This window comes from Phoxinus phoxinus, assembly GCF_949152265.1.
Source record: "Phoxinus phoxinus genome assembly, chromosome: 1".
Lineage (NCBI taxonomy): Eukaryota > Metazoa > Chordata > Actinopteri > Cypriniformes > Leuciscidae > Phoxinus > Phoxinus phoxinus.
Genome location: NC_136876.1, coordinates 35223056 through 35295144, shown reverse-complemented (window position 1 = coordinate 35295144; position 72089 = coordinate 35223056). Strand labels below are relative to the sequence as shown.

General features: G+C 41.7%; 1 long non-coding RNA gene across 1 annotated transcript; it reads left to right on the top strand.

The window, feature by feature from the left end:
• Positions 1–34341: 34341 nt before the first annotated feature.
• Positions 34342–39805, top strand: LOC307005056. Its single transcript, XR_013799211.1, has 3 exons — positions 34342–34477; positions 34919–35020; positions 39545–39805. It is a non-coding gene; the product is annotated as an uncharacterized lncRNA (long non-coding RNA).
• The last annotated feature ends 32284 nt before the right edge of the window (positions 39806–72089 follow it).

Genomic DNA, 72089 nt, shown 5'->3' with positions numbered 1-72089 from the left:
AAAAGAAAAGTAAGGTCAAACACAGGAGAGCAGCTTCAGGCAGTCTTGCCATTCAATGTGGCCTTGATTAATTTGCCAATGGAAGAAAATAAGGCTGCTGGCTGATTTGTGTGAATTTTTCGTAGGAAGTGTTAAAATCGAGACACATCTGTGGTTTGCTAAGCACTGGGGACCGTGTGTTGTGCGTTTGCAAGTTTGGGGGGATGGATCCAGGGCAAGGCAGTGAAACAAGTGCATTATGACATGACATGGAAATTATTTTCTTCCATTTTAACCATCTGTTTAAAGGGGCGAAGAGACACCAGACAGCGGAGAGTTGAGTGAGTAGGTCTCTTCACCAGAAACTGGCCAGCTGGAACCAACAGTCTTAGAACTATTGGCCCACAGTCACTTCTAACAACAGAAATGTGGACTTCAACCCTTCACCCTACAGGTTCATACTGATACATCAACTGCTCAGGCCAGTCATTCAGCCATCATAACTTTTATATTATAAAAATAGTTGCATAGTTACATTTCACTATTACAGACATATCTATCCATGGACATCATCTATCGATCTACAGATTTAAGACATATCCAGGTCATTTCTGCTTTTTTGAATTTTCAGTAAAACCTAAATTTTTTAACTCATCCTAGGCCATCCTAGGCCAATTTCTCACAAAATTGGGTATGCAAATGTGAATCAAAATAATTTTGATTAATTTAATCATTGAGATTATATGCCGATATACTTTTGGATGTAACCTGCAGTATAATGACTTGGCCTGCATGAATGCAATGTTCAAATTTGTCCACAATGTCCACATTGACAATGTAAGGACCACCCATTGGCCCAAAGACAGAATCCAGCGTTGTGGGCGAAGGGATAATGCGTGTATATCTTTCCAGCGCTCCAGTGAAGTTCACTTAATTTATTCGAATTTAGTTTGAATATTACTTTAGCTTTACGCTTAATCTGACTCCAGTTTCAAGTGATAATCAAATTTAGATTGTGTTTCTTATTAGAAAATAGTCATAAATATTGATTATGAATTAATTTAGATCTTTGGTTATTCTGAGTTTCTTATCTTTCATTTATTTATTTCATTAGGGACCCAATGCCGCACAGAGATCACGTCGGCCGCGTCGTGTTTCTCACGGACACAAAACTTGTCAGTTCTGAAGTTAGAGGATGTAGGGTTAACTAATAGCTCTTAAGTCGGTTGCTCACTCATACAAAAGAGTGTAGTTGATTTTAGCCATTTCCATACAACTTTCTAAATCAGTAATCGACAGAAATCAAAAGGTCTTCAAGATGACGTGCCTACTGCTCCATTCATACATGCGCCTTTAGTTTGACCTATCCTGCAAGATTTGCTGTAGCACCAGCTTCCTATAATCTACTAAAATAATGATTTCAGAAAACTTTAGAATAAATCAAGATGTAACATTTATTTGTCAGGTAAAAATGTATCAATTACACAAGTAATTCAAAGCAAATTCAGAAATAATAAATACATGACATAAAAAACTCAAAGATGACTCTAAAAGTAAGCAATGCATTCCTGACAGAGACACACAGCGGTGTGTGAGTGTTTTCCAACGGGAAAACACTGACGCAGCACAGTATGGGGATTTTCCTGGTTACAGGATCCCAAAGACAGCTCTGTTACCTTGGATCTGTTTTTGTGCTCAGGAGGTGTTGATCTCAAGATGAACAAAATAACGCTTCAGTGTCTGATGTACATTTTTAAATACCTCAGACCTGTTGATTAATTGTATTTATTTTGAAGTGTGAGAGATGGCAGATGACAGTAGATGTTTGGCGTGACGTGAGTTCATGAGCTCTGATGGGGCCATAGGGGTTCAGAAGTGATACAAATTACTTTTGCAGAAGCCTCAAAGAACATACTATGAAACTCTACAATGAAAACATACAATATGAATATATATTTATTATACTTGATACATTATACTGTTTTTAAGTATACATTTCTTACACATTTATTATATTTGTTTACACATTTATTATTTATCATTAACACATTTATAATACATTTTGGACCATTTTTTTAATTTCTTAAAAAATTTCATACATTGTCTAATAAATTACAATATAAATTAAGACATTTTGTAAGAAGTTATAATAAAATGTATTTATTTCTTATACATTTTCTTAAAAAATGTCTAATAAAGTTTCTACCGAATATCCTTATAAAATGTATTATAAATTAAGACATTTTGTAAAAACATTTATGAGAGGTTTTTGCAATATTTGCATCTGGCTGTATTGCAAAATTGACTTGCAATACCGCTAGACGCAGATATTGTTGTTTCAAATCAAGGCCCCAGTTGCTACCAGGATTTTCCAGCCCTGCAAGATGCTAAGGCCTAAGTGGAAGGATGGAAATCCACTCATGTCAGCCGCCAGATGCAAAGCTGACTGAAGATGAGAACAACAGGGTGGTCATGAAAGGAGCTGTTTACTGATGTTCTCTATCTTCATGACCTGAAACAAAAACATTATCGGGGGTTGTTGCTGGTTCAGTGTGTGTGTGAGTGTGTGAGAGAGAGAGAGAGAGAGAGAGAGAGAGAGAGAGAGAGAGTGTGTGTGTGTGTGTGTGTGTGTGTGTGTGTGTGTGTGTGTGTGTGTGTGTGTGTGTGTGTGTGTGTGTGTGTTCAAGCATGAACAAATTAGAAAATGTATTGGTGCTTTTTAAGGAAGTAAATTGACAGTAAATACATTCTTGAGTGAGTCCAAAATCAGCTAATTGAGGATGTTGAGATTGTTTGATGCCAATGTTAGGTTGCCGTGAGCAGTCTTTATTGGTAGAGTCTAAAGAAGTGTCAGAGAAGGTCGTCTCTCTCGGTCAGCAAAGGTTGGTTAATATTTCAGTACAGAAATCATTAGTCTGGAAAATGGCAGATGCCGTGAACTTCTTAACCCCTTTTCTCCAAATGGTTTTTCATTTGCTGTAGAAGAGCTTGGAGGTCATAGTGAAATTATATCAGTTAATTATCAGTTAATGAGAGCTAGAACTGAAATCTAAAGCAAATGCGCAACAAACTCAAGCCAACATTATCAACATTTCCCTGGCCAGAGCAGTTTTTATTACTTATCATGGGGCAGTGAAAAAGTGAGAAGAATTAAGAGTTTTTAACTTACTACATGAAAATGCAAACCAACATTAGTCTATAATAAAGAACTGCAGACATCATCCCCTTGAGGCTTTTAAAATTACAGCAGGGATCAATACCAATAAACATAAACAATAAATAATGTCAGCAAAATAAAGTTGTGAAAGTATGGGCGATTCCCAGAGCTGATTTCATTTCCGTCTCCCAGTCATTTTGTCGACACTTCATTAAGACGCTGTGGTTTAAATGGACTGTCCCTAGGTCTGATTTATACAGTCCACACAGATACTTGAGACAATTTCCAAGGGATCATAATTTTGTGTTCTTTATTTATTAGCGACATAAACACTGGAATCGCCGCAGCTTCCACAACAATTGCAGATTCTACATTATACATCCGAGACTTATGATATAAAAAAAAACTACCAGTTCAATGCATGTATGGTATTATAATAAAGCATTCAATCACAGAGCAGCGCTTCAGCCAGGTACAGTGCAAATGTGGATTAACTCAAGATGAGGCTGATAATGTGCAGATCTCTGGGATGATAGGGATATTGGCAAGTCAAAATCCATGCATATGTGAAGATAACATTTCAAAGATAACAAATGCACAGCAACATGAGTTAACATAGTGTTACAAATTCAGTGATGTGGGAAAAAGGATTTTACAACATAACAGACTTATGTTTTGCAACATTTACAGAAAGGAGGAAAGCTTTTAGTAAACAAACAGCAAATGTTGGAGCGACTCTTTTATACTGAAGACCTGAAGAATTCATTGCTGAGGCAAGCCAGAACAAATATGACAGCTTGTAAAGTCCAAAATCATTATCATTGTTGGCTCATTTACATAGTGGAAAAGTAGCACTGTGGGTTTATTGCTCAAATATCCTCCAAATAAAATGTCAACATTACCTTACAAACAATGGAGACACAATGACATTACAATTAGTCATGTAAATGTGGTTTTAGAATGTGATTGAGTTTTGGTGAAGAAACTGAAAAGTTGGAAGTCACCCCCTGAAAGTTATCTTTGAAAAGACTTTCCTATTTTTTTTCTTCTTAAATGATGCTGTACAGAACTCCATTTGCACTTAGACTTTCTGTAGGCTTTCACTCTTCACCCTACTGGTATTTCCTAAGTAGTCGTAACCGAAATTTCCTTTCAGTCAGTCATGTTCGACGCTATGTCAGAACTGAACTGCCTAATTCAGATCCCTATACCACTTGACACATACAGTAAGACTATTGGATAACACTTGGAAAGCGTGCCCTCTCAAAGTGGAAAGGGACGCTACAGAGGCCACATCCTGCCCGTAGGGAGGTATCATGTGGAGATTACACATATGGACTGGCCAATTAGGGAAGTGCAACATACGGAAGGTCTCTGAGGTAGCTCATGCCTAGTTAGAGGGGAGTCAATACCGGTAGAGACGGCAGAGCAGACTCTGCCAACAGAAACCCAGATCAGCTGGACCGCCTGGGGATGGAGTCTCCACTCTCCCGGAAGTGCAGGCTGTCGTAAGAGCTCGTCTGCTGCACGATTCAGCACGCCCAGAATGTAAAATGGCACAAAGCGACCTCAGATGCTTCTGACTCTATAGGAGGAGATGGTGGGCGAGTAGCAACATTCGACAGGAGCGTAGACCACCCTGACTGTTGATGTACGCAACGGCCGCAGTGCTGTAAGTTCGGACCAGTACGTGCTTGCCTTGTAGTGGTGATTTGAAGCGGCCCAACGCAAGTCGTACTGCTAGCAACTCGAGGCAGTTGATGTGCGAATGCAGTTGGGGTGGAGGCATCCGTGAAGACAACAGCATGCCTGGACACTTAGAAACCAGACCGTAAAAATGCAAGGTTCGACCACGGGCTGAAGGTTTGGCATCAGGCCGGGGTTATTGTCACCCAGTGTGTGCCACGTTGCCACACCCATCTCGGGACTCGGTTGTGAAGCCAGTGCTGAAGCGCTCTCATGTGAAGCAATCCGAGCTGCGTTACCGTGGCTGCGGATGCCATTTGCCCCAGGAGTATCTCAAATAGTTTCAGTGGGACCGCCATCCTCCCCTTGACCGAGTGGAATTTTTTCATCTATATTCGTCATTCAAAAAGGGAAACCGACGCTGCAGGCTGCAGATACACAAACCATAAACAAAGCAGAGTGCTTAACGTTTTGAATATCAATCCTGCTAAACACTTTCTTTATTCCACTCTGCTCATGTCAATAATTAAATATTTGCCAAGGAACTCTCAGGTAAGTTGACGTAACATTAGAACAGCCTTCTATCTGTACCGTTTTGACTTATTTGCTTGCTGTTTTGCTATTATTCACGTACACTGACTCGTTCACTAAGCTGAACAGCCAATCAGAGTTCCCTCTTTCACCGACGGCCCAAACCCGATGGCGTCAGACTAGAGCCAACAGTGCAGAAAACGTACTCGGTTACTAACGTAACCTCGGTTCTCTCTAGGAGAGGGAACGAGTAGTGCGTCGAAAGAACGCTACGGGAAAGATATTTCTTTGTCGAGATTGAAGCCTAAAATTAATCCTTAATTTTGTAATATTGTAAAACGCTTTTCTGAAGCATACAACCTAGGCGGAGCAATACAGCTCACCCATTGGCTGCTCTGCCAGAAAAGCACAGCCTATGCGAGGCCAGAGACGCTGACCAATGAGGACGCTTCGCGCCCTTCTGCGTCACCTCCCGCCCAAACAGGCGTGGCCTAGGCCTATAAATACGAGCATAGCTGTCTAACACGCCGATTTTCGTCAATGAAGCGACGCAGCGTGGACACGCACGGCCATGAGACGCAGTACTCGTTCCCTCTCCTAGAGAGAACCGAGGTTACGTTAGTAACCGAGTACGTTCTCTTACGTAGAGTTCTCTCGTACTGCGTCGAAAGAACGCTACGGGAACCCTATGCAAACCGCCGTGCGTGTTCTTGGATCGACACAGACACCTAAGGGCGTGCGCGCCCTGGTATACAAGCGCCTACCCCAAGAAGTATAGGGAGAGCGGCTAAAATAGCATCATCCCTTATAGTAGTGCCTCTTAAGGCATAATAGCATATATATGTAATATAGATATATATGAGGGGTAATAGCATGCTCATGGGACACATTGTCAGTGAGTGATGCTTAAACATTGAAGTGACCTGGGCCGCAGCGCGGGGCAGGAACACTTATACATATTAACATTGAAGTGACCTGGGCCGCAGCGCGGGGCAGGAACACTTATACATTTTAAACATTGAAGTGACCTGGGCCGCAGCGCGGGGCAGGAACACTTACACATAGTCTTCTAGACCGAGAGCAGTTTAGCCTGCAACGCAGGAACCTCTAGGTTATAGAACCTAATAAATGTAGACGGGGAGGCCCAGCCTGCCGCCATACAGATATCTTGTAACGAGATTCCGCTATACCAAGCCCATGAAGAGGCCATGCCTCTCGTGGAATGTGCTCTGATGCCCAAAGGGCATTCCAAGCCTCTAGATGCGTAGGCTAGCGCAATGGCGTCCACTACCCATCGAGACAGACTCTGTTTCGTTGCGGCTCGTCCCTTGGAGCGCCCGCTGAACGAAACAAAGAGCTGCTCCGTCTGTCGAAAAACAGCGGAGCGGGACACGTAAGCTCTTAATGCCCTGACCGGGCAAAGGGAGCTATTTCCGTCCTCTGAGGCCGGCAGGGCCGACAGGGAGATGACCTGAGCCCTGAACGGTGTGTTGAGGGACTTAGGCACGTACCCATGCTTCGGTTTCAATACGACTATAGAGTCGTTTGGCCCGAACTCCATACAAGAAGCTCTCACTGAGAGCGCTTGCAAGTCTCCCACACGCTTCACTGAAGCGAGAGCCAAAAGAAACACGGTCTTGAGAGACAGGTGTTTCATGTCAACTGAGTGAATAGGCTCGAAAGGGGCCCCTTTCATAGCGTTCAACACTGTAGAAAGGTCCCAAACGGGGACTGAAGGAGGCCTTGGAGGGTTTAACCTCCTGGCGCCTCTCAGGAAGCGGACCACCAGGTCGTTCCTGCCTAGTGAACGGCCAAGCGTTGGATTAACGAACGCTGATATGGCAGCCACATAGACTTTGAGCGTGGATGGGGTTCTTCCCTTATCCAATAGCTTTTGCAAGAAGGAGAGAATCTCCGGTTCTCCACACTGAAGTGGTGACAGACCTTGATCTGAACACCATCCAGAGAACACCGACCATTTGGAAGCGTAGAGCCGTCTAGTAGACGGAGCCCTAGCTTGTTCGATCGTGTCTAACACTCCTCTTGGGAGGTTAGCGGGTACCCGTTTATGGCCCATACGTGTAGGGACCAAAGCTCGGGGTGAGGATGCAGAATCGAGCCCTTGGCCTGTGAGAGGAGGTCTCTCCTCACTGGAATCGGCCACGGGGCAGTACTTTTCAGTCGCATCAAAGCTGGGAACCAGGTCTGATTCGTCCAGAATGGAGCAACTAGCAGTACTGAGCATCCGCTCTCCTTGATACGCTCCAGCACTTGAGGCAGGAGTGAGACAGGAGGAAAAGCATAGAGCGGGCGGCAGGGCCAGACTTTGGCCAGCGCGTTCGCGCTCTTCGAAAAGAATTCTGGGCAGTGAGCGTTTTCCTGGTTTGCAAACAGGTCTATTTCCGCTCTGCCGAACGTTTTCCACAGCAGACGCACTGTCTGTGTGTGTAGGGACCACTCTCCCGTAGGAACGTTGTTCCGTGAGAGTCTGTCCGGGCCTACGTTCAAGTGGCCTGGCACGTGCATTGCTCTTAACGAGCGCAGGTTGTGCTGGGCCCACACCAGTATGCGTTCCGCTAACCTGAATAGGTTCCGGGATCTCACGCCACCCTGGCGGTTTATGTAGGCTACTACCGACATGTTGTCCGAGCGGACCAGGACGTGGTGTCCTTTTATCCGGGGACAGAAGCGCCTCAGCGCAAAGTCCACTGCCATCATTTCCAGGCAGTTTATGTGCGGTAGTTTGGCTCGCTCTGCCCACTGGCCAAAGAGCGGTCTGCCGTCGAGCAGTGCTCCCCAGCCTGAGGTGGACGCGTCCGTGGACACCACCTTCAGGCTCGAGGAAGTCCCCAGGCTTACACCTGACCGGTACCAGTCTGACGCTCTCCATGGTGTCAGGGCTGAAATGCATTCCTGAGTGACCTTGAGGCGATAACGACCGTGTAACCATGCTCGGCGCGGTACGCGCGCTCTCAACCAGAACTGTAGTGGGTGCATGCGCAGCATGCCCAACTGCAGCACTGTTGAGGCTGAGGCCATGAGGCCCAGCATTTTCTGAAATCTCCTGAGTGGCACTATGTGGCCGCTGAGGAAGGATTTCGCCATTTGCAGGGTATTTCGCCTGCGCTGTGATGACAGCTGTGCTGTCATAGACAGTGAGTTCAGATCCAGTCCTAAAAAGGAGATCCTTTGACTGGGAAACAGTGAACTTTTCTCCCAATTGACTCTCAGACCTAAGCACTCGAGGTGATCGAGTATTAGTGTCTTGTGGTGAGCGAGTTCTGACGGCGATTGAGCCAGAATTAGCCAATCGTCCAAATAGTTCAGAATTCGAACGCCCCGGAGTCTCAGGGGTGCCAGCGCCGCGTCCATGCACACTGTAAATGTACGAGGTGCTAGAGACAGGCCGAATGGCAGGACTGTGTACTGATATGCCCGGCCCTCGAAGGCGAATCTCAAAAATCGCCTGTGACGTGACGCAATTTGTATGTGAAAATACGCGTCTTTCAGATCTATTGCCATAAACCAGTCTCCTCGGCGAATTTGCGCGAGGATACTTCTGGTCGTGAGCATTCTGAACTTCCGCTTTGTTAGCGTTTTGTTCAGACGCCTTAGATCTAAAATGGGTCTGAGACCCCCGTCTTTCTTCGGTACCAGGAAATATCTGCTGTACAGACCCCCTTCGCTCTGAGCTTGAGATAAAGGCTCTATGGCCCCTTTGCTCAATAGCTTCGCTATTTCGGCTCGAAGTAGATGTGCTACTTCTGTTTTTACCGTGGTTTCGACTTTTCCCGTGAAACGGGGAGGGCGTCGATGAAACTGTAGCGAATAGCCTCTTTTTATAGTCTCTAGCACCCATTCTGAGACCCCGGGAAGTCCTTCCCATGCATCTGCACGTGTGACTAGGGGTTGAATGTAATCTGGGCCCTGGTCGCGAAATGGCGGCGACACGAGAGCAACCGTGTGCTGTAACATGGACGCCGTGGCGTGTGAGGCGGGGGGGCATGTTTAACACAGTATGCATCCCGCGCGCGCTCGGCTCTCTGTGTCGAGAGAGAGCGCGCGGGACGAGTCCCGTAGGGCTCGTTATGCTTGTGAATAAACGTGGGCGCTTGGTGGCGGGCACATTTATAACACCGGGGACACTGTGTTTGTGTACTGACTGACCGTTCGTTAGTTTCGTTTATACAGAAACCGCGGAACGTGCAGTGTGTAGTGGTTGTGGGCACTTGGCAGTGGACACGCTTACTACATGTAAAGCACAATCGATCTGAGTCGATTTTAAGTGTGCAAACCCTGTGTTGAACGGGGCTGCCCGTAGGGCTCGTATATTTGTGAATAAATGTGGGCGCGTGGTAGCGGGCACATTTATAACACCGGGAATACTGTGTTTGTGAACTGACTGATCGTCCGTTGGTTTCGTTTTTACAGAAAAACCGCGGAACGTGCAGTGTGTAGTGGTTGTGGGCACTGGACAGTGGGCACGCTCACTACATGTAAAGTACAAACGACCTGAGTCGTTTTTATGTGTGCAGACCCTGTGTTGTACGGGGCTGTGCTTGCACGGGTTGAAAAACCGGGCTCTGGTCGCGAAATGGCGGCGACACGAGAGCAGTCGTGTGCTGTAACATGGCGTGATGCGGGGGCGCGCTTATCGAGCGGGCAGCCCGCGCGCGCGCTCAGCTCTCTCAGCTGAGAGAGAGAGAGAGAGAGCACGCGGTGCGAGCTCCGTAGAAACCATGTTGACATGTAGCTTGTAGTGATTGTGGGCACTTGAAAGCGGGCACGCTCACTACATATAGTGCACAATCGACATTGAGTCGATTTTATGTGTGCAAGCCCTGTATTGTGTGGGGCTGTGCTTGTGTGTATGAATGGGCACTGGGTCGTGGGCATTGCAGTTACACACATTACATCATCGGCTGTGGCCGGGACACCGTGTAGCACAGAGAGTACTGTCTATCAGAACCGACTGACCGTGCATTCGTTTCGTTTTTACAGAAACCACGGGACATGCAGTGTGTAGTGATTGTGGGCACTGAAAAGCGGGCACGTTCACTAACTTACATGTATTGCACAATCGACACGAGTCGATTTTATGTGTGCAAGCCCTGTATTGTGCAGGGCTGTGCTTGTGTGTATGAATGGGCACTGAGTCGTGGGCATTACGGATACACACATTACACCATCGGCCGTGGCCGGGACACCAGAAAATACATTTTCAGATTTACCTGGGGCGTCGTGAAAACGGCGTTTGTGTGCAGGCAAACGAGCATTGATGCTGATTTGGTGACTGCAAAATACACTGGCACGGTCGCGTATGTTGGGACTGTGCGAGCGAGACATTTTAGTGAAATCCGGCCGCGGCGGGATTTTAACACTGTAGCTTCCCTCGAAGCAGAAGTGCGCATCCTGGCTAAAGACGGGGCTTTCCGGGACTCCGCCCTTTCTTCGTGAATTCAGGAAGAAAAGGGCGCGGGTCGTGAGGACGGTAACGTACGTTCCTCTGCAGAAAAACAGCCATCCAGCCGGTAAGCGCATCGATGCTGGTCTTTCTCCGTCGACGCTCATGAGCGGCGGGGGAGGGGAGATCCTCGGAGCTCGCCCATCCGAAGCGGGAGAGAAAAGCAGTCTTCCTCCACAGACGCGGCTTCACCTTCCTCGTTCATGACGGACGCGGCGGCACACAGCGGCCCTTGTCCGTCGATCATAGAGTCCAGCGAAGCGGGCGGAGAAGCTGGCGGCAGCAGCGGCGAGCACCTCGTGGTGAAGGGAGGTTCCGGGCTCTGCTAAGCACGGCGCTTTTCACGGCGCGGCACTACAGCAGGCGGAAAAGATGCAGCTTCAGTAAATGAACGCCAGGCGAGTCCGCAGAGTCACCGTAGGCATCAAATTACAGCGATGGCAGCCGCCATCGACGAGAGCTGAAGCTGCGTGATACTCACAGGCAGGAAACACAAGCACGTGGTCCCTGTCGCTGAGCGGGGCTCTACACGAGCCACAGGAGGTGCGAGGCATCTTGAAAAAGACGCTCGGCTCTTTTAGTGGTGGAAAAACTGTGTGTCGCGACGGCGAACACACACACAAAACACACACACATAATGTAAAGGATATTCCACGCCGGAGAAGCGCAGCAGGGAACGGCGGCTGAAGGCGGCGAAGACCAGCGGCTTCAGGTAAGAGGCGCGTCCTGCTGAGGTGCTTGTATCCAAACGGCTGTGGCGGCTCGAATCCAATCCAACGATGCGTGTAGCCTCGTGAATTTTAGAAAATCGGCGTGTTAGACAGCTATGCTCGTATTTATAGGCCTAGGCCACGCCTGTTTGGGCGGGAGGTGACGCAGAAGGGCGCGAAGCGTCCTCATTGGTCAGCGTCTCTGGCCTCGCATAGGCTGTGCTTTTCTGGCAGAGCAGCCAATGGGTGAGCTGTATTGCTCCGCCTAGGTTGTATGCTTCAGAAAAGCGTTTTACAATATTACAAAATTAAGGATTAATTTTAGGCTTCAATCTCGACAAAGAAATATCTTTCCCGTAGCGTTCTTTCGACGCAGTACGAGAGAACTCTACGTAAGAGAACTACATCGGCCGACACTCAAAAAATGGTCCAACTTTGCCCAACGGCCGATCGTCGGCTTGGTGTGTCCCGGGCTTTAGGAAGGTTGTACAGTATGTAATACAACTAGGTAAAGAAGAACCAACTGTTTATGATACAACCTTCACAATGAACAGCTGTTGGAGAATTTGGTGTGTTTATACTTTCCATACCCATTACATTTATATCTTCTCAACATGTCTTTAATAAAGTTTGCTTTTCATACTAAAAATTCTTTACTATGCCATGCTTGTTATCTTTTCTCGTGCTTTCTTTCATGTACTTTTCTTTTACTGAAATGCTGAAACTGACACAGGGACCTGTGGGATCAGGATGTGTCAGGATGTGCTTTCTCCTAACTCAAAGAACACATCAGAACCCAGTTGGCTTCCTAATTAGACCTCTCAAGCATACGCTGAACTCAAAGGATTATTTTTTTCTGTGTTACTGCATTCCAGTTCATTCTAATCTTCTTTTTAGTTTGGTTCAAACTAAATACTGTCTTTATTGAAAAAATGAATCTGTTAATTGTAGCAGAGAGATAATATATATCAACAGTTTGCTTCCATAATCCACATACTGTTCTAAATGGCATTAGAAAAGCTTTGTAATAAAAAATAAAATAAAAACATTTGTGTCTACCTGTTCCAGAGAAGCATTTTCTGCAAGAAGGAAACTTTGTGATCCATTAGAATTTTGTCTATGATGGCAAGACTTGCCCAGGGCCAAATATGAACAAAGCAATATAGTAGTTATTCACACAGGCTAACAGAGAACCGTGATGGAATATGTAACCGTGTTGTGCTAGTTTGCATTTTTACTTTTGAACAGGAAAAGGAAAGATGTACTTATTTTGCTGTACTTATTTTTACTTATTTTTTACCAAATCTGAATAACTAAAGGGCTGTTTAAATGGCCCTGTCTTTGTAAATCATGACTGAAACAGTGAAATGTGTCCTTCATGAGGCCGCTAGAGAAATCACTTTTCAGAAAAGCTTCCATTATCAATTCAAATGGCATTTTGTTCACATTATAACAGACATTTAAAGGTATTGATGAAGCTTTTTGCATAGAAGACTTAACATTAAAGCCACCTGAAGGCTTTTTCCATGCAAAATTAACTGCTCTTAAAAACCACCCTATTTACTGCATGCATACTGTGCCATTTGAAAGCGACACCTTTGTGCATTTATTTTCCCAGTTTTTGGCATGGATTACATGATTTCCAAGAATACATGGACCGGACTATAATACTATTTGAAGGAATATACTAGATTGTTTAAGCAGCGAAACCTAAAGCTAAGAAAAATACAAATGCAGTTTGATTCGGTTTTGACAATCAATATGAAACTATTGAAGCATTTAATGTAGCATAATGAAATTTGTTTCGTTCTGAGTCTTGTTTGGCTTATTGCTTTGTTTCATTTTTTCATTACGTTGTTCAGTGTGTTGAGATTAATTTTTCTGTACAGTTTTATTCCTCATTTGGTTCCATAAAATAATAAACACTGAGGGAGCCAAGAGAGCAGCTCTAAGTAGAATGAAATGTTTAAACTCAATTTGTTCTCAAAGCACCAAGCACCAACAAATCTATCTATCTATCTATCTAAAAACACATACACATGGTCAATGGCACCAATGGTTTATGTCATTGTGTGAGGCACACTGGTCAAAATGTTTAGATGTGTTTTCACCATGGAAATATTTGTTATTGTTATATGCAAATTTCATGCTGTTGTTTTTGTTGTTGTTTTTAACAGAGATTCTAATTATTGGACAAAAAACAAAAAAACTTCCACACGTAATAACCTAGAGTACTGTCTAACACTTGATGGCTGCTCTGTTAAGTCTTCGTCGTCGGTTAGGAACCTGGGTGTGCTCTTTGATACCAATCTTTCATTTGAAAGTCATGTGTCTAGTATCTGTAAAACCGCTTTCTTCCATCTTAAAAATATATCTAAATTACGTCATATGCTCTCAATGAATAATGCAGAACAATTAGTTCATGCGTTTATGACCTCAAGGCTAGATTATTGTAATGCTCTACTGGGTGGTTGCCCTGCACGCTTAATAAACAAACTACAGCTAGTTCAAAACGCAGCAGCTCGAGTTCTTACTAGAACCAGGAAGTATGACCATAATAGCCCCGTTCTGTCAACACTGCATTGGCTGCCTATTAAACATCGTATACATTTTAAAATATTGCTGATCACTTACAAAGCACTAAATGGTTTAGCTCCGCAGTACTTGAGCGAGCTCTTAACGCATTATAGTCCTTCACGTCTACTGCGATCTCAAAATTCCGGCCAGTTAATAATACCTAGAATATCAAAATCGACTGCTGGCGGTAGATCCTTTTCCTACTTAGCACCAAAACTTTGGAACAGTCTTCCTACCATTGTCCGGGAAGCAGACACACTCTGTCAGTTCAAATCTAGACTAAAAACACATCTCTTTGACCTAGCATACACATAACACATTATGGACTTATATAATTCAATGTTAGGCTGCATAGTTTAGAACAGCCGGGACCGGGAACACTTCCCGTAAATCCTGAATCCTGAAGTGTCAACCAGTCTCTCCTCCTCTCCACTCCAACTTCAACCAACCGGAACTGGACAAATACTCTAATTCATTCTGAACTTCATACACTGTTCACTCATTGGCCAGAGGAGAACTGGCCCCCGACTGAGCCTGGGTTCTCCCCAAGGTTTTTTTCTCCATTCTGTCACCTGATGGAGTTTTGGTTCCTTGCCGCTGTTGCCTTGCCTTCTGGCTTGCTTAGTTGGGGACATTTAATATTCAACAATATTATAGATCTGCCTTAAAGGTGGATGATGATGAAATTGTTTTTTGTATTATTTTCATGTTATCACTGTGAAGCTGCTTTGATACAATCTGTATTGTAAAAAGCGCTATATAAATAAAGGTGACTTGACTTGACTTGTTTGGGGAGGAGGTATTACTTTTTTACACTAACTTACTATACAAGAATGTCAGTTTTGTCTGTGTATCACATTAAACATTTTAAATACAGATTCAGACAGTGGGTACTGTATAGTGCACAAAAATGACTGTAAATGAGACATTTGTATTTATACAGTACTTTTTTTGCAGTTACATGTAAACTGAAAATCCTTAGTTGCTTGTTCATTTTTACACACCCTATTATGTCTTTCTCTAACACATACATATCTTCTTACATATCTTCCTATCTTCAATTACAAACAAATTCAGTTGTATACAAAAATAAATGTAACCTCCTGTGAAAACAAATGTATTTATTATACAGTACAGATGTACAGCTACATGCTGTTCAGAGTTGTGATGTTCCTCCATGTTCAAAAATGGTGGGGATTGTGCTGTCAGCAAATTCCATATATTGGTTGACTGATATGATTGTGTTTCCTATTCATTACAACGGTAAGCCATTGGCCAATTTAGCCAACTTCCCAAATCATTCAATGTCATAAATATGTATGGAATATAACGTGTCTGACAGATTTTGATCACTGAATGGATCATTTTGCATGTGATGGTTTAGAAGTTGTTTGACAACAAGAGTTTGACAATTTCACTGAGAATCAACTCATCAGTTTTCATCAAATTTAAGCAATTTGCTTATATCAATAAGAAATTCTAATCTGATGTGAACAAGAAACTAATTGTTTAGAGATTATAACTTGAGAAATAAATGAGAAAAAGTCTCATTTCAGAATTTTGCCAAAACGATTGAGAAAAAAAACTTTAATTTAACTAGCATCCAAGTCAAACGTATTGTTTAAGATGACCGAATTAACCAAACTGTATTAGGTCACACTAACTGCAGTAATGCTATTCATGCAGTCTGACTAGAGCCTAGCTTCATATTGTTCAGTTAATAATAGATGGTGAATCACTGAAATAAGTACATTACTACACAAAAATAATAAATGGTTTGATAAATTGTAAATAAACGGTGTTTACTGTTGTCAGTTTATCATTAATTACTAGCTTATTTTTGCTTATTTAATGGATGAATGTGGATCCTTCAATGGCTAATATGCCCTTACTATGTTAAGTTAACCATTAATTACTATGTATTTATGCTTAACTAAAGCATTATTCTAGACCCTTAAAATAGTGTTACCGTTAAAATAACTATAGGTAATGACTGCACTTTTTTTTAATAGTGTGCATGATACGATACCTTGTCTTTGAAGCATTTTAAAACTACAGCATATAAGAAAGCATGTGGAAGACCCATAAAAGCTAGTACTTTAGATATACTGAGACAAATTGACTCAATTACGTGTAAGATATTGGAATGCAGACAAAATAGCAGGCTGAGTCACTTTATTTATATGTATTACACCCAAAGCTATTGTTATGACCAGTATTTGGGGAAGTAGGTTTCCTCTTTGCATCATTAATATGCAGGTGCTTGATGGGCCTCGCCTCTTGTTGATCAGAACTATTTCATACTGAAATAAATTGATCTGTACGAAGACATAACTGCTCTGCCCTAAACTTCTAATCATTTTGAAGGGCACATAATTCAGATTGCCTGCAGGGTGAACATTCTAGATGGTTCAATTTATTTATCACTGCAGAATTGTGTTGCCCTGAAATAAACAAATTAAACTGAAATGAAACAGCCTGCTTTCTTATAAACAGATAAATGAAACAGAAGAAAAATAATGAAGTTTCTAGTTTCTAGGATAATGTCATATTCCCATGAGAGCATTGACATTTAGGGTTGTTGTCAAACACAGTTTGAGAGTTAAACTTGAAAATTGAAAGCATCTACAAAATAATGCATCCACAAACTTGAAGATACATATATACTATGTTCTTACTTTAACATGACACATACCTATATCTATAGCACCCATCACAATGTTTTGAGCATTTCTGGAGGAGTGGAGGGACAGTGAGTTGCTGAACGTAAGTCATGTGACTCACAGAGATAATTATGCCCGCTCTGAACAATCTGGAAAATTGCAGTAGTTTTGCCAAGATGACTGATTACAGTGCTGAAGTATGGCCACGGGGTGCCTCAAAATAAGCCAAGCAGATGTTCTTGACACATTTTGTCTGAGTCGGAATGGTTCTTTTTAAAGAACAATAGCAGCTATGTGCAGTCGTCATGTGTTTAAGTCTTCTTGTAACACTTCCCTTTTCTGTCTACTGTCAAACTACAGCATCCAAAAACTTGACCTTTTAAAACATGTACTGCTTTTGAGTAAACATTTAAAAAGAAAGACTAAAGTCCAAGTATGTAACGCTGTTGTGGTCGTTGAAGGCACAAGGTGAAGGTAACAACAGTCTTTATTAAAACTAACTGAGGCAGGACAGACACAACCACGTTCAACACAAACGAGAACCGATAAGGGACTGAACAGAACCGAGTATAAATACACAGGACAAATTGAGGAAACTAATTAGACACAGGTGGAGAAGATAAACTAATCAGGGACTAACGAGAACAGGTGCAGACTCGACAGAACATAATTGTGACATAACGCCCCTGGAGCTGACGGTGGGAGGAAATAGGGAGGAGTCCAGACAGAGAGGGCGGCCGGAACCCTGGGACCGTTCAGCGGAGGCGGAACCATGGTGAGTGGCAGAGGAACCGGCAGAACAGAGAGGCTGACGGACTGGGGCGACATCACAGGCTTGGAAGGCTGGCGCTGAGCCACTGGCTCGAGACTGAGGCGGTGACTCGTATGACCAGGGCGACGATGTGGTGAGCGAGGATGACAGGGAGGTCAGAGGCAGGGAGGAGCCCGATCAAGCCATAGGGGTGCAGGGTGAGGGCGCAGCCGGAATCCCGGAAGTCCGATGCGGAAGCGATCCGTTGACCTCCGGAGGCTGACCTGGAGAGACGAGGGAGCCCAGCAGAACTTCCGGGCAGACGGGCCGCGGAGGCGTTGAGGGAGTGGTGAGTTGAGGTGATGGTGGCGGGCTGACAGGCAGAGATGGATATATTGGCCTAGAGGCCCGAGGTGCAGCCGGGGGCTCGCCCTCATGCCAAACTGTTGGAGGGGAAGCCCGAGGCGCAGAGGATGACCCGCAGAGGATGAGCCGCACGGAGTTGGACCACACCAGTGGTGCAGACGGATCCAGTGGACTGGCCGTGACCAGCGATGGAGATGGGATGAGGACAACAGGCAGGGATGCGGGCAAAAGACTTCCGGACGGGACCGGTGACAAGATGAAGACTCAAGGGTGGGGAATTGGGAGGGAATTGGATCCGCGGACCACAGGTCTATTAGGTCCAGGCCCGCTCCTGGCTCTGAGGTGGACTGACCTGCCTGCGTCGACTCCGGGGCCTTGATGTTCTTCGGCTCTGGTTCCTCTATGATCTCCGTGGGCGCCTCGGGCTCGCTGGCTGTTAGGGTGATGCTTCCGTTCCGGAGCCCCCAGGCCAGGTACCCCAGCTACTAACAGTTTTCAGGGAGGAGTCGTAGTGCTTGTGAGTCCATTTTCTTTTCTTGTATTTGAGAGGTTAGTTCTTCTGTAACGCTGTTGTGGTCGTTGAAGGCACAAGACGAAGATGAGGCTAACAACAGTCTTTATTGAAACTAACTCAGGCAGGACAGGCACAACCACGTTCAACACAAACGAGAACTGACAAGAGACTGAACAGAATAGGGAGTATAAATACACAGGACGAATATGGAAACTAACTAGAGACAGGTGGAGAAGGTAAACTAATCAGGGACTACCGAGAACAGGGTGCAGATTCGACAGAACATAATTGTGACAAAGTTATATTCAGTTAAATTCAATTACAAAAACTTTTGTTTTTTCATACACAATGATGACAGTTATGATTCTTAATATTTTTGTGGAAACCATGATCTTTTTTAAAGAATTATTTTACTAATTCTGTTTGAAAGAACAGCATTTATTTGAAATAGAAAAACAGTGCAAAAGGTTTACTGTCAATTTGAATCCATTTAATGTGTCTAAAATACATTCAATATAAAAATATAAATTTACTTCAAAAAATGTAATATACTTTTCATAGTTAGCGTAATTATATATATATATATATATATATATATATATATATATTAAAATACACTAAGTACAACCAGAAGTATATGCTGACAACCACAGTCTAATGTCATCATCAATGTTCTTGCATTATGAAGTAACAGGACATTTTGTCATATGTGTCACACTGTTACATAACTTGATGACAGATGAAGGTGTAAGACTGAAAATAATTCAAGACATTTCAAATGAACTGAGAAATGAAATACTGTTTTTGACCCCTTCTCCTCCAATGACCATTTGCCCAAAGACACAGTGGGGTTCCCTGCTGTTTCTGATAACGATCAAGACCTGTAGGCCAAGATGTTTGTGTATGCACGGGGGAAGTGTAAATACCTGATGGGTCAGTTTTGAATGTCTCACAATTTGGGTTTTAGTCACATGGTCAAGAAGGATAAATTAGGTTGAAACTGTTGTTCTGCCTTTTATTCCATTTCTGGAGCTCTGGCTCTCACCTTCTCGTGGGCTCTCTTCCTTCACCTCTCTCTCTCTCTCTCTCTCTCTCTCTTTATCTCTCTATTCTATCTCTAAGGTAACATTTACATGCTGGTTAAGATTATTTGGTTTAAGTTATCATCAATTCATTAATCTACTTTGTAACTATTTTAAGTGTAACCATCACCATATTATGTCATTAAATCTTTCGATTACAGCTAGTGTGCTAGTTTTGATTTGGTCTTAACTTTTGTGCTACATAGTGCAATACAATACTATCACTCTCTTTAGTCTATAGCAACGCTCTCCCACGTATGAAGCTATTGTAACTGTACTTATTTTCCGTCATTGGTATAAGTAGCAGTGAGTGGAACAGACAAGAAATGTACAGCTTTAAACCATCTTGCTAATAACGTTTCTTTAGTCGCTCGGCAGTCTTGCAGTCTGAACCCCTGAAAGATTTCCACTCTTACAGATGGTGCCGAAACCCGGGATCCCTTGCAGTGTGTTTTCTGAAATTCACTTTGATCAGAATGAGAATAACTCATTTTTATAGTTGATTTTGTGATTGGATTATAGCTGATCTTCTGACAATGGGTAAGTCTGTTTTCCTTGTTTAATGGTATGATAAGAAGTCTCCATTTGCATGAATTGAATGAAACAGTATTTTGAATAGCTTTAAAAGTCACATTACGGTATAGTTTGTGAATATTCAGATCTCCTCGGGGATGGAAGGGAAAAATTCTGATAATAGTGATGTATTGTTTGCTTTATGGAGAAAAAAAGTTGAGCCTACCGTATATAAACTCTCTAAAGAGTACATTGACGTTAAATGTCCAGAAGAAGAATTGCTCCGATGGTGGGACAATGTTGGAAAACATCAAAAGAAATCTAAACATGATGAAATTATTGAGGCTTTAAACTTCATTCGTTATACAAAGCTACACGAGTTAGCAACATGTGTAGTTCCTGCATTTAATAACATGGAATCTAAAAATGCAGAAAATGCACAAAAGTCTGAGGCAAAGATTCAAGATCTTAAAACACAGATAGATAAATTGCTATCTGAGCTGTTAGCCCTAAATGAAAAGTATAAAAATCACAAAGAGACCATTGCAGATCTCAAGGCTAAGCTAAATGCTAAAGAGCACATGTCTTTCAAAATGCTTAAAAGCGTTGAGACTAAAAAGAACGTTCACTTCTTGGAGGAGGTGACTTCTAGTGAATCTGAAACATTTAGTTCAGAAAATGCAAATACCCAAGAAAGTGTTCCTATTTCAGTTCTTAGGGTGATGGCACATGGTCATGAAAATCCTCAAACTCCAGGTGAACATTGCAAACTTCAAAATGGTAAAGAAAGCAGGCTTTGCAGTTCCTGTCATAAAATAGGCCATCTAGAGGAAAAATGCTGGTCACTGGGTAGGGGAAGGCCTCCACCTTATATTCTGAAAAATAGCAAAACACTTTCTAAGAGCAAAAATCAGCAATCTGCACGTACAGGTAAAACTCTTAGCGAGTTAACTGCTTTGTTCATGCAAGGCCTTCAGCTATTAACTTCACTTGCTAGTGGGTTGGTAGCCCAATAAGCAACAAGTTTTACATCCAAATTCCAACGATCCTGATTGTATTTTCAAATTTGTAATTGTGCAAAACACATAATGATCATAGAGCACACTTTATAGTTGTTTGTGTACACTCTGCACATAGGCTAATTGATTTTATTATTTTAAAACACATAAATGCTTTACTGTAAGTGTTGTAAAAACACTTAGGTTTAAAATGTTGTAGATGCTAAGTGCAATCTAGACAATGTATTTTTGTGTTAAGTGGAATAATTGTTGCACTGAAATTGTAGAGCAATTTCATTTTGCATGTGTGACTATGTTGAGTTTGTTTGTCTCCTTATTGGAAACTCGGTTATCTTCCATATAACTGTAGTAAAACCATGTAAAGGAGCATAGAATTGCCATATGTGGCTACACAATTTGCATTAATCATGAAAATCCTTTCATAACAGGATTTAACTCTGAACTTTGCACTTTAGCATGCTCCTAACAAAGAACTTTAAGGGAAGGAGATGAGCCATGATCACACTTCACTCACAATTCTCATGCTGGCTCCCTGTTACAACAGGACCAAATTTGCATCACAATTGTAAAAACCCTCACCTTTGTTTTGAAGCATGATAAATTTACACATAGCTGCAGATAAATGCAGCCACATTTGATCTTCACACAAAGTCAAATCTGCATCTATATGATTCTGCCTCACAAACTTAATCCATACAAAATTATTTAAGTCTTTACATCTAGACTGAATTATAACTGTGAATTGCTTTCAGCAATTGTTTGTTTTGTTTTCCTTTGGATTTATTTGATCACTTAAATAATATTTTGCCTCACCAGGTGAAATTCAAAATTTTATGTCATCATTCTTATTTTTACCCAAGTACAAATATTTGTATTCTCATTAATGTATTTGAAATATCTCTGAAACGTTTTTGATTGCTTATTTGTATTTTGTCCAATTGACTTGCAACAATGCTTGTGGACATTAATTCAATTGAATCTCTGTGAATGGTTACACTGAATATTTTGCTGATAACTCTTCATGAAATGTTGTTTTAAACCAGCATTAGTTGTTTTGTTTTGATGCAATTTATTTACATGTTTCCAGAAACAGTGTAAGAACTTGAAAAATCTTATTTTATCCTTCCTTGACCATCTTTTTAATTAAGTACACTTAAGGGCTTTTTTCCAGTGAGAAATTTTAATCTGACCATATCAATCATCTGACCAATGACAAATGCCATGTGTCTGCTTTTGCTGTTTTGTTGTGCTGTGTACTCTTTTAAATCACAGGATACCTGCAACCAAGTTCATATCCTGTGAATTCATCCTCAGAAAGAGGAATCAATGTTTGCTTCCAGATCCAGTGCCTGTTCTTGTGAAATTGTGAGGTGTTCGATGGATGATTTGCATATCTATGAAAGGTGCAACACCGTGTAATGGAACCTCCCTACTCATGCAGGGCCGAAATGAGAACAACAACTAAAGACTGACCAACCGCAACAAGCCTGGACGAAATGTCTGAAGATACAACTACACCCAACAGCAAAACATGTCTTTATGAACTGTGTCACCTTTGGACTCCAGGTGTGTGGCCAATGGTGCCAAGGGCCGATTTGTAAGACTGAAAATAATTCAAGACATTTCAAATGAACTGAGAAATGAAATACTGTTTTTGACCCCTTCTCCTCCAATGACCATTTGCCCAAAGACACAGTGGGGTTCCCTGCTGTTTCTGATAACGATCAAGACCTGTAGGCCAAGATGTTTGTGTATGCACGGGGGAAGTGTAAATACCTGATGGGTCAGTTTTGAATGTCTCACAATTTGGGTTTTAGTCACATGGTCAAGAAGGATAAATTAGGTTGAAACTGTTGTTCTGCCTTTTATTCCATTTCTGGAGCTCTGGCTCTCACCTTCTCGTGGGCTCTCTTCCTTCACCTCTCTCTCTCTCTCTCTCTCTCTCTCTTTATCTCTCTATTCTATCTCTAAGGTAACATTTACATGCTGGTTAAGATTATTTGGTTTAAGTTATCATCAATTCATTAATCTACTTTGTAACTATTTTAAGTGTAACCATCACCATATTATGTCATTAAATCTTTCGATTACAGCTAGTGTGCTAGTTTTGATTTGGTCTTAACTTTTGTGCTACATAGTGCAATACAATACTATCACTCTCTTTAGTCTATAGCAACGCTCTCCCACGTATGAAGCTATTGTAACTGTACTTATTTTCCGTCATTGGTATAAGTAGCAGTGAGTGGAACAGACAAGAAATGTACAGCTTTAAACCATCTTGCTAATAACGTTTCTTTAGTCGCTCGGCAGTCTTGCAGTCTGAACCCCTGAAAGATTTCCACTCTTACAAAGGAGATGCTTGTTATATGCAAATTTTCACAATTTATCATGCTTTGAAAGCAGTAATGGTCTGGTGACAAGCAGAGGCTTGATGTTCCAAAATATTGCATTTTAACCATTATTATTATTATGCAATATGCTTGACACATACAGTAAATGTTATTGTGAACAGTTTTAAGGAAGTGTTTTTATGGTGCACTTAGATGCGTCTTTATTTGAACCGGGGCTCTCAGCACTCTTAATAGTAACAAACAATCTTGTGAGTATGTTCTTGAAGTCCCTTGAGACACTTCTTGAACTAATCTATAAAGTTCAGGCTGACAGTGAGGCTCATTAAAACCGGGGAGTCCATCACCTGTGATATTAATAAGGCACTTAGCTTCCCAAAGCTGCACACACAGCGGTCGCCCCACTGTGCATCCAAAAGCCAAAGACCATGAATTATTAAATCAGTAAAACAATGAATGGAGGTAGTTCAATCACTGCATAATTCATCGCAAATGTCACCCAAAAAAAATAAAAAAAATCACACACTGCCGTAAACATAGTAATTATTTTTTTAATATATCGATTGAAATGGAATTTTTGCCTCAGGAGACGTATGGCGTTTATCAAAACAAGGCTTTCAAAAAATTAAACGCAGCTACACACTGGCAGACACATACACACAAACTACACTGTAGGACCTCTACAAATTGAATCATAAATATCAGTATTAGTGCTTAGCCCACAGATGTTTAATCTTCTTTTCCTTTCTGGCCAATTAAATAACAGGTTATTTGCCAAAGCAGGGCAACAGACCCATTGGTAAAGACATCCGGGACCCATTATAGATTACCAATACCATTTATAAGGAAGTGAGTTGTTGTCAAAATTAATAACCTGGGTGTCACGACACACACAATGGAGAGACAGCAGATCCAAGTGCAGTAAGATGTATTTATTAAAGGGGTAATCCGTACTCACAACTAGTTCAGGCAGAGGTCAAAATCCAGAAAGGCAATCCAAAACACGAAACAAAACAAGAAGCAGACAGAATGTAGACAACGGAAGTGTGGTGACTATTAACAAGGACTCCGTGACAAACACTGAAACTGACAGGGTATATATACACAAGTGCTAATTAAGGTGACAAGAAACAGCTGAACACAATGAACACTAAGTGAGAGACAGGATCATGGGAAATGTAGTGAGAATGTGGATGACACCGTGGGGAAGAGGACATCTAGTGGACACCAGGAATACACAAACCAGACACTGTGACATAACCCCCCCTCTACGGAGCGGCTATCAGACGCTCCAAGACCCACAAAAAACAAACAAAACAAGAGTCCAGGCGGGAGGTGGAATGGTGGAGGATCAGGGGGAGGGATGGAGGGCCAGGACCATGAAGGGGAACAGGAACAGGGGATGACAATTTAACCGGCGGCCGTGGCGAAGCATACAGTCCATCGGGCGGCCAGGGCGGAGACGACAGTCCATCTGGCGGCCAGGGCGGAGACGACAGTCCATCTGGCGGCCAGGGAGGAGACGACAGTCCATCTGGCGGCCAGGGAGGAGACGACAGTCCATCTGGCGGCCAGGGAGGAGACGACAGTCCATCTGGCGGCCAGGGCGGCGAAGACCCCTCGGGCGGCCACGGCGGCGAAGACCCCTCGGGCGGCCACGGCGGCGAAGACCCCTCGGGCGGCCACGGCGGCGAAGACCCCTCGGGCGGCCACGGCGGCGAAGACCCCTCGGGCGGCCACGGCGGCGAAGACCCCTCGGGCGGCCACGGCGGAGACGACCACTCGGGCGGCCATGGCGGTGAAGACCAAGGCGGAACAGAGACAGACCCTGGCTCAGGAACTGCAACAGACACCACCGGCTCAGGAACTGCAACAGACACCACCGGCTCAGGAACTGCAACAGACACCACCGGCTCAGGAACTGCAACAGACACCACCGGCTCAGGAACTGCAACAGACACCACCGGCTCAGGAACTGCAACAGACACCACCGGCTCAGGAACTGCAACAGACACCACCGGCTCAGGAACTGCAACAGACGCGGGCACCGGCTCAGGAACAGACGCGGGCACCGGCTCAGGAACAGACTCGGCAGGCGTGACGTGAAGCTCAGGCTCGGCGGGCGTGACGTGATGCTGGATCGGGGACGGCAGGGCGAGCAGCTCGGGCGGGACCGGCAGAGCAGCATGCCTAACCGGCGCGTCAGGGATGGCAGTCACCTCTGGGATGGTCTCTGGGTTAAGAACCACTGGATGGTCCGTTGAAGAGGTCCTTCTCCTTCTCCGGACCACCGGAATCGGAACCACCAGAACTGGCTCCGGCCCTGGAACAGCAGACACTGGCTCCGGCCCTGGAACAGCAGACACTGGCTCCGGCCCTGGAACAGCAGACACTGGCTCCGGCCCTGGAACAGCAGACACTGGCTCCGGCCCTGGAACAGCAGACACTGGCTCCGGCCCTGGAACAGCAGACACTGGCTCCGGCCCTGGAACAGCAGACACTGGCTCCGGCCCTGGAACAGCAGACACTGGCTCCGGCCCTGGAACAGCAGACACTGGCTCCGGCCCTGGAACAGCAGACACTGGCTCCGGCCCTGGAACAGCAGACACTGGCTCCGGCCCTGGAACAGCAGACACTGGCTCCGGCCCTGGAACAGCAGACACTGGCTCCGGCCCTGGAACAGCAGACACTGGCTCCGGCCCTGGAACAGCAGACACTGGCTCCGGCCCTGGAACAGCAGACACTGGCTCCGGCCCTGGAACAGCAGACACTGGCTCCGGCCCTGGAACAGCAGACACTGGCTCCGGCCCTGGAACAGCAGACACTGGCTCCGGCCCTGGAACAGCAGACACTGGCTCCGGCCCTGGAACAGCAGACACTGGCTCCGGCCCTGGAACAGCAGACACTGGCTCCGGCCCTGGAACAGCAGACACTGGCTCCGGCCCTGGAACAGCAGACACTGGCTCCGGCTCTGGAACAGCAGACACTGGCTCCGGCTCTGGAACAGCAGACACTGGCATGTCCAGGATCCGAGCCAGACGCTCCAAATAGTCCATCATTGCCTTGGCGGCCCCACAAATGGGCATCTCTAGACCAGTCTCAAACTGGGTAGACGGGACGTGAACAGTCTCCGACTGGGCAGACGTGACGTGAACAGTCTCCGACTGGGCAGTCGTGACGTGAACAGTCTCTGACTGGGCAGACGTGACGTGAACAGTCTCTGACTGGGCAGACGGGACGTGAACAAACTCTGGCTGGGCAGACGGGACGTGAACAAACTCTGGCTGGGCAGACGGGACGTGAACAAACTCTGGCTGGGCAGACGGGACGTGAACAGTCTCTGGATGGGCGGACGTACGTTTTCCCCTTCTCCGCCCGCAATGGCGAGATGGTGGCTCTAATCCGTCCCTCACCAGTCCAGGGACGAAGGGGGGCCAAGGTGGAGGGTGGTGTTGGCCTTGTTCTCGACCACCTCCTCCTCTGTGACCTCCCCGGGTCCCACGAAAAATAACTAGGCGGGTCCCCTCAAAACAATCCCTCCTCTCCCGCTCGATGGCTGGGGAAGAGAAGTTGGAACACATACCGCTGGATCCTTGCATTGTGACGGAGTCCTTCTGTCACGACACACACAATGGAGAGACAGCAGATCCAAGTGCAGTAAGATGTATTTATTAAAGGGGTAATCCGTACTCACAACTAGTTCAGGCAGAGGTCAAAATCCAGAAAGGCAATCCAAAACACGAAACAAAACAAGAAGCAGACAGAATGTAGACAACGGAAGTGTGGTGACTATTAACAAGGACTCCGTGACAAACACTGAAACTGACAGGGTATATATACACAAGTGCTAATTAAGGTGACAAGAAACAGCTGAACACAATGAACACTAAGTGAGAGACAGGATCATGGGAAATGTAGTGAGAATGTGGATGACACCGTGGGGAAGAGGACATCTAGTGGACACCAGGAATACACAAACCAGACACTGTGACACTGGGGAGTAAAAAACTGTGTTTTTGCATCTACAGATTTAGTGTTGTTGTTGTTTACAGAAACTAAATTGTCAATTGAAATAAAATATAGCCTAAATATTTCAAAATATAAAGAAAAAAAAACTTTAAATAACTTTAATCAACATTTGAAATGTTGGCTTAGAAATTATATAAGTTAGAAGTACTAAAGCTAAAATGTTAATATATAAAAGGTAAAAATAATAATAATAAAACAATTGCTAAAACTCATACTAAATTTAAAATGAAACGTGAAATATAAACACAAATGTAAATTTTAAATATTATAATAGTATGAATAATAGGAAAATAACACTAATGCTGTCATACAGTATCAACAGCGTATTCAACAGTCCCTTTGGTTCCAACTTTCTCCATTATGTATCTTATTATTGTCAGTAAAGATGATTTTGTACACGCTGAACCCCGCAGTTGCTTTAAAGTGTTTGCCATCATTATGAACAGATATAGAACAAAATCACACTATTTAAATGCAAATTTGTGGTGACACCTACTAACATATGGAGTTGCCTTTCCTTTTCTCCATCGTTTTCACATGTCACATATTGTCTCTTGTTGCACTCCAATTCTTCGTTCCAACCCACAAATCAATACCCACACACCCTCCACCCACCATTTTATAACTTCCTAGTTTGCAGCATTCCAATAATAATGCTAGAGAGGTGACAAATAACATTATGATGTAATGAAAATGCATACAGTATTAAATAAACAAAGTAAAAACAACTTTTTAAACCTTCTATTAAGAAAACTTTCACATAAATACATTTTCTTTTTTCTTTTGAAAGATATTTTTCAGTTTCATCAGCAGAACAAAAACACTTTAAATAACAGTACAGCCCACTGAAGAGATGTACGTTTATCGTTCACAGCCTCACTTTCATTCCGGTTAAAAATCAAAGATGGCGCCGCTGCTGTGAATGAGGTCTGTGGACATACCAGTTGAGAAGCACAATACTTGACCATACATACATAGCAACATATATTTGGCCATCCTCTCATTAGCAGTAATATATAACTGTTTTTGGTTTGAAACTGGTTAAATCTACCTGTTATTTAGCAAGAATGAAGTATGCATCTTAATTTACAACCATGCTTTTTCAACTTTCGATGTCATTAAAACAGTATATTTTAGTTTTACATAGTCCAGCTCATCAAATTTACCTGCAGTGGTGTCCTGGAAAAATAATTAAGCGTCTGTGCACAGCAGAGATGACAGGTCATAAACAAGCCCTTGAAAAAAACTATTTTATTCCTGGACTTTTCGCTGTTGCCGAGCACACAACTCTACAAGGTGATTGTTCACTATATGTGGTTAAGTCTAGGGCAGTGGTGATAACCTCTTCAAATAATTGCTCTATTTCAGCTGTGATTGCAAACAATAATGCTGCTCTCCCCTTTTTCCCAAGATTAGAGCGATATGAATAAAATATAAACCTCCATTCAGCACAGAGGGTAGCGCAAAGAATAAAGCGCAATGATTCTAAAGTGCCATTTATTGTTTATTTTGTTTCATGGTAATTTAGATAAGCGTAATTGCCAACAAGTGCCCCTAGGGCTCTACCACTGGCATTTGCAGCAAGACAATGGCTATTGCTGTTTTTCGTTTTCCTTAGAGTTCAGGCTTAGCCATGCTGCCCGATACACACACATTATAGGTCTCAGACCTTTATGTTTCAATAGGAAAACAACTGGGGCTGTATCTCTTTGACTCCTCTCAGGTTGGAGTTTATGTTAAAAAGTGTTGTGGTTCATGTGAATAAAATGCAATATCTACCCAGTCAAAATTGAGTTAGGACAGTAAAAATGGGTCTCTAGGATTGTGAGCTGACACAAGCCATTTGTATTACAATAAATGGGAAAATCTGAAAGGCCCAATATAACTCTAATAAAAGAAGTCCCACCACCTAAATAAAAAGCCAATATGCAAATTGGCCACGGTCTTTATGACAGTGTTTGCAGCTGTGAAGCGGTTGGTATCATGCAACTTGTGCTCAGCCTTTGCCTTCGGCTGGACTAGCCTGAAATATAGGTTTTAGCCTTATCTGAGAATAAGAAACTGTCAGGATTCAGATAAGGGAGGACCCAGGCGCAGAATGAACAGGGGGTGATATTTATTGTCAAAGACAAAACACAGACAGGAACAGTCCAAACAAGGGCACACAACTGGAGAACAGGTAGGTCGAGGGCACAACTGGAGAACAGGTAGGTCGAGGGCACAACTGGAGAACAGGTAGGTCGAGGGCACAACTGGAGAACAGGTAGGTCGAGGGCACAACTGGAGAACAGGTAGGTCGAGGGCACAACTGGAGAACAGGTAGGTCGAGGGCACAACTGGAGAACAGGCTGGTCAGGGATGAGACTACTCCAGGCTCTTTGGCAACAGTGGAAAATTGACAGCAGCTCAAGGAACCAGAGGCCTGGCATAGGTGAGATGAAACAGCACTAGGCACTAGAATGGCTTGCCAGGATAGGAGTCTCGATGACCAGGGAAGAACAGGATGCAGGGCAGGAACCAACACACAACAAGAGATAAACAAAAAACTATGACTAAAAAAACAAGACTAAAAATAATAACTGGAGGTAGCAAAAGGGAAAATAAAGTAAATAAAATAAATATTTCTCAAAATAGGTAACTGGTACATACAAACAAAAGAAATGAAACAAGACTGCAACCTTAATATAAATAAAAGATTACTTAACAAAAAATAATAAGTCATAAACAAGGCTTGAGGGAACTAGAAGTATATAAAGACTAGAACTAAAAACATAGGAACAAAGAAATTACAATTTAAAAAAGCAGAAACAATCAAACAAGGAAAACTAAATCTAGCACTGACTGACAATTTATGTGATAACCGCATGCACACGTTACACACAGACAACGCACAATCCAAACCAGCAAAAATGTGAGGGAAAGAGGCATAATATAAAGGAACCAGAGAACATGAGGATCAGGTGAGCACAATTAGTGAAACAAGGACAAGACGTGGACTACACAAGGGGGCATGGTAACAGGAAACAGGAGGAGGAGGAGAGGAGAGCATGGCAAACACAAGCAAAGACAGAGCCATGTGCTCAAACACAAGACAAACATAGAAACAGAGACAAAACAGACAAGGCTGCCAGGGCAGAACCCTGACAGAAACTTATTTTACAATTTATCTCCAATTTTGTTGCTAATTTTATATATTTAATTAAAATTTTCATGTTTGTCCGTCTTGTACGGAGCCCTGCACGACATGCAGACTAAAACGATATGTAGCATATATCGTGTCCACAAATGAACAATTTGTTCCTTCAACTTAATATGTCAGCACGTTTCACTAATTCGTTCCCTTGTTTAAGTAAATAGCGTGCACCATAATTTATTCCCTCGATTTAATAAATCATTGCCACATTGTAATAATTTTTTTCCTTGTTTTAGTTAAATCAACATTAGTGAAAAAATTAGTTCAACATTGTCACGATTTACTAAAACGAAGGAAAAATGTCTTAATTCAAGGCCGTGATTTATCTAAAACGAGATAATACATTCTTAATTTGAGGCCATGATTGAACTAAAACGAGATAACAAATTCGTAGTCCGTGGGAATGAATTCTTAATTCATGGCCACGATATATATATTTCTCATGGGTCTAAAAAGTAAATTTCTTAGTTCCAGTTTTGGTGTAATTACTATTGCTGCGTCCAAAATCAAAATATTCCCTACTATATATGTGGGGAGAAAAGTATTAGTATGTCCGAATGCGTAGTATTAAAAAAACTTTAAGCGAAAAGTACCTGGATGACCAACTACTTCTGCCGAGACTCTGGAGTGCACATTTGATTGACACTTTACTTTCCCATAAGGGCCACGGGAGAGGGTTTGTAAATGGCAGGGAAGTGACGCAACTGACGCTGGTAGATCACATGACAGTGACAACATGTCAGATGTGGCACATCCAAATTTCATTCAAACTTCTCATATTTTTTTAAACGAAGTAAATTCAAATATTGTACCTTCTCAGCATGGGATTTCAGGCGCAGCATATGTTGTGCTATGTAGGGCAGCAATAAAGCTTGAATTCTGACATGCATAACCAAAATACCTTCAATTGGATGCATATGATGTTTCAAAACCTAGAATAGGGGATTATCACGCTTCCGGGTTTCATGGGCGGGATTTTTCAGCTTTGTGCATGTCCACTTCCGGCACAGTTCAACAATGGCTGAAACGAAGGTTAGATGTCACTGCTCTGTTCCACTTTGTAAATCGAATAAACAACACCAATCCTACTTAAGTTTTCATGGATTCCCGACTGAAATTAAGCTCTAGCGCAAGTTCTGCCGGGAAGACTCAATTGTTACGTAACTTATTACCTTCTCATCTATCCAATCATATCCTAATACTTTTGGTATAAAAGGTTGGTACTTACACACGTCTGAGTTCGCAGATGCTGTCGCTCCATTCACTTCCACCCTCTCCACCACCTCGCAGATGGGACCTTCCTTTTATCTTCTGCCTTCGTCTTCAGGCAGGATATGCAGAGTCCGAAACCTAGGATTGCAAGCTACGGACGGGGCCAACGCCAAAGAACTTGATTGTTTGCTGAGCTCTTAATAAATGTTAATAGTCACAGTATTTATTCTCCTGAGTCTTTCTGGTAGAACTGAGTCTTGTTCGTAAAAACTCTGAGGATTGTTCATTCTAGCAAAAAGGACACTCGTATGCTGACGTTAGCTAGCTGACACTGAGTAGAGGCTAAGGTTCTTCCTATCAGAATAAATGAAATGGGTGAATTGACTCATCCTCATTTAAAGGTGAATAATCTTACTTTAGTTGGGTTTAACTCTCTCTTTATATACAGATTACATAAACAGAAGAATATTTGATTTAGTTTTGAATTAGATCATTTAAAAGTACACACTTAAATTATTATAAATATATATAGCTCATGCCTGGGTGAATAGTATTCGCTGAGTTTTGTATAAGTTTAGAGACGTGCTCCCAAAAAAAAGTTTGCGGAGACGGAGAGGCAGAAAGCACACCCTGTTTATTTTCTTTATTTTACAGAAGCACAATGTTTAATTTTTTTCCGCTTGTAAGTGGACACATAAAAAGTAGACATTTAACAGTTTATTTTATTTTTATTTCTTAAGTCTGTATGACCATAAATGACAGAGTATTTTAAGTCTATTTTGCTGCTATGTGAAAAAAATCGAGCAAAACGCGGTTGCTCGTTTGCCGACCTACAATTTATAACCATACAAACATCTGAGCTGACGCCGAACTGACGTTAGCATAAGCTAACCTACCTAGCTAATGTTATGTTATGTGTAATGTATGTAGCTAGTAGCCACTCAACTTCGTAGTCGTAGATGAAGTTCTCGAAAAAGAAACTGTATCCCTTGTCCTCTTTGGAGCGGGCTGTGATGGAGTGTTGTTCAGTTAGTCGATGTACGTCAGAAAAAGTTATTTTGGGTAAATTTACCAGGGATGCAGTATAAGTAAACTTAGGGTCGTCCATAATTCGCCTGAGTGATTCACCGGAAGTGGCAGTGCACAAAGATCACTGAATGCGGAAGTAATAGCCTACGTATCAGCGTGATAATGGCCTATTGAACTTTTCAACGAACTGGTACCTACAATGCCCAAAAAATGCTGTCTAAGCAGCTCACTAGGTTGTGAGAACAAACACTACAAAAAAATCCTATCGATCAAGTGATTGTCAGGAGCCTGAAGCTAAAGCTGGCCTCCCATACTGAGAGCTATCCGTTCAGCCCTGACAACATGTCCTTCAGCATCAACAGAACAATCAATGCAACAAAACAAAAAAAATGAAACAATAGGTGAGTTTCCCTTGCAGATCTATCTTTGCAAGAGTTATAATGAGGATCCAAGTTTCCTATTCTTTCATAATCAGCACTTTCATACACTAATCAAAAAAGCCCGTCTGTCCATTAACTTTCCAAAATGCTTTCGCTTCAATTAACTTCCATGCCTCCAAAGATTTTGTGGAGTGTAATTGGTCTCAGCTCAACTGCCTTTCAGCACTCATCAAATAAAATAGCAAGATGAAAATCATTTATGGAAGTCTTCAGCATGCCCGTGCTTTAAGCTGTCAGACCAAACTTCTCCTCCTCCTTGTGCACGTTTGGTGAGTGAAAATGTCACAGTACATCTTCCAAGATCACATTAAGCACAGCCCCCGTGCTCTCTGGGGAGGGGGAACTTTCAAACATTATGTTTCCAGACAGAGAGGCAGGTTCAGTTGTAGTCTGGAGATCTGGGCACTTTTGCAGAAGGACATCTCTGACAGACTGTCCGTGTCAGATAGCTGCTGAATGGCCGTGGCTGAGCGTTTGCGGCTCCACCGGGAGCTGTCACTTCTTCCCCACTCCTCTGTGACACGTTTCTCCTGTTCCTCCGGGATGGCTGACCGGCAGCTCTACAAGATTACAAGAGACCACACAGCAGGATTAAACACACTGTTTATTTTATCACAGAGGCTTTGAAACCCAATAAAAGAGCAGTTTCATGGTGGCTATAAGTACGCTTGTTAATTAACTTGAATGAGATATTATTACTTTTATTATGATTATTTTATTATGATTTCTCACACTGTAAAAAATTATTCCCATGATTTGTTAACACAACACATTTTCTTTTGTCAAATCAACTTAGATTCACTAAGGTTGTTCAGATAAAAAAACATTTTTAGTTTAGGTTGATTAAACTAATGGCTTGACGGCAATGCACTGATATAAAATAAAAACATTAGTTGATTCTACTAATAGAGATAGTTCACAAGACCTCTGAGTCAACATTGAAAGCACGAGTCCTGATTGTTCTGGTAGTGGTGATCTAGTAGTGTTTCTTGTCTCTGATCTATTACCCACAGTAGATGGCGGTAATGCTCTTTTTAAGAATGCGAACCGCCAAATAAGCACAAAGAAGAAGAAGAAGAAGAAGAAGACCTCTGAGTCTTAATTTTCCCTGCGCATGCGCCGAACGACCGGGAGTAAACAACAGAGACGACACTTGAATGCGAAGGCGCGATTTTCTTCTCAGCCTCTTCAGAAGCAAGGAAAGACGGTTTATGGTAAGTAATTTTTAAATTCAATGTCTTATAGGCTGTTTTTGTCTAAGGGTAATTAAATTTATTTCCTAGAAAATCAGAAGATGGTTTAAATTAATCTATAAGTAATAATTTCCCCTCAGAAATTCCAGAAGTTTCCATTGAGGTAAAATAGTGTTTCTTATGTCATCTTTAACGTTACAGTTTAGTAAGGCTGTTAGTGAAGCGTTTCAACCTTCAAATAATCCCGACAAATAATAATATTTTAGTCATTTTTCATTTTCCCCGTGATTAAACACGAATGCGTAACGTTATTGCCCGTTTTAAAGTAATAGCAGCTAACGTTAATAATGCATTCAGGTTGAACGGCAATAAGTCGCCTTATAGAGATTGTAACGTTACTGTTATACTTATGCTTCTGAAGCAATAAGTGTTCAAATTAATCTTTTTTTTGTGATATTTCAGACTTGTTAAGCTTATGGACATGTTTGCCACACGACGTAACAGTTAACTTGGATCACACCAGAACGGGAAGACGCCATTTTCTTCACAGCTAGGCTGTTTATGGTAAGTAACGTTCATTTTAAAATTCAATATGTCTCTGTCTCAACTGGTTTAGTCTAAGATTAAATAAGTTATTACCCTTCTAGGCTGTCGAGGTCTGGTATTGTTAAAAAAAAAAATCGCTTCATCTAAATGGCATGAGACTTTACTAACGTTATACTTGCTATACTTCAGTACAGTAAAAGTGCTACAGTTTGTTATCATAGTAATTTTATAGTAAATCCAAAAGCAATGAATGGTAAATGAGCCAAGAGCAGAAATTTCATATAATTGTAAGTGTTTGTTTTCCACCAGGTGGCAGAAATAGTCCATGTTATTTGCATGAATGAAAATGAGTAATGGGGATCTTATTTAAAGTGAATTTTACTCCACAACTGTACAGTTAAATAATATAAGTTAAAGGTGGAATAGGTCATCTGGGAAATGCTAACTTTAGCCTGCTAGCTTTGAAAACATAGATCCCCCCTCCTTGCAAATCATGTCCAAACCCACGCCTACTCCAAAACCATGAACGAAGCAGAAGCGAGTCGTATGGAAGTAAAATAATGGCAAATGTTTTTGAAATAAAAAAGCCTGTTGAATTGCACTACTTGGAAAAAAAAAATGCATTGCATTAACCATGCTTGCATTTTAATGCATTGCATTTTTATGGGCTGAAATTCAACATGGTTGTATATTTAAGCTGTGAATATTTAATTTCAAACACATTTTCATTAATACAAATTAAATAATAATAATAATAATCCATATTCACCTTTTATATTTCACTTCCAAAATATTCAAACTGTTTAAAAATACAACCTATAATATTCAACAGGCAATTTTTGGTCCACTTTATTTACAAATTCGCTTCCACAAATTCAGTGGTTCAAATTCGACAGTAAATTCAACATTGACATCCAGGAACTGCAGGAAAAGCAGTAGATTACCGAGCATAATCTCCATCTGCTGTTAATCAACCTCACCAGCAGGGGGCGCAAGCGTGTGTTGTTGACGAAGACCAGAGCAACAGTTAGAGCAAGCCATTCATTCATAAAAACTGATTTATAGAAATGTAAGTGTATTTGTGATTATTATGAGGACTGTTTTTATGTTTAATTCAGTGTCTTCACGGTCCGTGTGTAGCCTACATGCTTTCTCTACCGTGAACGAGATTATAATGTTATTCCCCGATGCTGATGTACAGAACGAATGTTACATTTGAGGTAGACATTATTTCTCTTGGTTGTTTAGTTGCCTTAACTTTATATCGTGGCGATGTGTTGCAGGCTACTGGGTTTCCCTCAATAATTCAGGATTGCTGGACATATAAAACGCTTAGCTTAATGGACTAATACAGTGATATAAAAGACCAAACTCGCACTTTATTGAGAAGGCTGTACTATATGGCTACAGGCAAACAGACTCAGAATATGAACTTAACACGCAAAGTTTCACGCTAAGCGTTTCCCAGTGATATACTAGTTATAAGTTGGCTTGACGTTGGACATTCGCGCATTTAGGGACCGTCTCTAAAGTTACGTACGACATTGGTATACACGTTTCTAACTTCAATAGCAAACTTCTATTTATTTGAATAAATATAAATAAATGAAAAAGGTGTAGCCTACATCATGCTTGACACCTACATGAACACTTTAGAGTTGGTTTATGACTGTAAGTCATTCTCTTCCAATGCTATTGAAGTTAGAAACGTGTATACCGATGTCGTGTAACTTTAGAGACGGCCCCTAAATGCGCGAATGTCCAACGTCAAGCCAACTTTATAACCAGTATATCACTGGGAAACGCTTGGTGTGAAATTTTGTGCATATTCTGACTCTGCTTGCCTGTAGCCAAATAATACAGCCTTCTCAATAAGGTGCGAGTTTGGACTTTTATAATATCACTGTATTCGTCTATTAAAGGACAATTCCGGCGAAAAAATTAACCTAGGGGTAATTAACACATGGTTACCGAGTCGACCGTTCTCTGGGATGTGTTTTCATGATAATCGAATGTAAAGAGTTTTATCTCTAAAAACAGATTAGCTTATAACGCTAGTATATGGGGCATCGAATATAAGTAAAAAGAAGTCGCTTGTTAATACCACTAACACGGCTCAAAATAGCCTCACACTAACACGGTAGCATAATGAGGGTCCCTACATGCAAACCGAAGCATTGAGAACTTTGTAAGCGTACAGACAGTTTAATAAGAAAATACTTTATAAAGACAGTATATTACGTGTATACAGGCAGGAGCCATCTTTGGAAAACAGTCTCGACCAGTCAAGCCACGAACGTCGTGCTAGTCGATAGGTTTAAGTCACAGTTCAGCTCACGTAGCACGCCGTTCGTGGCTCAACTGGTCGAGACTGTTTTCCAAAGATGGCTCCTGCCTGTATACGCGACGTGTACTGTCTTTATAAAGTATCTTCTTATTAAACTGTCTGTACACTTACAAAGTTCTAAATGCTTTGGTTTGCATGTAGGGACCCTCATTATGCTACCGTGTTAGTGTGAGGCTATTTTGAGCCTTGTTAGTGGTATTAACTAGCGACTTCTTTTTACTTATATTCGATGCCCCATATACTAGCGTTATAAGCTAATCTGTTTTTAGAGATAAAACTCTTTACATTCGATTATCAAGAAAACGCATCCCAGAGAACCATCGACTCGGTAACCATGTGTTAATTACCCCTAGGTTCATTTAGCACCGGAATTGTCCTTTAAGCTAAGCGTTTTATATGTCCAGCAATCCTGAATTATTGAGGGAAACCCAGTAGCCTGCAACACATCGCCGCGATATAAAGTTAAGGCAACTAAACAACCAAGAGAAATATATGTCTACCTCAAATGTAACATTCGTTCTGTACATCAGCATTGGGGAATAACATTATAATCTCGTTCACGGTAGAGAAAGCATGTAGGCTACACACGGACCGTGAAGACACTGAATTAAACATAAAAACAGTCCTCATAATAATCACAAATACACTTACATTTCTATAAATCAGTTTTTATGAATGAATGGCTTGCTCTAACTGTTGCTCTGGTCTTCGTCAACAACACACGCTTGCGCCCCCTGCTGGTGAGGTTGATTAACAGCAGATGGAGATTATGCTCGGTAATCTACTGCTTTTTCCTGCAGTTCCTGGATGTCAATGTTGAATTTACTGTCGAATTTGTGGAAGTGAATTTGTAAAACGAAATAAAATGGACTGAAAATTGCCTGTTGAATATTATAGGTTGTATTTTTAAACAGTTTGAATATTTTGGAAGTGAACTATGAAAGGTGAATATAGATTATTGAATTTTTATTAATGAAAAGTTGCGATTTTCTAGGCCGTTATGGCTAGGAACTATACTCTTCATTTGCAACTTTTCATTTTCCGTCGGTCTTAGTACACGATGTAACTACAGAAGAGTCAAGGTTTAAAGGGATAGTTCACTTTGAAATACATTTTTGATATGTTTTAGCTTACCTCAAGGGCATTTTTATATGTCTTTAAAAATGTCTTTGTTTTCACAGTATTTTCAATTTTGATATTTTTAGGTCAAACCGTTGTTGTCTGACAGTCATATCATGCAGGTCTATGGGGTCCACCTCAAAGAGCATGCACAGAGAAGTCCAAATTAAACATGATTTAATGACTCGTAAATGTAAGTACACATTGATGGCCTAAGACACGAAACGAGCCGTTTGTGTGAGAAAACTAACAGTATTTATATCGTTTTTACCTCTTGTAACACAGCCACGTCCAAAGTGATCTGAGGGCGCGAGTGCATCCTGGTGTGTGACGTGTGCGCAGACTGGTGCATAGATGTTTACACTAGATGCCGCCTTGGCTACGGCAGTTCATTTGAACGAATGTCTTTAATGCGGCATCTAGTGTATATATATATATGCATCAGTTTGCGTACACGTCACACAGAAGGACGTGACTGTGATTACAAGAGGTAAAAACGATATAAATACTGTTAGTTTTCTCACACAAACGGCTCGTTTCGTGTCTTAGGCCATCAATGTGTACTTACATTTACGAGTCATTAAGTCATGTTTAATTTGGACTTCTCTGTGCATGCTCTTTGAGGTGGACCCCATAGACCTGCATTATATGACTGACAGACAAGAACGGTTTGACCTAAAAATATCAAAATTGAAAATACTTTGGAAACAAAGACACCTATATCTTGGATGCCCTTGAGGTAAGCTAAAACATATCAAAAATTAATTTCAAAGTGAACTATCCCTTTAAATAAGAAAAATATCAAAACTCTTTGGTAATTTTTTTGAGAGAGATGCTAACGGTCTAATCAGAATCAATGATCTATGCTAAGCTATGCTAAAAGTGATAATGCCAGACACGGAGATCGGCTGAATGGATTCGAAAACGGTAAAACTGTTTAACTCTAGGGGAGTTGGAAAATGACCCTATTTCAAAAAAAGTGGAGTGTTCCTTTAACACTCATTCATTGTTACCTACAAATGCTTTGTAAATTTGTAATTTTGTGATTCATAATAATTTCCTTTTTCTCTTATTAGCCAACTGATGAGGAAGAGGTGGTGAAGGGGATGAATGTTGGACTCTTGGTGGTCACAGAGGAGAACACTGCAAACCTCCTCCCAAAGGAAATAATTGATGTGGCTGTGGTGTTAGAGGAGGACATTGTGCTTGATGGCTTAAAATAATATTAAAAAGGATATTAAAGGAGAATATTTCTCAAACAGCAGTAAAAGGGTTAGTTTACCCAAAAATTAAAATTGTCATTACTCACCCTCATGTCGTTCCAAACCTGAAAGACATTCATTTGTCTTTGGAACACAAATTAAGATATTTTTAATGAAATCTGTCAACTACCACTGTCAAGCCCCAGAAAGGTAATAAAGACATCATTGAAGTAATCCATGTGACTCCAGTGGATTAACCTCAAGTTTATGAAGTGACGCGAGTGCTTTGTTTGCTCAAAAAAAATATATATATTTACAAAATATTAATCTATCAATCTCCAACGCACGTTCAAGTTTTTTTTGTGCAAACAAAGCACTCGCGTCACTTCATAAACTTGAGGTTAATCCACTGGAGTCACATGGATTACTTCAATGATGTCTTTATTACCTTTCTGGGGCTTGAAAGTGGTAGTTGCATAGACTGTCAATGGATTGACAAAAAGCTCTCAGATTTCATTAAAAATATCTTAATTTGTGTTCCAAAGACAAATGAATGTCTTTCAGGTTTGGAACGACATGAGGGTGAGTAATGACAATTTTAATTTTTGGGTGAAATAACCCTTTAAAACTAACCCTGCGAAGCAGGTTTCTTCATCTATTCCAGATTTTTAAAGGCTTATACCAATTTATAACATTTTATAATGAAAGGGTTAGTTCACCCAAAAATGAAAATTCTGTCAGTAATTACTCACCATCATGTTGTTCCAACCCCGTAAGACTTTCGTTCATCTTCGCAACACAAATTAAGATATGTTTGATTAAATCTGAGAGCTGTCTCACTCCTCCATAGGCTTCTTAAGGGATTGAAACTTGCCAGCCCAGAAAGTTATTAAAAACATCATTAAAATAGTCCAAGTGGCTCAACCATATGTTTATCAAGCGACGAGAATACTTTTTGTGCGCAAAAATAGGGATGGACATTTTTGTCATTTTCTCATTTCGATCATCAACAGGTCTCAAAAACGAGTAATTAGGGGGGCGGGGCTTGTGCGGGGGGCATGGTGTGTCCGTCATGAAAATGTTAGGAAATGTTACATGTAAGACTGTTACGATAATTAATGTTGACAAATAAAAATATGACATTAAACATGAAAACATGAACGTATGACTAGAAAAAATAACACTATGATGCATCAATGTTTTCGAAAAAGAAACATCTAAAAGGAATAGCTTCTTGAGGTAAAGCTAAAGAGTAAATGATCTCTAGTAAACTGAAGCACGTTCTACGACAACCTATGAGATTAATAATCAGATATCCTAGATACAGAACATAAACGTAACATTACAACTTGCATGAACAAAAGGACGCGAATGCGCATGTTAACTAGTTTTTTACAGTCAGTGGTTTGATAGGGAAATTTTGGATGCGCTATTCCCTTAACAGCGCGCTGATACACGAGCAACTAAAGCAGAGAATTTACAACATTCTATCACAATCCTGTTCTCATTTTAATGCTGAATATCTTGTGTATGTTTATCAAGCGACGAGAATACTTTTTGTGCGCAAAAAAACAAACAGAACTAATGACTTTATTCCACTATTCATTATATTTTCCGTTGGCCTGAGTGTATTTGCGTAGTATATCTGCGCAGCGCGTCTGTGTTGCACGTCACACGCGTCACACACATGACCAGCGTCGGCCAATAGTAAGCCTACGTGGTGACGTGCAACACAGACGCGCTGCGCAGATATACTACGCAAATAGTATATCAAATAGTATATTTGTTAATGCAAGTTGTAATGTTACGTTTATGTTCTGTATCTAGGATATCTGATTATTAATCTCATAGGTTGTCGTAGAACGTGCTTCAGTTTACTATCATTTACTCTTTAGCTTTACCTCAAGAAGCTATTCCTTTTAGATGTTTCTTTTTCGAAAACATTGATGCATCATAGTGTTATTTTTTTCTAGTCATACGTTCATGTTTTCATGTTTAATGTCATATTTTTATTTGTCAACATTAATTATCGTAACAGTCTTACATGTAACATTTCCTAACATTTTCATGACGGACACACCATGCCCCCCGCACAAGCCCCGCCCCCCTAATTACTCGTTTTTGAGACCTGTTGATGATCGAAATGAGAAAATGACAAAAATGCCCATCCCTATTTTTGCACACAAAAAGTATTCTCGTCGCTTGATAAACATATGGTTGAGCCACTTGGACTATTTTAATGATGTTTTTAATAACTTTCTGGGCTGGCAAGTTTCAATCCCTTAAGAAGCCTATGGAGGAGTGAGACAGCTCTCAGATTTAATCAAACATATCTTAATTTGTGTTGCGAAGATGAACGAAAGTCTTACGGGGTTGGAACAACATGATGGTGAGTAATTACTGACAGAATTTTCATTTTTGGGTGAACTAACCCTTTCATTATAAAATGTTATAAATTGGTATAAGCCTTTAAAAATCTGGAATAGATGAAGAAACCTGCTTCGCAGGGTTAGTTTTAAAGGGTTATTTCACCCAAAAATTAAAATTGTCATTACTCACCCTCATGTCGTTCCAAACCTGAAAGACATTCATTTGTCTTTGGAACACAAATTAAGATATTTGTAATGAAATCTGAGAGCTTTTTGTCAATCCATTGACAGTTTATGCAACTACCACTTTCAAGCCCCAGAAAGGTAATAAAGACATCATTGAAGTAATCCATGTGACTCCAGTGGATTAACCTCAAGTTTATGAAGTGACGCGAGTGCTTTGTTTGCACAAAAAAAACTTGAACGTGCGTTGGAGATTGATAGATTAATATTTTGTAAATATATATATTTTTTTGAGCAAACAAAGCACTCGCGTCACTTCATAAACTTGAGGTTAATCCACTGGAGTCACATGGATTACTTCAATGATGTCTTTATTACCTTTCTGGGGCTTGACAGTGGTAGTTGCATAGACTGTCAATGGATTGACAAAAAGCTCTCAGATTTTATTAAAAATATCTTAATTTGTGTTCCAAAGACGAATAAATGTCTTACAGGTTTGGAACAACATGAGGGTGAGTAATGACAATTTTAATTTTTGGGTGAACTAACCCTTTTAATGCTGTTTGAGAAATGCTTTTTAATATTTGTTGAGATTTGTTATGAAATGTGGCCTCACTGGCCTGATATTTTGTGGTTATCTTGTCAACAGTTTTCTTATTTCATTCACTTTATGAGGTTGTACATACTCGCATACTCAATACTTGTTTTGTTTTATTGAACAGACAAAATATTGTTTTGAGCAAAGGATTTTTGAAATTTGAAAAATGAAATTTTCATGTCATGTTCATTAAATGTTTTTTTATTTTTATTTATTCTATTGCACTTAATTCAAGCTGATGTTAATGTCATTACACTGGCATTTGTTTATTCTCACACATGCTTGACATTTATAGCAACAGCTTGTGTCCTGCTGCTTTAATGTGTTTTAATGTTTTTATTGAAGCAGCAGTTAATTCTATCATACTCATTTATACTAAAATATACTTGTCAGACAATTCAATGAATTCATATTTGTGTGAATGTTATAATAAATGTTAAAGTTATGGTTTATTTGTGCTGTTATTCCAGAATTCGTTTTAACAAAAAAGTATTTGTCATGTTAAGTTGTGTTGAAGTTGATTTAACTCATAATTTTAAGGCAACCGTGTAAACTTTTCAGTTAATTGTTACAACAAACTATATGTAGTTGATTTAACTCATAATTTTAAGGCAACCGTGTAAACTTTTCAGTTAATTGTTACAACAAACTATATGTAGTTAAGGTTAAGTTGAGTGAACTTACATTTGTAAGTTAACTTAATTCCTTTGATTGCTTGAATAAGTTGATATAATATGTAATCTTAAGTTATGACAACAAAACAATGTTAAGTTAAAAAATTATCATTGATTGAAATAACAAAATAATAGTTGAAACAACAAAATCACTTGTTGTAAAAACTCACATTTTTAGTTTCAATGAACTCAAAATTTTAAGGCAACCAGGTAACTTACTTTTTTGAGTCAAACTAACAAATCATTTTTTACAGTGCACAAAAAGAAATATATTTAGATGTTTACTGTAAATTAGTGCAGACTAAGTGTACAAATAAAGTTACACTGTGTGAGTGTCAGTGTTTGTTATGTTTCACTGGGAACGTCGTTGTCAACAATGGTAACAGGTAATTCTTAACATAAAGTCACCATGAAACCAAAATGGACAATTCTTATTTATTTTGTATGGAATTTTTCAGTGTATATTTTAAATGATTTATCTTTACACACAGGAATTAGCAAACCATAATGACCCAACTATCCAATCAATTCCTGATGCACAAAATAAATTTCCACCCTACTTTTTTTTTCTTATTCGGCAAGTCTTTTCTATGGAAGCTTGTTTCCGCCAAAGAATAAAAAGATAATTGTGACTTTTTATCTCACAATTCTGACTTTTTTTCTTACAATTGCGAGTTTACATCTCACAATTCTGAAATTTTAAATTGCGAGAAATAAGTGTTTTATGCTTACATCACGAAATTCTGACTTTATCTGACTTTATAACAGACAATAGTGTCTATGTCATGCAATTCTGTCTTTATAACTCGCAATTGTGAGAAAAAAAGTCAGAATTGTGTTATACAGTCGCAATTATCTTTTAATTAGTTTTATTCCGTGGCAGAAACAAGCTTCCATGCTTTTCACTTGTATATACTGTTATAATATACAGGATTTAGGATCTACAGTAATTTCCACTTTATGCTGACTTTAAGGTGTAATTTGTACCTGATCTAACCCAAAGGATTTTGTTGGTGCATGCATAATACAAGTTCTGTCATGAAACTCTAGATGGCGCAGGCTGACAGGTCCTTAACTCAATCTGCATGTTCTCTATAGGGCACAGCTAATTGGTTCCTGCTGTATCAGTAGCCAATTAACTCGCTACTCATCCTTCTAATACTGGGTCAGCATTTGCTGTAGCAGTGCAGCGCACTTTCAGAAACCCTACATCTTCCACAGCTCCACCTGTATATATCTGCTATAGGTAATTCATGTACTTCATATTGTACAGCAGGTTGCTTGACTTTTTTTTTTTTTTTACAGGATTGTTATTTGTACATTTTCTCTCAGTGTGTCAATAAAAGTGTTAAAAAAAAACTATTGGTGCACTGTTACATTTAAAAACATGAGGTTAATGATTGACGTTTAAAGGGTTAGTTCACCCAAAAAATAAAATTGTCATTAATGACTCACCCTCATGTCGTTCTAAACCCGTAAGACCTCCGTTCATCTTCGGAACACAGTTTAAGATATTTTAGATTTAGTCCGAGAGCTTTCTGTCCCTCCATTGAAAATGTATGTACGGTATACTGTCCATGTCCAGAAAGGTAATAAAGACATCATCAAAGTAGTCCATGTGACATCAGTGGGTTAGTTAGACATTTTTTAAGCATCGAAAATACACTTTTGTCCAAAAATAAAAAAAGCTACGACTTTACTCAGCATTGTATTCTCTTCCGGGTCTGTTGTCAATCTGCGGTCACGACTCCGCAGTGACGCTGCTGACGTAAGACGCTGAACACACTGATCACACCTTTGTGCCATTCCTGAAACATAGGTGTCATACATACCTGTCGTTTCCATGTTGTTTGATTTTTCATTTTACCATGTAGGCCTACATGTACAGAGAATCATGTGAATGTTTAAGTCAGCAGGACTCCATCAGTGGTCTCTCATCTGGTCCCTGTAAAAAAACAAAACAAAACAAAAACGAAACAACTGTGAACATGGTGATATCAAGATAAACTATAGGGCTGCACGTTTGTGGGAATCCATTTTTAGATTTTTAAAATTGGGTAAAAATTGCGATTTAAAAAAATATAGCCTATGTAATGAACACCTTGTTGTGTCTTGTAGGCATACGTGCAGTGCTGCATACAATAATAATAACAAGCCTATAGCAGCTAAGCAGCCTATAAATCGTTAAACACTTCAGTAACACTACACTAGAGTAAAAATATAATTGATTATCATATGTTACTTCAAATGTTTACAATTGTTATGACGTTATGAAATGAGATTGGAGTAAAAACATGCGTTTTACTTTTCAAACAGACAGCGCGTGCAAGATAACATTTACTGAAGCGATGGAGCCGGTGAATGTGAAGTTTGTGCAACAATAACACTAACTAATATAATTCAGAATTATTTCTTACCTTAAAATCTTTGTCTTCAAATCGCTTTCTTCTTCTTTGGATGTAAATTCAATGAGCTCGCGCGCGTCTTCCAAACTCGGCAAACAGCAGAGGACTGATGAGATTAGGTGCTTTGTTTTTGAGGTAATGAGCACGATTTGCATGTCAATATATTTTGCGCGTGTGTGTTTGGTCACATTGAAAATAATGAGCAAGGGTTTGAGAAACTGGATATATTGTTGGTTTTATACAAATTACTTAAACAGAGAATATTTGTTTTCTTTTTGAATCAGGCCATTTAAAACTACACACTTAAATGATTATAAAGATATAGAGCTCATAAATGTGTGAGTTTTGTTTATGTTTAGAGACGTGCTAAAAAAAAAAAAGTTCACGAGACGGAGAGGCAGAAAGCACACCCTGTTTTTTTTTCTTTATTTTACAAAAGCACAACATTTTGTTTTGATTGTAAGTGGACACATCCAAAAGTAGACATATCACAGATTCTTTTTTCATATTTCTTAAGTCTGTATGACCATACATGACGGAGTATGTTAAGTCTATGTTGCTGCTATGTTAAAAAAAACAGCAAAACGCGCCCGCGCGTTTGCCGACCCCAGAGGGTTAAAGAACAACAAGGCTCCTGGCATGGATAGCGTAGCGGCAGAGGCCTTGAAACATGGAAGAGAAGTTCTGGAAGACTGCCTACACATGTTGCTAGGACTGATATGGAGGACTGAAGTTATTCCTACTGCTTGGAAACGGGTGACCATCATCCCGATTTCCAAGAAAGGGGACAACTCTGAGTGCAATAACTATCATGGCATTAGTCTCTTGTTGATCATTGGTAAGGTGTTCATGAAGATAATTCACCGTCGGATGCTTAAACGCCGCGAGGAAGTGGCTAGAGAAGAACAAGCGGGATTCCGGCCAGATCACAGCTGTTGCGATCAGATCTTCTCCCTTCGCCAACTTCTAGAAGAGAGGATCCGATGTGGCAAAAGAACAGTGATGGTTTTCATTGATTTCTCTACAGCCTTCGACAGCGTGCACCGCACAGCCTTATGGAACACACTACGAGTGGAGGGGTACCCCCCAAAGATCATACGCTTCCTCCAGAACATCTACGAGGGGTCTACCAGCCATGTACGAGTTCAAGGAGGAGTGACAATCGACTTTCAAGTGTATTCGGGAGTTAGACAGGGGCCAGGGCTGCATTCTTTCCCCCAGCCTGTTCAACATTGTCGTGGACTGCATCATGAGGCGGGTCTTCTTTGGATGACGTGGAGTGAGATTTGGAGCCTGGTTCGCTGAATATGCCAACGACCTGATGTATGCTGACGATCACCGCTTTTCTCACCGATGATGATGCCGAAGCCTCCATAATTATCCAGGATATTGTCGAAGAAGCTACAAGATTTGGGCTTAAAATCAACCTTGTTAAAACAGTTGTTATGACCTAAGACAACTCTCCGGCAGTTGTAGACCTCAATGGGATCCAGCTAGACCAAGTCGAGACATTTAAATATCTGTGGTCTACCATTCAAGGTAACAAGATCGCAGCATCAGCCAACATTATCCACCGAATCGGATCTGCAACTTCGGTCTTTAGTTCGACTTCCTGGTGTATCTGGAAGACGACTCTAACAACAGCAACGAAGGTTCGTTTATACCGCACTTTGATCCTACCAATTCTCCTATATGGAGCGGAAACTTGGGTACCCGAACGAGGAAGTTCGCCGTTGCTGTTCTCACCAACTGGAAATCAACGTCTTGATCAAATGCGCCCGCCTCCGATGGTTTGGACATGTTTGCAGGATGAATGAGCACCGTCTCCCATACCGCTCCCTATGGCGAACCAGGCCTGACTGCTGGAAAGTATTAAGAAATGCACCTAAAAAGACGTGGATCAAACAAGTGGAGATGGACCTACAGTAGCAGCGTATGGTATTTCACCCGATTATGCCAATAAGAATGCGGCTCAGGACAGGAAACGGTGGAGGAAGATTGTGGAGTTCGTATGCGAAGGCAATTTCTGTTCAGCACCCACGGTTCCATATAACCTACGGCCACGTTAGGAATACGGAATCCCGGGAGAGAAATAAAAATAAAATTAGTAGTAGAAGTAGTGTTTTTTTTTTTTTTTTCTAGTGATTTTATAGCAATACAGTATAAAACGCTACAAATTCACACTAATAAGGAAGCTGTGTTCTGTGTAAGATGCACTAAACGTTCAGTGAATGGATAAATTTGCCATGGAAACTCGTTAAAGGTCTAAACATTTGAATGCTTTGATTAGCATTGTCAGTGCATGTGCAATGACTCCACTCATATCTCAAAGAAAAATGCTCTAGTGAGCCACAAAATGTGATTAATCAGGGCCAATCAGTCCATCTTTATAAATAAAAGAGCATATTTATCTTGACAGAAAAATGCAGTTGTAAGTGGATCAGCAATTCATGTTTACAAGTAACTACAAAATTATTATTGTTTTAAATGTCAACATGACTACCACACCATTGGCATTTATTGGATGGAAATGGCCAGTGTAGCACCAAGCTGTGAGTTTGTCCAGACTGTGTCATAGGCATTGCTGCTGGAATATATGAGGGTGATGAAAGTCTTGCCAGACTCATTAGTAGCTTATTTTTTCCATTTGGTGCATGACTAATAAAGCTCTCTCAAATCATTTAAGCACAATGAAAAGATGTCCATGAGAAATGATCTTCCCCTCGCTGTGAAAAGAATCCCTACCTTCAAAAGTCAAGCACTGCTTTTAGCAAAATGGAGATAGACTGTTGTGGTAAATATCTTTCAAGTCAGGTATTAGAGACTAACAGTACAAGCTCTTGAAAAGTAATCCATTTTATTTTCAGTGGCACTCTCCATCTGCAAGCTAAAACGAAAAGGGGTGGGAAGATAAGGGAAGCATCCTTCAGGTGAACTGGGTAGAGAAAATATAAATTAAACATGGGGGTCCGTATTTAGTGGGCAATCCAATACCTGCAAAAGGATTCTGAAAATAAAATCACATTGATAAAAAATTAATTTTCAAGAAATATGCACAATTTTTAGAAAATCCTTCTAGACTTGTCATAAGCTTTGACGTCAGACCATAAAAAGATTTTTCTGTAGAAAAGCCTTTAATTCCCAAATCCCAGATGAATTTTCACACATATATCCACAATTTAAAAGTGATATCCAGTAATTACAGAAGTTTTTACCATGAATATGGGACTTACAGAAATCTCGAGAACGTCTCCTACACGCTAGCTAGATGATGTTAGCAAATGTTAAAGTCGGCGTGAACCGGAAGTTGCAAACGACTTTTCTCAAATGTTGTGACGCATTTCCGAGTGAAACGGAATATTGACCAGAGGGCAGGGTTTTACTTTAGCGCTCCTCCTCTCCATCTCTCGCCCATAGCAGACTAACGGTTTGAGGGGAGTGGTTAAGCGTTTAAGCAACCCAAGCCGTCAAACCTACGTCATCAGAAAAAGTACCATTCCAGACCGGAAGTAACTTTTCAAGCTTTAACCACGGCAAACTATTTTTTTCTGTGTATTAACTTGCACGGATTAATTGTTCACCACAAGACTAGTAATATCCGCTAACAAAGTAAATAGGGTCAATTTTGATTTCATGCCGACTTTAAAGGAAAAGGTTTGCCCCAAAATAAAAAAATATATCATCGTTTACCATCAAGATATTTTGAGAAATGTCTCAGTATTTTTGTCCTTGCAATGAAAGTCAATGGTCACCAAAACTGTTTGGTAACAAACACTCTTTAAAATATCTTCCTTTATGTCCTACAGAAGAAAGTCATACAGGTTTGGAGTGATATGAGTGAGTAAATTTTCAGTTTTGGTTGAATCATTCCTAATTAGATACCTGTGCTGCAACATTTCTAAGGCTGTCCAATTAATCAAAATGATTCCAGTGCACTGAAACTATCACTCCCTAAAAATTCCCCAAATATTTTCATGTTGTATTATGACTCTTGAGCGAATATGCTCTCCTGACAACTCGTAATCTGTATAAGGTGGCAAAAATCTTATGATATCTTATGATCTCTTTCCAGTCTGTCAGTAATGCTCAGGGGTATTTCCCAAAAAGCATCGTTAGCTAACCATGGTCTGTTGTTAATGACGGAACTTTCGACCATAGTTGCTTTTTGGAAACACACCCCAGTTTAGTCCCTGACTGCGTCCCAATTCGCATACTATCCGTCCTAAATAGTATTCAAAAGTAGAATTAGTACGTCCCAAATCGTAGTATGTTGAAATAAGTGTTCCAAAGATACCCGGATGGTCTACTATTTCCGGTCAGAATCTGAAGTGCAGATCGCTAATATTGCCCATAACCCATCGCGCGTTGGGCGAGGATTCAGTTAGAACTACAAACTAAAAAAACCACAGACATGGAGGACGCGCGAGTCTGGCATTATGTAGAGAGGTTTAGATAAAGGGGTTTGAGTGATATAATTATCAGTATCTAACCTGACGAAAATTTATTTATTCAACGTTGTCCACATTATATTGCATCTGCAGCAGCATTGTGAACTTTTGTAAAGACACGTTTAGCCATTAACTTTTAAATGCATCATTATATTCAAATTTCAAACACATGAGGAGAGTCTCCGCATGAAAGACCCACGACTGGCAGATGAACGTGCTACTACATTTCTCTCCGAAACGGTAGGAAATTGAATTAGATTGAATGGAGGATTTTAACTGTGACAAGATGATTGACAGGGCAGTTTACAGTGACAGGATGCACGCGACAGATCTGTCCGTTAAAGATGACTAAAGTAGTATGTCTCAAAGCTTGCCTACTTTTTTGCTACACACTCAAAAGTATATACTTTTTCTTCACAAAAAGAGTACATACTTTTAGGTTGTAGTATAAGTAGGCGAATTGGGACCCAGCCCCTGTCTCAATGAAGTCCCTCCTTCCGAAAAGTGCAGTGTACCCTGATTGGTCGGCTGGACCATTGAGTTTTGATTGGTCAGTCGCTTTGAGTGTGTTCCGGAAATGTCACGCCCATTACTATAACTATGAGTCACAGAGGGGGGTAGGAGCCCAAACTCTGCTGTTTAATCACATGGCCGCCATCCAACCCAAACAGAACACTAATGTACAACTATTTTGCTGGACATATTGCACAATAGCGGATAAAAACCCGGATGACATTTGGGAGCACTGGGTCTCTGTGCATCAGCTTGCAGATCTAGATAAGTAGATAAACCTGTATTCACAAGAGAGACAGGAAAGCAAGGGCATCTTGACTGCCTGTTTAACAGAGATGAGGTGTGTGGTCGCTGTGATAGAATTTAATGGATAGGATTCGCTTTTCTCTTTTATCTGTTGTGATGAGTTGTGTTTAAAGGGAGAGAGTGGGCAGAGAAAGCAAAGCTGTCTAGTCTGCGAGTTGGACGAGATCCACACAATGATTCATACTCTTTGTCCAGTCTAAATGTGTGAGACTCCGTAATTAAAGCGCTGCATATGCTTTCAAATCCAACAGGTCAACAGGCTCTCAGATTTCTCTGGAGCAATTCAGAGACAAAACACTGTTTGAATTTACATCTCTTCTTTATTGCATGAAAAAAGTTCAGAAACAAATACTTGAAAATATCCAAATGTTTCACACATCACGAGTCGGCAGCACATAAGCGGTGCACAGCTTTCGGCACACAATTTACAAGTACGCAGTGCCCAAAATTGTTTTATTGATGTGTAATGATATTCGACTTGGGCTTTGTAGACTGATTAATGATTCAAAATGATTTGAGAATATGTAAGCACTTGAGTTTTGCTCTGTTTAAAAGTACTGTATTTAAAACACTGTACTTGGAGATAATATAATATTATGTCAAATTAAAACTTCTAAACTGCAACTTCATCATTACAATTACATTTAAATCATGACATACAAGTTACAATAAAAATGACAGTAAATGTCTGTACACTTTAATCAAATACAATGAAAAAAATATAACTAAATTTGTCCCATCCCAGAAATTACACATAGGCCTGGTCTCACAGACAGGGCTTAGATTAAGCCAGGTGTCAGGGATCAATCAGGTTCATTCACACCCACTGCACAAAGATCACAATCACCTGAGTATTAACCACCTGCACCTGTCGTCTAATCCAGCACCACTGAGCACTACAAAAGAGCACACTTCTCATCCAGTCTCCGTCAAACCTTGAACAAGGAACCGACCTGCTAACATTCTCTCTGTGATTCCCAGATTCTTATACTCATCTGTTCCAGTGTGACTCCACAGAATTCCAGCACAAGGACTTACCTACTGCTTCTCTCCCAAGACCCTGCGTTTCCTCCTAGATACTCCCCGATTCTCCTGTGATCCTTCCCTGTGTTTCCCGGTTTGCACATCATTTCTACATCCAAGCATATCTCTGCAAGATATCATCACACTATCATTCCTCTGCAAATTATATCCTGCATCTGCCCGTTTCATCTGACGCTCACCTGCCATTCTACTATTAAGCTTTCTGAATCCAACTTACTTCGTTGTCCTCGTGTATATCCTGACACCAGGAGTAGGCATTAGTTAAATTACGACATTTAAAGGACAAGTTCGGTATTTTACACTTAAAGCCTTGTTTTCAGATCATTTCTGATGAAATAGAACAGTTAAGATTGAAATTTGGACACATGCTGCTGGCCCGAGAATTTTCGGTTTCTGTGGTAGCACGTCTTTGTAAACGAAAGTTTAATGCGTTTTAGGAAGGATCGTTCCTGTTCCAAATTTCAATCTTAACCGTTCTATTTCATCAGAAACGATCTGAAAACAGGGCTTTAAGTGTAAAATACCGAACTTGTCCTTTAAGTAACTTTTATTAAAGTGCCTTGGAAAAATAAAAACATTACTGGTGTGCATCTTGTGACAAAACAATTGGACTGACATATTTCAGTTAAAAAAGCTCAAACATGCATTTCTGGGACTAGACTTAAGCCTTGTCTGTGAAACTGGGCAATAAAGATGTACTCTTACATAGAGGTTCGAAAGAAGCATTATGCTACCAATTGTTTGTAAATGTTGTGCTCCTCCTCCTCGTGCAAATATATGTATTTTTACATTTGTCTGCTATCCAAGGAAATACTCAATGAAACCATGCAGAAATTGTTATTGTGAAAACGTGTACCTGATGTTGCTTTATTGCAATGACATACAGATGCATGAAGCGTGAAACAGGTCAAAGACATGACAAGTGAGCCACTAATGAACATATGAAAACTATGAGATTCAGATACATGACTGTCAGCCCCTCAGTGAGGGTCCAATTAAAGGAGGTTTAGTACAGACAACTCCAAATCTCCTACCTGTTGATTGTACCAAGTGTCACTTGCACTGTCTGTGACATCATCTAAAATAGATTTGATGTCACATTAAGGTGACAGCAACGTATAGATCACAATAACAATACTTCATCAAAAAGGATTGTGTGGAGGAACAATTTTTCCAGAACTCTAAGTTCAGACACAGAAAGTTCACAACCAATTTTAATTGCAGTCACAGCCAGGGGGAATAATCCATATATCCAGCTCAGCTTTAGCAGATTTTTCCCTATTATTTTAACAAGCCCAACAATGTATTGTTCCTTAAAAGATTTTATTTTGTACTCTTAAGCTTTCACAGCCTGCATCTTAAATGTTTACGAAAGTGTCATATGAATTGTATTGTCCTATATGGCTGTAACCTGTAATTGCATTCTTCCCATGCTTGTTTGCCACTTTTAGTGTGTCTTTATTCCTCTCAACATTCATATTCCTATATCTTCATTTATGTGCAGAAGATACAAAAAGCATCTTAAGCATGAAGCGTCAACTGCATGTTTGCTGAGTAAAATTCAGCTGATTAGTGACTCAAAACTGTATAAGAACTCAATAAAAAAATTATTCGCACTGTAAAACCAATTTTTTTAAATAGTTAAGATATGTTATTAATTTAAAAAAAAATCCTTGAACATTCAACATCAATGATATGAAATATGAATAATATGAATATAATATATGAATACATAATGATATAAATATGAATATAAAACTGTGTTACTGTGACACTAAATGTGCAGAACACAAATCAGCAGGCTGTCTATTGTTTCTCTGTTTATTATTTCTTTAACCATCTGTTTGAATGAATGCTCTGGTTTATTACAATGCGTTGGCTGCCCATGTCTGCTCCCCCTGGTCAAAACTCAGAGCCCTCGCTGTCTCTGCAGGTTCCTCAGTGAAGTACACATTTCACAGTGAACAAAGCATAAATCGCGATTCTTGCTGTTTTATCGCCTGCTGAATAGCAGTCAACAAAACACATGCACAAAAGAAAATCCGGACACAATCTAAGCGTTTAGAAAGTAATTTGTTCCCAGACCTGTTGTGAACACAATAGAGCATTTTTTCTATTCTCTGCATAATCAGAATCACTCTGTTTTTTATTTTTTATTTTTTCTTAAAGGTCGTTGGTAGATCAGAACACTGGGACTCGTACACATGCTTGTTTCAGTAACCCATTTCACTAAATTAGATTCAAGCCATTAAATGTAGCCTACCAATTATCATCTTATTAGGCTTTCAAAGTCAGTTTTTATATGAATTAAACTGTACGACATTAGTGATCGACAAATGCATATGTGGCTTCTCAAGCAGATAAGTGTTGGCTAAAGGTTGTGTTCAAATTAGTTCAGTCAAATTGAATACAGGTTTTGTTTCAACAGCATTTTTGCTAGCTGCCCAGATTATTATTTTTTTCGGACAAGAGGAGTGAAGAGCAGTCTAATATTGTAATTAGGACATTTTAGTGCAGTGTAATTTTTGCAGTATGCAAAGGTTAAAATAACAACTTTATTGTTAGACTTCTCAGTTGAGCTGTTAAGCTATGTCTGATTATCTCAAGCAACAAATAAGCTCTTCGTCTATTTATCTTCTTATCAAGCTCAGAACATTAGTTTCTTCCCTGAAGGAAAACATGCCACCAGCTTTATACCTGATTCGATTTTTTTTACTTGATTTTGGAGAACTACATTCCCAGAAATTTAAAAAGGAGAGTTCATACAAAAAAGTCAAAAACCGGGGTGACTTGCCACCTCAGATATTTGAGCCAAGTGCATTTTAAATCCAGCAGGTTATTATGAAACATTTTTAAGCCTTTCTTTGTCATACAACTTTGTCAAATATAAATGTGCTTGGTTTAATAACAAATAATAATAATAATAATACAATAAAACAATAATACATGGCTTAGGGTTATATAAAATATGAGTTTTTACGTGCATATGATACGCATTGGGTAGGTTTAGTAATGGTGTGGGGTTCGGATGTATTATACGTTTGGGTAGGATTAGTGTTGTGGGGTGCGTGGCGTGTGTATTACACGCAATAACGTGTGTATCATACTGTATATGCACGTGCAAACTGCGTATCTTATGCACGTAAAAACAAATTTTCACATATAAATTGCACGATAAACACAATGCGTGCTATACAGAAGCATTTTCATGAAGTCAGGCTGATATATACATTGAATAAAATTATAAATGCAACACTTTTGTTTTTTACCCCATTTTTCATGAGCTGAACTCAAAGATCTAAGACTCTCCTTTGCCGAGATAATCCATCCACCTCACAGATGTGGCATATCAAGATGCTGATTAGACAGCATGATTATTGCACAGGTGTGCCTTAGGCTGGCCACAATAAAAGGCCACTTTAAAATGTGCAGTTTTATCACACAGCACAATGCCACAGATGTCGCAAGTTTTGAGGGAGCGTGCAAATGGCATGCTGACTGCAGGAATGTCCACCAGAGCTGTTGCCTGTGAATTGAATGTTCATTTCTCTACCATAAGTCTCCAAAGGCGTTTCAGAGAATTTGGAAGTACATCCAACCGGCCTCAAAACCGTAGACCACGTGTAACCACACCAGCCCAGGACCTCCACATCCAGCATCTTCACCTCCAAGATCGTCTGAGACCTGCTGCTGCAACAATCGGTTTGTATAACCAAAGAATGTCTGCACAAACTGTCAGAAACCGTCTCAGGGAAGCTCATCTGCATCCTCGTCATCCTCATCGGGGTCTCGACCTGACTGCAGTTCGTTATCATAACCGACTTGAGTGGACAAATGCTCACATTCGATGGCATCTGGCACTTTGGAGAGGTGTTCTCTTCACGGATGAATCCCGGTTTCCACTGTACAAGGCATATGGCAGACAGCGTGTATGGCGTCGTGTGTGTGAGCGGTTTGCTGATGTCAACGTTATGGATCGAGTGGCCCATGGTGGCGGTGGGGTTATGGTATGGGCAGGCATATGTTATGGACAACGAACACAGGTGCATTTTATTGATGGCATTTTGAATGCACAGAGATACCGTGATGAGATTCTGAGGCCGATTGTTGTGCCATTCATCCACGACCATAACCTCATGTTGCAGCATGATAATGCACGGCCCCATGTTGCAAGGATCTGTACACAATTCATCCCAGAAAACATCCCAGTTCTTGAATGGCCATCATACTCACCGGACATGTCACCCATTGAGCATGTTTGGGATGCTCTGGATCGGCGTATACGACAGCGTGTTCCAGGTCCTGCCGAAATCCAGCCATTGAAGAGGAGTGGACAAAAACAGGCCACAATCAACAACCTGATCAACTCTATGCGAAGGAGATGTGTTGCACTGTGTAAGGGAAATGGTGGTCACACCAGATACTGACTGGTTTTCTGTGCAAGTTTCAATAGGATTGAAGGGCAAGCTATAGAGACTTCTGTACATTAATCAAACTCTCAATTCATCTGAAGCTTACAGACGGCGTCACTCCAGAGAAGTCCTTTCAACACCTCCCAATTTAATAACATCGCGTCCACAGAACGCTGCGTTTCTACATCCTTCAATACAGCCATCCATAATTAGCACTGTCTATAAATATTAGATCATATGTCCTCAGTTCTTAGACTATGTAACAGATGCTAGTTGTTTGCAAATCTTATCCTACAAATTGCTTGTTAAAGGGATAGTTCACCCCAAATTAAACATCCCGCTTTCATTTTCTAATCCTCTTTGTGACCATGTTCGGCTGGATTGCCCTCGAGTGCCATGAGAGGGCGCTCCACCCCTGCACTACCTTCCCTTGGGCTGTTCACACACACACCCTGGACTGATTTATTACACCTGTTTCCACTGATCACTCTCACACCTGCATCTAGTTCCACTCACAGCTCCACACACATTTATACCCCACTCACACTATTACCCCTTGCGTAGTCTTGTTTTACTGTTATGGACATCACCAAGCTTTTCCGAGTCTAGTCCTGTCTGTGTATCTGACCCATCGCCTGTTTCCTGGATTCCGTTTCGTCTGCCGCCTGCCTCTGTCTTCTCGCCTGGTTATCGGACTCTGAGTATTGCCTTGTCTCCTATGCTGTGTTTGCTGTCTGTGACCCTTGCCTGTCTGACTACCCTGTATTAAACTCACGCTGCACTTGGATCCCTCTGTGTTGGGTGTTTCATGACAGAAGACTACGCCAAAACCAGATCCAGCAGCATGTCAGCCTTGTATGCCTCCCAGTCAGCCAGTGCGGGTCTGAGCGCCGTACACCAAGATCAACTGGACGAACTTACCTCGTCGCTAGAGAGGTTGGCCAAGATGGTTTGCGGTCTTCATGTTCCTCCTCCGGGACCATCACAGTTTCAACCCGTCTCCACTGTTGTCAGCCCTGAACTGATCCCGTGTCCACGTCAAGCTCGCCCAGAGAAGTACCACACGGATACGGGAGCTGAGATCATGCGACTCCAGCAGGGAGATAAATCGATTGAGTGGTATGTCGAAAAGTTTGTTGAACTGGCACGTTTCACGCTAATGAGCACCGACTGTCTAATGATCTTCTTCCGCGGGGGATTATCAGAACCACTCCGGTCTCAAATGCCCGAACCTGGTCCGCACGGATCTTTAGAGTGGTATATTGACCTTGCCCTGTTGTGGAGTGGCTCTTCGTTTACTGTGGGCGTGGAGGAGAAGAAGCTGCGAGAGCCTGCGCTTCACGTCTGCCCAGCTGAGCCCGCGCTTCACGTCAGTCCAGCCGAGACCGCGCTCGACGAACCTGAGCTTCGCGTCAGCCTCGATGAGTCAAGTGAGTCCAGTGCCATGTCCAGTGATTCAAGGTCCGAATCAAATGAGTCAAGCCCAGTGAAGCGCCGTCGCAGAAGGAGAAGGAGGACTCGTTTGGCTAGCCAGGTTCCGGAGGGCGTTCCCAGATGCCTCGCCCTGCCGGCCCCGCCTCTGCGCCTCACCCTGCCGGCCCCGTCTCTGCGCCTCGCCCTGCCGGCGCCTCTCAAGCTTCGGGAGCCTTTTCCAGTGGCGGTTTCCAGCCTGGAGGCTTTAGCCTTAGATTTCCCCAAGTATTTTTTGGAGGGGGGCCGTAGGTACCCTGTGAGGGCCATGGAGGCAGCGCCTACATGGACCTTGTCACGTCCTGCTCCGCCCTGGCCGCCGTCACGTCCTGCTCCGCCCTGGCCGCCGTCACGTCCTGCTCCGCCCTGGCCGCCGTCACGTCCTGCTCCGCCCTGGCCGCCGTCACGTCCTGCTCCGCCCTGGCCGCCGTCACGTCCTGCTCCGCCCTGGCCGCCGTCACGCCCTGCTCCGCCCTGCTCCGCCCTGGTCAACCATGCTCCATGGCCCAGGCCCGCCTTGCCTGTGTCCTGGTCCCGTTCCCCTGCACGGGCCTGGCCCTCCATCCCTCCCCCAGAATAGTCTTCGCTCTGCCCCCCGCCTGGATTTTATTTGGAGAGTCTGGAAGCCGCTCCTTAAAGGGGGGGTTATGTGACCATGTTCGGCTGGATTGCCCTCGAGTGCCATGAGAGGGCGCTCCACCTCTGCACTACCTTCCCTTGGGCTGTTCACACACACACCCTGGACTGATTTATTACACCTGTTTCCACTGATCACTCTCACACCTGCATCTAGTTCCACTCACAGCTCCACACACATTTATACCCCACTCACACTATTACCCCTTGCGTAGTCTTGTTTTACTGTTGTGGACATCACCAAGCTTTTCCGAGTCTAGTCCTGTCTGTGTATCTGACCCATCGCCTGTTTCCTGGATTCCGTTTCGTCTGCCGCCTGCCTCTGTCTTCTCGCCTGGTTATCGGACTCTGAGTATTGCCTTGTCTCCTATGCTGTGTTTGCTGTCTGTGACCCTTGCCTGCCTGACTACCCTGTATTAAACTCACGCTGCACTTGGATCCCTCTGTGTTGGGTGTTTCATGAGACTCTTGTCCTCTATGATTTTTTTTTTCTTTCTGTGGAACGTAAAAGATGATAATTTGAGAAATCCATGTCTCAGTGTAGTTTTTATCGATAAATCAATGGTAAATAAAAATGTTTAATGGGGATCAATAAAAAAAATGTATTCCCCATTGTGTCATCTGACACAAAGTCTCGTTCCTCTCAGGGAATCATGGTTACATGCGTAGTCTGAGACATTTTGTTCTAGTGATAAAGTATGTTTACAAGCTATAATTAAATTAATTATATTAAAATTTAATCAATAAAATTATTCTATGATTGGAACCCCTAAAAGGTTCTATATATGAAGTCTTTATATAACTTTTTCTTCTCAGAGTGTAACTTTAAGTGTTCGAATCATTTCGGGGCTTCATAAGACCAAAATGAGATATCAACACTGGAATGCGAAGTAATGATTATGTTGAACTGTATTATTACGGATAGTCAGTTGAGCCTATAAAACAGATGGTCAAGAGTCATTGTTATCTGACTGATATGATAGCACATCAACCTGAACTGTTTGGAACGTGCTATTCGGTTATAATGTGGGAATATTTCATTGCCTTTGTTTACGGTGACAATGATGATCATCTGGTCTCCAGCTGTGTATCTAAATACAACGTATGAGTAATAGCGCCATCATTACCCAAACAATGGACGAGAATGTGCCCAGTCATGCATGTCTTTACAACCACGCTCTGATAAATATGGATCTGTGCCCACTGCTCTCAAACGCGATATTGAAGTGCCTGCCGACCTCTTTGTTAACTTGATGTCACCTTTTAACAATGATAGATTTTCAGCTGTTGGTGCTCATGCAGGAATGTGCTTACCTGGTTGGATCGAACGGCACCTGCTTGAGATCTCAGACGGGGGTGAACAGAGAGGTTTTTGACACATGAGCGATTTGCAGGCACAGAAATCAATTCAAAAATGATGACGGCTTCTGCAGTGAGTTCCATCATGGCAGCTGGCATGGGGGCAACTTGCCCTCCATTGTCTTTCAACTCTCTGAAAAGTGAGGGGACACATTATAAACCTTATCGGTGTGGCTTATGAATATTAATTAGGTAAAACTCTTAACAAATTTGATTTGACAAAAACGTATGCAAATAAATAACTAAAGCTTTTTTATGACGTGACTAAATAGGACTTTTATTTTGGTAGCAATTGACGCCTATTTGTGTTTGCTGATCACAATTTCCTTTTTCCTTGAGCTGCGTGCTTTTACCAAAACTTTTGCAGTGACCTACAGCAATGACATTACACCTGAATTTCCATCACAGTTGCTTTCCTTTCAAAGTGTAAACAGGCGCAATTAATTTAAAGATCTAGAGCTGCTGATTCTGAAGCATACATCTATTCTACCAAGTGTCAAAGATGTGGCTACTGCTCTGAAGCAAGTGGCGAGAGGTCTTCTTCTAAACTGAAACTAAAAACCTGCCTGAGAAGCACAATGAGCAAGGACAGACTTTACGATCTTGCGATTCTCATTATTGAGAGCCAGTGCGCACGTCAGGTGGACATAACAGACATTGTGAGGGAAAAAAGCTAGGAGTAAGGGCTGGTTTGGGATTTTTTTTAAAGGTAAGGTGCTTTATTCTCAAGATTCAATGAATCAAGTAACTTTCTATAGTTAACTTGAATGTAAAAGATTGTCATGAACACATTCGATCCCTGTTTGTAATAGACAAATTCATTGTTATATCGATAACAGATAGCCGAAAATAGTTTTGATGTGTGATATATATATAACACTTCAAGGGTTTTATTGTTGGTGTTTTTTTAAGAACCTGAAATGTTCTTTCAGGAAACCATCCGGGTTTTGGTCTAAGAGGGAACCTGAGATTGAATTAAACATCTGGAAAACAACAGATAAAGCAAAACAACAGAACAAAAATATAGCGAAGTAGTCCTTATACGGCTTGTTCATTATTTACAGCAATAATCTAACATTAATTCAATCTCAAACAAATTATTTGCCAGAAGTTATTACTTACCTGCATGATGTCATTAATGACAGTTACCGTGGTTCGAACAATGGATGTGCAAGAAAGTTACCATGGTTTTATTGAAGTAGTCATGCCTAGATAACAATGCATTTTTACAATTTATTTTACAATGCATCTTAACAATTGCAAGTAGCAAGTAACGTTGTGGTACAGGAAACACACTCAGATGCAGTTCTTATATTGCATGTGATGACCTCATGTAAGGGGTTAATCTGGTTAATCTACATTTGCCCTTGCGGCAGGCATAGCTCACCTGAGAGAGGTCAGCACAGGAACCAATCTTCACTCTCCACATGGCTTTCAAAGTGGATTTGGACCTGGAACAGCAGACTCAAATAGACATGAAAACAAGTGCAGGCCTGGGGTGATCCTGCTGTCTACTGCATTGTTCCGGCAGGAGAGTGAATGTACTTGTATGCTTGCATGGTAGAGGGCAATCGTTAATATTCATGGTAAATGTCAACAATACCCAGAACCGCTTCTGTCCTCAAGTCTGCCTGAATATACCTGGGAAGTTTTGAAGCATTTAAACATGATTTTAGTGTTTCCTCAGAAAACTCTGGGTTTGTTTTCATGACACAAAGACAACAGGAAAGCACTTTGAAAGGGTAAAACTTCACCCCAAACTGAAAATTCTGTCATCTTTTACTCACCATAATGTAGTTTCAAACCTGTATGACTTACTTTCTCCTGTGGAACTCGAAAGAAAATATTTTGAAAGAAATCTCAAGAAAGTTCATGCAATGAAATGCAATAGGGTGTCATTTTGGAGCCCACTGACTTCCATTGCATGGACAATCCTTTATTTCAAATATATTTTGTGTTACACAGAAGAAATTCATATAGGTTTGGAATGACATTACAATGAGTAAATGATGACAGAAATTTTTGGTTAAACTGTTCCCTCAACACTAGTCTAGAGCCGGCATCATCCTCTCTGGAGGTTACTTCAGGATCAACAAAGACCAGAATTGACATCATGAATGATAAATTATGAAAATAGTTACCATTTGTTGGTGCGCTCCTGTTTGAATTGAATTATTGGATACTGGCATGATTACAACATAATTATGCACAATCACGACCGCCAAGGATTAGATTAGATTAACTAACCAAAGGCTTAGCAATCAACGATCCCTGTCAATTGTGTACATTATTGTCCATGCTTCATTTGATATGAAATTAATTTAGCCAAAGGTTGAGAGCAGCTTATCGCCTGGTGTTATGATTGCTAGTTAACTTCACTCTAGATGTATAATTTATTGTATCAATGTCCATCTGCTCACAAAATGAGCTGCTTCTGAGGGGGCACGTGTCCTCTGTTGAATGGGTACAATCCTTTTGCTAACTTATACATTATTAGAAGCCGTAATGGAATGGATTGTTGACCAAATTTGTTTAGTTTAAGCTACACTTATTAATTACACTTATTAAAACATTAATATTTTTTAGACTGATAACTGTATTTGGCAAATTATAATAGATAGGTCCAAAATAAAGAAAGGGAAAAATCAGAAGAGCCAAGTACTCTTTATATTCATGTTAGATTCAATAAAATGGCAAAATGTAATGTCGTGTAATAATCAAGTGAAAAATTGCAACCTGAACTGACCATAACGATTCAAAACAGGTAATATTTTAAGAAATGTACTGACCTGAAATTTTTAAAAATGCAGTTAGTTTGGTATAGAAAGCAATTCTCAGTCTCATATAAAACCAAATTGTGTTGATGTCACCATATTTGTTGTTTTGTATTAGCTTGTTTTGCAAATGTAACGGCACATTTTCATGTTACAATTGTTCCCCATTTCCTGCTATCAGCATAGTCTATTGGCGTAATAAACCAAATCGATTGAGTTTAAGGCTCTGTGTCGTTATGCAAAAAGATAGCATGTATGTCTTCTGACAACACGGGGAGTCCAAAAACAGAAATGCTGTAATCATGAGTGGAGTCATTTACATCCCAGGGCTCTGAATCTATCAGGCATTCTAGCACATGATTGCTATTGTGTTTATGCATTGCGGGCTTTGATAATCCGCTGTGCTGCCTGCAGGAAGGAAGAAGCTGCACAAATTAGCTGATTAGGAAAACCTCTGCACTGCTTTTCCAAGCGCACCTCATCTCAGAGTGGAAACAGGTCTATCCAGGATGACATGCCCCATCAGGGTTGTCATTTAAACTGTATCAAATCAACACAAACCTTTCTTCAGATAAATAATAATGCTTACAGACTCTTGGAGGTTTGTCTAAAAAACAGAGTGCCATATAGACCATTGATATTTGCTTATTTCCTAGGTCTCTTTGCATTTTATTGGACATACCAGGGGGTCAAGCTTTGGTTAACACATTCCCATTATCCCTGGTCCCATCATAGTCCCATCAAGCTTTGGTTAATATGGTCCCATTAGCCATTGCTGGTAGATATTGTAACTACACCATCTACCTGCATTGGACATATACGTTAATATAGTAAATAAATAAATAAAACATTAAGGTGCAGAATTTCTTTGAAATTTCGAGGGTAAAAAAAAAAATGTCCATTGTCAATATAGTCAAGACATTTCCAGATTTAGTAAATGTCCAACCATAATCCTAGATAGATGGGCCCTTTTTTTAAACACATGAACAAGTAACAATGTTTAACAGTCACAGATTCTTTTTTGCTGAATGTTGATTGGAAATGTGACAGAGTAAGGACAACAGAATTTGCATCAGTATTGCAAACAGAGCATTGTGGCTACAACAATGGCAACAAGTCCTGATGGTGTTGTACTCCCAAACCAGAGTAGTTATGGGGGAAAGTGCTGTGCTGGCAGCAAAGGAAAACATTAAACCATTTTGTGCAAGCAACATCTAAAATCATTACAGCAGAGTGGATGTTTTACCAGTGCCCGATTCACTTTTGGGGGGTTATTAAAAGTGAGAAATGTCTAATCAGTGTTGTCATTATGTAATTTTGCAGCCTCTCTAGAGTGATAAACAGCTCAGGTGATCGGTTCAAAAGGTTATGTGGTTTCATAAGATTTCAAATCGTGTACTGCCATTCGAGATTAATGGGAATGTCATCGTACATTTTTTTCCAGGTATTATAGACCTCCGTGGTCAGAGCACAAGAGCACAGACAGAATACAAAACGCAGGTAGACTGGTGTATTCTCCCATCGGTCAGCTTGCTTAAAAACACATTTGCGCTGTATGTCTCAAGCACTGACAAATATCGAACTGGATGAAATCCATTGGGAAACATCACACCCTGGCTCAAAGCTGATATAAAAAGACATCAATGTCGTTCGACATTTCTGTGGTTTCCTATCAGCTCGAAGTCATACAGAGAATTTCATAGCATTTCCGATTACTTCACGTGGGTGGTGCAGATAGCTCTGCAGTGCAGCACAATGAGGAAACCTGGCAGGGCTAGAGCTCTCCACAACACTCAATGATTTAGTGCTGTTCCAAACCCATCAGGCACCACTGCCATGATGTACGACCCTCCATTCACGTGCCACCACGTGCCACTCAGAAAAACCTCGGCTTTTTGCAATCCATGCAGAGGCCCTTCTCACAGCCGGGGTGAATGAATTACGCTGTGAAATATGTTAATAGCCCCTCTGCATGATGTATGCATTCCAAAACCATCACCGGGGTTGTTTCAGGGAACTTGAGGCAAAGCTGTAAACTATACTATTCTGAATTAATCTATTAGCCTCCACGTATTTCTGTCTGTCTGCATTTTCACCAAGCTCATTAAGCGCTAAGTGCGGGAAGCTCTTCATAGCGCCAAGTTCCTTAAAGAGAGCCAAACCACCTTAACTATACAAAAGAGTGGCAACATTAAAAGACATCTCAGACAAAACACTTCTCTTTAATGTCATGCTCTCAGGGCTTCGACAAATCCCCGGCCCAGACTAAGAGCCTCATCATTTTGTCCTCACGCAGATGGTTTAACAGCCATGTGGCACGCAGGGACGATAGTTAAAAAGTACATATCTTGCCGTTCGAGCACCCTCCTCGCAACGCTCTGTATCCATCTAACAAACCTGGTGCTACATACTTGTTAATGCATTAGCCTGCCAACAACAATAACATGTAAGGTGCGAAAGCTATCCCAGGCAGATTGCCGAGGCGTTCTGTGCCGACAAGCTGTCTTTTAGCACTGGGTAAGTGAATGATGGATGCTTCCTGAATAGCAAGATTTGAATACTTTAACGCACTTTGCCTTTTTTTTCACTTTCTAACACAAAGAGTAACATATGCGATGATATATGTGCTGAGAATCATCCATATGACTACAGTCCGAAAATAAAACTGTAAATGTTCTTAGTGTAAGTGTGAGATCATCTCAGATGTTCCTCCTTCAGATGGTTATTATTTGCTAATTAAGATGATATGTGGCAATGTAAACAGCCTAGTGAAGAACCTGCTTTTGAACAGTTTCGTTGAATTTTAGCAGAAGTGAAGTGCAGTTCAGAACAATATGGGGGGGGGGGGGGGGGTGCATGTTGTTTGAGGCATGTCTTTATAGATTGTTGTTAAACAAGAAACTATTTTGTACAAGCCAGGCTGCGTTTACACTTGGCATTAAAGCTATGTTCACACTTAGCGTCTTTTTTCAAACTGCCAGCGTCTGTTCTACATTAGAACCCTATGGAGTAAACCGTTTTTTCACAAAAGTCCTGAGCGCTTTTTTAAACGCCACCGCCGGCGTCTTTTTCTGCAGCTCAGAGCGTCTTTTAAAGTTGAAAAAAGTTTAACGTTTCTGAAAAGAACGCCCTACGTCAAGCGCCTTTTTGACAGCTGACCAATGACAAGCGAGTAGCGAGACCTGTCGTTTCCATAACAACAAGAAAAATGGACACGGTGCCGGTAGAAAAACTAATCGTCCTTGTTTCGGAGCACAAGGAGCTGTTTGATATGAGTACACAACTCTATCATAACATACATCACAAAGAGGCTGTGTGGGCACACTACTGTTGCAGCTGTTGTTATAGCAACAAAAGACGCGCTCGGCTGCTATTGTAACCGAACGCGCAGCGGTTTTTGTTTTTTGCTAAAAAAACGCCGTTGTTAACTTTTTTTTTGTCAAAAAAGACGCTAAGGGCCAATCCCAATTCTACCCCTTACCCCTTCACTTACCCCTTCCCCTCTGTTTTGCTCGTGCACGTGGAGGGGTAGGGCTGTCTCGATTCTCTTTTGGTTGGAGGGGGAGGGCTAAGGGGAAGGGCCAGATAGCCCTTCAAACGAAGATTTTTCGGGACCACACTTCAAACGAAGGGGTATGAGAAGTGTCACTGCATACACCGGCTACAGACGCAAAATGGCTGCCCAAGCAAAAAATTAGACCATAAATGTAAGAATTGTTGACTTTAATAAGCATTTTAACGACAAATAATGATTTGCTTTATGTTACATTCAATCTTGTGTTCATATTTACGGTCAGTTCCTTCAAAGAAACGTTTGTAAAAAAATCTCTTCTCCCCCGAACAAAGCACACAAGCTATTAGTATGTTCAAGTCATCTCGTAAAGATCGTATTTATGAGCTGAACGCACATGAACGCCACACAATGTGGTATTTCACACAGTTTCACACAGTAAATAAATAAATAGGTCAAAATAGGACAAACATAGGTCTGTACCTCCAACGTGTTAATACAACACCACAGAAAACAAGTCCTGTGCATCTTGGAAGTTTGTGATAAACATCGGCGCATCTCCTGTGACGAAGGCGACGACGTATAATGACGTGTAACGGTGTAGTAGTGGTGTCCCATTTCTTAGGGGAATATTTTCACCCCTACGCCTTGCCACTCTGTTTCAAGGGTCAAGGGGAAGGGGAAGGCGAAGGGTTAGGGGTAGACGAAGGGGAAAGGGGTAGAATTGGGATTGGGCCTAAGTGTGAACGTAGCCTAAGGCTGCGTTTACACTTGGCATTAACATGCGACCTGTATCCGGATGTTGTCCACATACACATTGAAAAGACGAGTGCAAATGCACTTCTGATCGGAATGTTATCCGATCAGCGTGTCCTGGTCCAGAGGTAGTCGAGGACGCATTGTGATCGGATCTCAGTGTAATGTAAACGCAATCCAGCCATCGTGTCTGCATTCACAGGTGGACGTCATATAAATCCACGCCCAGTGTCCCCACGTGGCTGTCAGAAAATAATGGCCAGACGCAGTTTAGACAAATTAAACTTATTTGAACCTTACAATAAACGTCAATATTTAAAACAGTTTATTTAGACTTACATGATACTGCGTGTGTCATTTTTCATTTAAATTGTGTAACATTATCTGAACGAGGCGTTAGCCTGTAAGCATAGCTGTGATCAATCATGAGATCTTAATGAAGAGTGTGCGCTGCTTTGCCAGAGGAATAATGGGAATAAACTTGTTATTTTTTAATGTTTTAAATGTTGAATGTTTTTATTGTTTCGGCGTGTTTATTAAAGGGACAATGTGTAGTTTTTTAAGTATTTTATTAACTAAAATCAATGTCTTTATTCATAAATATGTCCTCAATGTATCTCTCCCAATGATCTGACTTATCCTCGTACGCAAAGAATTTCTTATCTTTATTTACATGGGACAGGCAACTCCACGGAGGCTTCCATGTCGTTCCTCCATCTTGAAAAACTATAATAGCAGAAAGGGACAAAAAGCACTAGGCTACCTCAACGCGTTTCTACAACGTGCTTCAGTCCAGAGCCAGCGTAACGTAACTGACACCAGCTGAAGCGGACAATGAGAGAGGCGTAATGCGTGTCACTGCCCCGGTAAATTTGAAAGGTTGCACTACACGGTACTTCATAATTCAGGATCATACTTATGCCGAGCCACAGGAGAAATGCCAAAATTGAATTTAAAAGGAAACGTGACCGGCGAATTCAAAAACCGATGGTAAATAACGGGATAGCTTTACCCAGTTGGAAAGAGCTAATGAAGGAGAAAGACTTTGAAAGGGACTCTGAAGTTGCCTGCTTTCTTCTCGACGGGTAAGTCAATGTTACGGTCTAAATTATAAGCTTTTTTTTCATTGCTTGGTTGTGTAATTCATTGTATAGGCAGCGTAACAATAGAACATGTAACGTATAGTTAAACTCGACGAAGGGCTATTGTTGTCAAAGCTACTTGGTACATAACGGCAACCTAGTTGCAACACGCATTTGAAAAAGCGAGGAGAGCACTATTCGTTTTAATGCAAAATACAATTTCACCGCTAGATGGGAGTAATTCCTACACACTGTACTTTTAATCTCCCATTTCTGTTAATATAGTCATTGCACGCTATAACCTTAAACCCCGATGATCGATGATGTGACAGTTTAACATGATCAACCCAGTTATTTTTGTATGATCAACTCTGGAAGGATTCCTTCATTCAAAAAAATTAATTTGATCTAAGACTGGAGATTGCACAGTGTCATGATTAGTGTTCCCTGTCTTGTCTATTAGTTTTCCCAGGTGTCTCTTATTTTCCCACGCCCCCTTGTTATCCTGTTTAGCTCGTTTGTCTCTGATTATTTAAGACCTGTGTTTCTGTCCTGTCCTTGTGAGTTCTTGTTTAATGTTTAACGTTGATGTTGGTTGTTCTCGTTCCCGAGTCCCGTTATCCTGTTTTCTAGTGTGTTAATAAAACGTGTGCTGCATCTGGATCCTGCCTCTTCTCTGCTTCAGCCGCACCGGCGTTACAGAAGAACTCACCGCAACGTGATCCAGCAGCCATGCCTTCCTGGAATCCAGACGTGCAGATTCTCCGTCTCCATCAGGAGAATCGCTCCATAGAGGAGTACGTCGCGGAGTTCATGAGACTGGCGCCTCTCGCGCAAATGAGCACCCAGTGCTTGAAGATATTCTTCCACGGGGGATTATCAGACCCACTTCGGTCACAGATGCCCGGACCTGATCCTTCCGTGACTCTGATCCAGTATGTCGAGTGGGCTCTTTCTATGAGCGGTTCGTCGTCCGCAGTGGGCTTAGCGGAGGAGGTACGGGTGCTTCACGTGGGCTACATTCAACCTGTGCTTCTCACGTGCTCGGCCAAGCCTACGCCGCGGGAGGTTCCCACCGAGTCCGCGCTGCACGTCAGCCCAGCCGAACCCGCGCTGCACGTCAGCCCAGCCGAACCCGCGCTGCACGTCAACCCAGCCGAGACCGCGCTCGACGGACCAGAGCTTTACGTCAGTCTCGACGCATCCTGTGAGTCTACTGAGTCAAGTGCATCCTGTGAGTCTACTGAGTCAAGTGCATCCTGTGAGTCTACTGAGTCAAGTGCATCCTGTGAGTCTACTGAGTCAAGTGCATCCTGTGAGTCTACTGAGTCAAGTGCATCCTGTGAGTCTACTGAGTCAAGTGCATCCTGTGAGTCTACTGAGTCAAGTGCATCCTGTGAGTCTACTGAGTCAAGTGCATCCTGTGAGTCTACTGAGTCAAGTGCATCCTGTGAGTCTACTGAGTCAAGTGCATCCTGTGAGTCTACTGAGTCAAGTGCATCCTGTGAGTCTACTGAGTCAAGTGCATCCTGTGAGTCTACTGAGTCAAGTGCATCCTGTGAGTCTACTGAGTCAAGTGCATCCTGTGAGTCTACTGAGTCAAGTGCATCCTGTGAGTCTACGGAGTCAAGTGCATCCTGTGAGTCTACTGAGTCAAGTGCATCCTGTGAGTCTACTGAGTCTACTGCATCCTGTGTTTCTACTGAGTCTACTGCATCCTGTAATGAATCAAGCCCAGTGAAGCGCCGTCGCAGAAGGAGGAGGAGGACTCGTTGGGCTCGCCAGGCTCCGGAGGGCGTTCCCAGGCGCCTCGCCCTGCCGGCCCCGCCTCTGCGCCTCGCCCTGCCGGCCCCGCCTCTGCGCCTCGCCCTGCCGGCCCCGCCTCTGCGCCTCGCCCTGCCGGCCCCGCCTCTGCGCCTCGCCCTGCCGGCCCCGCCTCTGCGCCTCGCCCTGCCGGCCCCGCCTCTGCGCCTCGCCCTGCCGGCCCCGCCTCTGCGCCTCGCCCTGCCGGCCCCGCCTCTGCGCCTCGCCCTGCCGGCCCCACCTCTGCGTCTTGCCTTACCTGCGCATCTCGGGCTTCGGGAGCCTTTTCCGGTGGCGGTTCCCAGCCTGGAGGTCTTGGATTTCCCCAAGTATTTTTTTGGGGGGGGCAGGAGGTGCCCTGTGAGGGCCATGAAGGATGCTTCGCCCTGGAGGGCCATGAAGGATGCTTCGCCCTGGCCGCCGTCACGTCATGCTCCGCCCTGGCCGCCGTCACGTCATGCTCCGCCCTGGCCGCCGTCACGTCTTGCTCCGCCCTGGCCGCCGTCACGTCTTGCTCCGCCCTGGCCGCCGTCACGTCTTGCTCCGCCCTGGCCGCCGTCACGTCATGCTCCGCCCTGGCCGCCGTCACGTCTTGCTCCGCCCTGGCCGCCGTCACGTCATGCTCCGCCCTGGCCGCCGTCACGTCATGCTCCGCCCTGGCCGCCGTCACGTCATGCTCCGCCCTGGCCGCCGTCACGTCATGCTCCGCCCTGGTCTCCCACGCTCCATGGCCCAGGCCCGCCTTGCCTGTGTCCTGGTCCCGTTCCCCTGCACGGGCCTGGCCCTCCGTCCCTCCCCCAGGATCGCTTTCGCTCTGCCCCCCGCCTGGTTCGTGTTTGGAGCGTCTGGAAGCCGCTCCTTTGTGGGGGGGCTATGTCATGATTAGTGTTCCCTGTCTTGTCTATTAGTTTTCCCAGGTGTCTCTTATTTTCCCACGCCCCCTTGTTATCCTGTTTAGCTCGTTTGTCTCTGATTATTTAAGACCTGTGTTTCTGTCCTGTCCTTGTGAGTTCTTGTTTAATGTTTAACGTTGATGTTGGTTGTTCTCGTTCCCGAGTCCCGTTATCCTGTTTTCTAGTGTGTTAATAAAACGTGTGCTGCATCTGGATCCTGCCTCTTCTCTGCTTCAGCCGCACCGGCGTTACACACAGGAAAGTAAATTGAGTGAGTAAAAGCAATTGGGACATTGCTTAATTTGTATCATCTTTACTCTTAATTTGGTGTCGTGCTACAGACCTTATTTAAATATTATGCAAAAACAGAAATCCGATCGGTTATCCAGATACAGAGGCTACTTAATATGAACAAATGTAAACGCACCGTGTCCTGATTGGCTAATAATCCGATCTGCTTGATCGGATCATGGTGATTGCATGTCAATGCCAAGTGTAAACGCAACGCCTAGTCTGTCAGAAACTTCTGTCTCTGCAAATTTAAACTGTAGATTAATCTAAAGTATCTCTGAATTTGTGCCTCAATATTGTATTGCAGGTTCAATTATGCTCAATTAACAGCATTTAGATGCTGATTATTACAAGTACATATACACATCCATCTTTCTTTAAAAAGCAGAAATGTGAAATTTGTCATTTAAAAAGGACTTACATCAATTCTACTTTTAAAAATGTTGTATAATTTGTGCAGTAAAGTCATTTGTACCTATTGTACCATAAATCCTATTAACATGCATGTTGTTTATCGTGTGTGTGTGTGTGTGTGTGTGTGTGTGTGTGTGTGTGTGTGTGTGTGTGTGTGTGTGTGTGTGTATTCATCATTATGCCACAAGTTCTGTCATTTGTGCTTAATTTTAATTAAACCCAGAGTATTACTTTTATAAATAAAATATACTTTTTTTCTACACTCTCGGAAAAAAAGGTACAAAAGCTGTCAGTGTGGCGGTACCCTTTCAAAATATACACCTGTGAACCATATTAGCACCTTAAATGTACTTGGTACCTAAAATTTACATATTAGTTCCTAAATGGTGTCACTCTTATGTTACCTAGTTTCGGTTTTCATGGACATTTCGTTCTCATTAGTCACATGTGTTCCTTTGTTTGAGTTTCCCGCCACTCA